This window comes from Helianthus annuus, chromosome 10 (assembly GCF_002127325.2).
Source record: "Helianthus annuus cultivar XRQ/B chromosome 10, HanXRQr2.0-SUNRISE, whole genome shotgun sequence".
NCBI classification, from domain to species: Eukaryota; Viridiplantae; Streptophyta; class Magnoliopsida; order Asterales; family Asteraceae; genus Helianthus; species Helianthus annuus.
Window position 1 is genome coordinate 180,752,083 of NC_035442.2, and position 72,089 is coordinate 180,824,171.

The 72,089-nt window shown below is 35.8% G+C and overlaps 6 protein-coding genes and 3 long non-coding RNA genes across 18 annotated transcripts in view; 3 read left to right on the forward strand and 6 right to left on the reverse strand.

Annotated features, from left to right (window-relative positions):
• Positions 1-1,968: 1,968 nt before the first annotated feature.
• On the reverse strand, positions 1,969-5,807 carry LOC110886990 (replication protein A 70 kDa DNA-binding subunit A). The gene is made up of 2 exons (XM_022134879.2): positions 5,436-5,807; positions 1,969-3,711 (listed from the first exon to the last, which is right to left on the reverse strand). Exons 1-2 carry the CDS (start codon positions 5,693-5,695, stop codon positions 2,112-2,114), a joined length of 1,860 nt encoding a protein of 619 aa, XP_021990571.1. The 5' UTR covers positions 5,696-5,807; the 3' UTR covers positions 1,969-2,111.
• A 3,360-nt stretch (positions 5,808-9,167) lies between these two features.
• LOC118483261 lies at positions 9,168-11,164 on the reverse strand. The gene is made up of 2 exons (XR_004870111.1): positions 10,173-11,164; positions 9,168-9,464 (listed from the first exon to the last, which is right to left on the reverse strand). It is a non-coding gene; the product is annotated as an uncharacterized LOC118483261 (long non-coding RNA).
• Positions 11,165-12,584: 1,420 nt separating this feature from the next.
• Positions 12,585-14,111, reverse strand: LOC110886992. The gene is made up of 2 exons (XR_002563098.2): positions 14,024-14,111; positions 12,585-12,937 (listed from the first exon to the last, which is right to left on the reverse strand). It is a non-coding gene; the product is annotated as an uncharacterized LOC110886992 (long non-coding RNA).
• A 13,309-nt stretch (positions 14,112-27,420) lies between these two features.
• LOC110886993 (protein ELF4-LIKE 3) lies at positions 27,421-28,777 on the forward strand. Of its 5 annotated transcripts, none has more exons than XM_035978880.1 (3): positions 27,445-27,581; positions 28,037-28,127; positions 28,286-28,777. In XM_035978880.1, the coding sequence occupies exon 3, from the start codon at positions 28,306-28,308 to the stop codon at positions 28,618-28,620; it is 315 nt and encodes a 104-aa protein (XP_035834773.1). In that variant the 5' UTR covers positions 27,445-27,581; positions 28,037-28,127; positions 28,286-28,305; the 3' UTR covers positions 28,621-28,777. The 5 variants fall into 5 exon arrangements, with proteins under 5 accessions (XP_021990572.1, XP_035834773.1, XP_035834772.1 ...); XM_035978879.1 differs by having other exon boundaries at positions 28,042-28,127; XM_022134881.2 differs by having other exon boundaries at positions 28,042-28,121.
• Positions 28,778-41,320: 12,543 nt separating this feature from the next.
• Positions 41,321-44,052, reverse strand: LOC118483262. 2 transcript variants are annotated; one of them, XR_004870112.1, is made up of 3 exons: positions 43,917-44,052; positions 42,890-42,979; positions 41,321-41,422 (listed from the first exon to the last, which is right to left on the reverse strand). It is a non-coding gene; the product is annotated as an uncharacterized LOC118483262 (long non-coding RNA). The 2 variants fall into 2 exon arrangements; XR_004870113.1 differs by lacking the exon at positions 41,321-41,422 and adding an exon at positions 41,429-41,599.
• A 6,935-nt stretch (positions 44,053-50,987) lies between these two features.
• LOC118482781 (extensin-like) lies at positions 50,988-52,775 on the forward strand. The gene is made up of 3 exons (XM_035978445.1): positions 50,988-51,095; positions 51,302-51,496; positions 52,266-52,775. The coding sequence occupies exons 1-3, from the start codon at positions 50,988-50,990 to the stop codon at positions 52,773-52,775; spliced, it is 813 nt and encodes a 270-aa protein (XP_035834338.1).
• A 4,927-nt stretch (positions 52,776-57,702) lies between these two features.
• Positions 57,703-58,672, forward strand: LOC110886994 (stress-response A/B barrel domain-containing protein UP3). Its single transcript, XM_022134885.2, has one exon. It carries the CDS (start codon positions 57,732-57,734, stop codon positions 58,521-58,523), a length of 792 nt encoding a protein of 263 aa, XP_021990577.1. The 5' UTR covers positions 57,703-57,731; the 3' UTR covers positions 58,524-58,672.
• A 2,120-nt stretch (positions 58,673-60,792) lies between these two features.
• Positions 60,793-62,321, reverse strand: LOC110883737 (growth-regulating factor 5). 2 transcript variants are annotated; one of them, XM_022131386.2, is made up of 4 exons: positions 62,178-62,321; positions 61,925-62,108; positions 61,659-61,836; positions 60,793-61,559 (listed from the first exon to the last, which is right to left on the reverse strand). In XM_022131386.2, the coding sequence occupies exons 1-4, from the start codon at positions 62,235-62,237 to the stop codon at positions 61,370-61,372; spliced, it is 612 nt and encodes a 203-aa protein (XP_021987078.1). In that variant the 5' UTR covers positions 62,238-62,321; the 3' UTR covers positions 60,793-61,369. The 2 variants fall into 2 exon arrangements, with proteins under 2 accessions (XP_021987078.1, XP_035834775.1); XM_035978882.1 differs by having other exon boundaries at positions 61,925-62,102; positions 62,178-62,285.
• Positions 62,322-65,619: 3,298 nt separating this feature from the next.
• LOC110886995 overlaps positions 65,620-72,089 on the reverse strand; it is an 8,535-nt gene continuing 2,065 nt past the window's right edge. For all 4 annotated transcript variants that reach the window (XM_022134888.2, XM_022134889.2, XM_022134886.2 and 1 more), the window contains 14 exons: positions 71,919-71,963; positions 71,163-71,362; positions 70,419-70,781; positions 69,316-69,439; positions 69,032-69,229; positions 68,862-68,951; positions 68,705-68,767; positions 68,377-68,451; positions 68,245-68,295; positions 68,012-68,089; positions 67,705-67,839; positions 66,513-66,620; positions 66,356-66,421; positions 65,620-65,828 (listed from right to left, as the gene is read on the reverse strand). In XM_022134888.2, the coding sequence (XP_021990580.1) occupies positions 65,760-65,828; positions 66,356-66,421; positions 66,513-66,620; positions 67,705-67,839; positions 68,012-68,089; positions 68,245-68,295; positions 68,377-68,451; positions 68,705-68,767; positions 68,862-68,951; positions 69,032-69,229; positions 69,316-69,439; positions 70,419-70,781; positions 71,163-71,362; positions 71,919-71,963 (1,665 nt within the window). In that variant the 3' untranslated portion in view covers positions 65,620-65,759. The remainder of the gene's footprint in view (positions 65,829-66,355; positions 66,422-66,512; positions 66,621-67,704; positions 67,840-68,011; positions 68,090-68,244; positions 68,296-68,376; positions 68,452-68,704; positions 68,768-68,861; positions 68,952-69,031; positions 69,230-69,315; positions 69,440-70,418; positions 70,782-71,162; positions 71,363-71,918; positions 71,964-72,089) is intronic.

The following is a 72,089-nucleotide window of genomic DNA, read 5'->3' on the forward strand; positions in this document are numbered from 1 at the left end:
TTATTTAATTCCTTTATAGGTCATGCACTTGTAAAAACCCTTAGATAGCGTTCGTTTCATGGAATGGAATGGAATGGAATTAGGAAGTTTTTCTTTGTAAAATTGATCTTGGTTGGGGGAGGGAGGAATTTGAAATCCCATGAATTTCTTTAATCAATGAAATTTGTAACTATTTCAACATTCCTTAGAAATCCTTCACTCTAATGAAGGAATGGAATGGAATGTTAAAATAGTCACAAATTTCATTGATTAAAGAAATTCATGGGATTTCAAATTCCTCCATCCCCCAACCAAGATCAATTTTACAAAGAAAAACTTCCTAATTCCATTCCATTCCATGAAACGAACGCTACCTTAACGTTGAAAATTATAACAATGTGTTTTCTTTAAACAATTGAATGAAGTCACCAGTATTTTTAACTGACAAAATGTTTTTAAAACGCGTTTCAGGTGATTTACTGTGAAGAAAGGAAAAGTGCCGTGAAACACTTCAGCTTAAATAAGTGGCTATGTAAACCTGAAATAAAACGTGTTTTCTGTAAATAAAGGATTCCCAGAGAAATTCCTTTCTGTAAATACGGGGTTTACCCCACAGTTTATGAAATGAAAATCCGGTGTTTTGAAACTTTGATAAATTTTCCTGACACCCGGTCCTGGTGATTTTTCCGCTGCCAAATAATAAACACCGCCCGAACCGGGGTACGGGTTGGGGCTCGTGACAGTCACCTTATTCATCTCTTTCAAGCTAACCCATATCTCGAGAGGTCAAACCAGGAAAGTGGACGCATAGAGCAAACGAGCACCGGTAGCTTTTGAACAACTAGCAAAGGTCAAAGTAGAAGTGCTAACAGCCCCCTCCATCAACTGTGATGAGGTGACCACAATTGAGGAAGACAGAGATTTTTGGATGAACCCTATTTTAATGGCATATCTAGTTAGAGGGGAGTTACCTGGGGATGCACAAATGGCTAGGAAAATCAAAATCAAGGCGTTGCGATATGAAATGATCGATGGCCAATTGTATAGGAAGCCATACCCGGGACCTTTCCTAAAATGTGTAGACGAAGAAGAGGCCAATTATCACTCAACATCAAGAATAGGAGGTTAACATATCGATCCAGAAAGAATTTGATAAACAATAGAAGGACAAGATTGATCAGACCTAGGCAATTGGAAAGCCAGGTTTGTTTCTCAAAATCATTTACAATACAAGCAGCAAAGATTTTTGTTTTCGATAAAGAATATTAAATGGGTGAAATCCGATTAGTACTATGAAAATTCATCAAGATATGGAAATGGAAGGTTAAATACCACAAATGAGAGCATTGCTGTTGTGGGAGTTCAATCCAGAAAGACTTTGGGCATGGTTGAGGTAGAGATCCGAGGTTAGGAAAGGTAAGGATGATGAACGGTCCAACGGAATAAAAGCCACATAAGGTGTTACGAGTGTAACTAGCTCAGATGTTATATAAATGAATGTCTAAAATGGGAGGGAAAAGGAGAGGTTAACTTGAGTTGAACCAACAAAAGTCAGCTTGCTCATCAAGCATTTGGATAAACTAGAATTTATCCATCTAGAAACATAAAAACAATTGAAATTAGAGGTAAAAGTTGATTTAATTAGTTTAATGAAAGCACGAAGATTCCATAGAATTTATAGAAATCTCGTGTGTCGGTGTGTGTATTTTGTTTAATTATTATATAATATTGCTTTTATTAAACAAAAAAGGAGATGAGGCCATTGGGTTTCTTTAGATACAAGGTGTAATAGTCAATATAATTATTTAACATTCATTTTAGTGCCAAATGTGTAAGCAAACAGTGAAGAGTGACATGTAGTTTTGACAAACTAGAGTGACGATCCACGTAATTTACTCCAGTTCCAACTTGAAGTTGATTTTGTGTGAAGTATTTTTTTCCACTTTACTTTTTTTTTTTTTTTTTGTTCAAATATTTGTATGCGATCTATTGCAATCAATCTCAATCCAACGAGGTCATTTATATTCTCTCTATCCTATTAAGCATGCAACAATTCATATCGTAACCAGTAAGTGGTAAGTTCCAATATAAGTAGCAAATTGAAATGCAAAGAATTGCATCCATCTAAGGACTTATTTTGCTGGGATTAAACCCAACAGAAACTTGGTGTCAGAAGAGTAGTTCAGCCCATCCAACTTAAAAACGGTTATTTTAACCCTTTGTTCATCACCATAGGTTTCCTCTTTGATTTTCAGCTTCAAAAGCACCTCACCAAAAAGACGGCTTTTAATCACATTTCCAAATCGTTCATCATCGCCTTCAGATTTCATCATGTACAACTCTTTCGCAGAGCACCCCAAGATTTCTTCACCCGCTTCTTGAAAAGCAGTCACCCATGTCAACCCAGTGTGATCTTGAACCTGACATTGAAGTAGATATCTATAATCACATTCTTCAAACTCTTGATTGCAACGGTCACATTGCCATTTTGAGCTCCCTGACTTTGTTACTTTCTTAGTGCATTGTTTATCTCCAATTGTCAACGGACACGCCGTGTAACAGAAGTTGTCAGTTTTAATGAAAGTGATGGTTGCTTTTACAGTCACCCAATCTGCTTTATCTGATCTACCAAGGCCTTCATCTTTTATCTGAGATATAGTTTTTCGTTTATCGGTTTTCAATCCTCCTTGCAAATCACGGGAAATGGATTGAGAATCAAGGTTTCTGCCTACTCTATCATACCAAGCTCTCAGATTACTGGCCTCAGGGGAATCTGGATCTATGAATAACTGAGTTGACGAAACTGTCCCTACAGATTTACCAGAAAAGTCATTTACTTTCCCAGCTTTCACAGCTAAAACAGGGGCAGAACCAGAATTGACCAGTTCTTGAAGCTTTTGACCTTCACGATTACAGAACTCCCCCCAAAGTGTTAGCTCTACACTTCTACCTGATTGATCTTTTAGATTTAGGTCTCGTTTTTGAGTTTCCATTCCGTTTTTCCTTAGGACAGGCACACAAGGTTTGACTGATGTAACAATGCCAATGACGTCGATGATTGAATTATTTTCGGCAGTTTCTATCTCCATGATAGGTTTAAACGAAAATTGTTGCTGTGGGATTGACGAATCTTCATCCGGGCAAAGATCAATGGTGGAGGACGACTCAAGGAAAATCTCCCATTCGTTATTCAGATGATTGAAGTTCTTTTTAGCAGGTTTTAAACTACCTTTTGATATTATGTAGACCTTACCAACTTCAATGGTGTCATAAAAACGGTCAACAACTGCATTGAAACAAGTGACCCGTATTTCACCTCCATCTGAGTCAAGAAGGTCAAATGAGAAGACTTTTCCATCTCCCTTTGCATTGTTGTAGCGGCGGAGATCTCCTTTTGCAGTTACTCTAGCTTTAACAGCCCATCTACCTTGGTATGGGTTGAGGGCGGCAATCGGGATGATACGGGCTGGGGCCTCATTCTTCATGATTGACCCGTGATTTTTGTAAACTGGTGGAGGTTGGTATGCAGGTTGAACAGTTGGTCGGAAGGTTTGAGTGCTGTTGCTCAAATTTTTCGGAACTGAACGATTAGTAGATGGTACTGTTGTGTGCTGAGAGATGCCATTAGAAACTGGATTGTGAGCCTTAGTGTCAGATTCAGCATGCATCTTTGGGTTACCAATAATTTCACATTCAGGTATAATGGTTTCCATGTTCAGAACAACAATAATCCTGCAAAGAAAAAATAGCAACGAATCAATCAACTTCAACAGCTTGGTGCAACAGATTTTAACACGGCTGTATGTTTAGAACACAATTAAAGTCCAGTTGACCTTTTAACTAAGTACAAGATAATCGTTGTGCAATAATTAAATCAAATAATCCAATTCCGGTTGCTTAATATGTCTATACCCATAGCAAGCTTTAACTATGAATATGTTGCTTTTTCACCAAAACGAATCATAAACAAGATATCAAGGTCCATATATAGCATCAGTCAAAGCAAAGGAAAATATCATTATATAATATTGCTTCATGTTAATTCACATCTTGGTAAAGGAAGCCGTTTTTTTACTCCAGCTGGAATCAGTAACTGATCATTTACCATAGTATATACACACCCCCAGCCATGAACTTGCAGCTACACTGAAATTGCACATGCTAGTCTTAATGTGCAATTGTGCTAATCCGCTTATTCAAAGCCTGAATATGCTCACTTCAACAGAGAGAAAGTATCCTTAAAGGCCATTAGAAAACCTCATTGGCAATAAAAATTCAGAAGAAACGAATAAAATAGAACTTCAATGTATGTTCCTTGTATTCTAATTATAATCTGGTTTGTAGTGAAGAAACTATTCAAACTCATTTGAGGAGAGTTTATTAAGGACACAAAAAACACAAAATATATATAAAAGTATGTCAAACACATAGCAAACTCATCCTTGCAATCACAGGTTAACTTACCTTCGTTCTTTTTAATAATACTTGACACTAAATGGTGTGTTGCCGAAACATTAATAACAGTTTGAGGATTACGCATGGTCCGATCCCAAAACAGAGGCAAAACTTTCGCATATATTAGTTCAAAGATGAGGATGGCCGCAGCATATAATTATATTTCAAGCTTTTAGGACTATCTGGTTTTGACAAACACAATGTATCAAACAACATTGACACACATATTTCAAGCTACCAGGGTTATCAAGCACTTGCACTTGAATTTGAGTGATCAAACTATGACGCCTTGGATAAGTAAATAACATATTAAATATATGCATACTGCATAGATAGTGTAGATCCATGATATACTATGAAAAAAGAACATAATTATATATGCTTAATACACTTAATTACTCGAGTGACCAGTTATGTATCACTACATAGATGTAGATCAGTGAGCAGGGCAATTGCTTGGGCGTAGGGCTAATCAACTAAACTTTTAATCTATATTACTTAACAGATATATCAGAAAGCTACAAGCACACATATCCGTGTGTACTTAGAGTAGAATGTATTTTGTATCTTATTATACTACTACAAATGCTTGTAAACTTCTAACTAGGAGCTTGATACATTAAACAAGTACTATCGTCCAATGTATACTGTTTATAAATGTGAGAAGTAAAACGGTAAAGGTTTGTTTCCTCCAGAGCCATTGAAGTTATACTTGAACGAATGAAACAGATTAACCTATCAATGTACATGCTAATCAAATTTGTAGCATCCTTGACCTGTAAATATCGATAATCATCTACCTTGCCAGTTATTTAAGTTGAGTAGCTTTGATCAATACATCATGAAATGCCTATCCTCTACAACCGTAAGTCCTAAAATAACATGAATCTAAAACGATAATCAAGCACAAACACAGGCAGGTATAATATGTAAACCGTATGCATCTATACGAAAACCTAAGCGTGTTAAGAGAGAGAGAGAGAGAGAAGAAACGAACGAACTTGCGATTTTGAATAGTGCTGCAAATGTATTCGATGAGCTGAACAACGGATCCTTTGAGAACGGTGCCGGTTTTGACTCGATCATTAAGCTGAGTGGCGAGCATTGCTTGCTGAGTGGAAACAGAATCGGAGAGGAGTAAACGGTAGCGTTCCTGTGAAGAGCCGATGAGTTTGATGTCTAATACCTGTAGCAGCGGCTTCGAGTTCATGTCGCCGGAGAGAATCAGCGGAATCGCGTTAGATGTCAAATTCACAGGCATTTTCAGAAGCCAGAAATGTGTGTTGTAAGATATCGGAGATATAAGATCTGGAAATTTGAGGGAAAAAGGTTAGGGTTTCCAGAATGGATGGCGGGATCAAACCGACTTAGAAGAAGGTTGCATTTAATTTATTTAATAATAATAATAATAGAGTAAATTACAAGTTTTGTCCTTTATGTTTACACCAAATTGCAAGCGCTGTCTTTTTCTTCAAAAGTTTACAGGCGGTGTCCTTAACCTTTCCAAAATCTTCCAAAATTTGGTGTAAACATACTGGACAAAACTTAGAAAAATGGACAGCGCCTGCAATTTGGTGTAAACGAATTTAACACAAAATAAGATAAATTTTCCATTGTTTTGACTTTTCAAGGGTATTATCGTTTAATTATGTCACTTATTTGTATTAACTCTACTTAACATCCATTTAATATTTAGAGTAAAGTTCCCGTACAAATAACTTTAACGTACTAAACGTACGAATAGCATGAAAAGGACAAAAACACGCGGTGACATTTTTGTAATTACCTACAGGATCATTTGTAGAGTAATTTGATAATTACGTATAATTACGAAAATGACACCGCTTTTGTTCAGCAAAACTTTTAATTCGTACGTTTTGTATGTTAAATTTATTTGTATTTGATCTTTTGTCTTAATATTTAGTGGTTTAAGAAATATAAGATGATACTAAATGAATGACCTATAAACATATGGGTTTAAGGGGAGGTTTTGGATTCAAGTCCACATATTAAAAGAAATTTGTCGTTAAAAAAAACTAATTGAATTACTTTGTAGCCTAGATTATTTGTTCTTTTTTTTTTTTTGTGAACAGCAGCCTAAGTTATATATAATTGCAACATATTGGTAGGATGTAAACTAGTTGAGCTAGACGAGCCAAACAACTTGTGAGCTATTTAATATCATCTTGCTAGAATCAAGCCGAGCTTAAACAAGTCTCGGGTCTTGAAACTATTGATAAACTTTTTAATAGAAACAAGTCTGAGCTGCATTTATCAAACTCGAGTATGTTACAAAGCTAAACGAGCATATTATTTACATAGTTTTTTGTTTAATACATTAAATATATACTTACCTAACAACTATTCATAAAATATGTATAAAGATGATCATAACTCGATACAAATTAATGAATAAACAATAAACAGACAAAGTTCAAACTTTTAAAAATAGGGCTATAGCTCTCATAAATTAAACGAGCCAACTCAAGGAGCTTGGCTCGTTTAGACCTGGTGTTCCGGCATCCAATGATTCAAGTTAAAAGAATACTGTATCCAAATCCATCTATAACCTGATTGGGTTCAGCCCAATGCCAGATGTTCGATATTCAAATCTAAAACTGAAGCGAGTGATCCAAAATGTAAAATGTAGGCCCAATTATCAACAAGTTTGACATTTTTGGTACATCTATGAAAAAATGCACTTATATGTATCATCTTATTTCATTGTATGTATACCAAAGTATATGTTATTTCACTTGTTAAAACCCTTTTCCACAACTGTATCACTAGATCCAAACTCCTTGCTTTCTAGTGAATTAACAATAATAGTTAATTTTTAATCAAAGTTAAGAGGTGTTCAAGTCAATAAATTAAGAGTAAATTACAAGTTTTGTCCTTTATGTTTACACCAAATTACAGGCGCTGTCCTTTTTTCCAAAAGTTGACAGGCAATGTCCTTTACCTTTCAAAATCTTACACGTTATGTCCTTTAGGCCAAACCCAGTTAGATTTTTTGGTTAAATCTGATCATGTGCCATGCATATGAGGGTATTGTTGTCATTTCACTTTCTCATGAGCTATTGTGTAAAGAACTTTTATTAAGGGACTATTTTGTAACAACCTAAAAAATAAAAGGGTTATTTAATCCCTATCTCATCCACATCTCTTTCTATCTCATCTGGTTCAACAGTCTCTCTCGCTAAAGACTTCACCCACCACCACTATCAACCCACCACCACCACCCCTCTCTCTACCATTCTCTTTCTCTCTCAACCACCATCACCACCCACAAATCACCACCGCACCAACTACCACTTCTAAACCCAAATCACCACTGCACATCAACCACCACTGCTAAACCCACCATCACCACTACTAAACCCAAATCATGATTGACTGTTTTCAACCACAAGCACTAAACTTAAAATACAAAACTTTTCTCCAGAAGTTGCACCTGTTCATCATAAATAAAGAACAACAATAAGGCAATTGAAAACAAAATCTAAATGTACTGCATAACATACTAGTTTGAGAGTATTGCTCTAAAAAGGGATGATGTGGGTGATTTACAACTTTACTGCATAAGCTACCACTTCTTACATCATTGTTTTATTAAATGGGTCAAAACCCAAACAACCTAGTTATTATTCATCTGGTGTACAACTTTTAGTGCATGTGGTACAACACAGTATAGCAGAAGAAAATGGATTCAGGATGAAAAAAGAGTTACCAGGTGGGGCTGTTTGGCTGAATAGCTTGAATTACTTGAGTAGCCGACCATGGCTAAGGTGCTGTTTGTTTTTTCAGAGGTAAAACGTCTGCAGTCTGCAGACCACGTCTGCAGACATCTGTAGCTGAAGAGGTGGACCAAACCTCTGCAGTCTGCAAGAAGAAGACTGTTTGTTTTTTAACTTCTGCAAGCTGCTGAAATAAACTGAAATATAAATAAACTGATTTTATTTAACTTAAAAGAGTTTTTAACATTCAAACATAAATAATAGTTATAAATACTAAAATAATATTCATAAAAAGATAATAACATTTTTTTTAAGTCATTGAATCCATGCTTTGCATTAACTGCTCAGCAATCTCATCTCGTAACTAAGTCCTTTAAGCGTAAACTTAAAGTTCATATAAGATAAATTTTACCTTGTACAAATCTCTATATGCTAATGTGTGAAAAAAAAAAAGCATATAAAAAAATAAATCAATGTTGAAAATTTAGGGGCGGTTCTAACGTAGGTTGACCCTCAACTTTCTAGGAGAAGTAATTTTTTAGCGTAATTTTTTTCTTCTTTGTCTGTATCGGCTACTCTTGAATAAAAAAGAAAAATTAGCCTGCACTACCCCTCATCTTTTCTTCTAGATCCGCCAACAGTTGAAATATGGTGATACATATTAGTCGCTTTGACCTCTAATGAAATTCATACTAAGGCTCACAGTTGATGATATGGTCATGCCGTGCATCGACCTCTTTTTTAACAAGAACGTTATCAACTTTTTGTACTCTCATCTACACCATCCCGTTACGACAAGGATCTTTCAAATTTGCACTGCGCGCAGCATGTCCACTTTATCATCGCAAAACATTCACATAAGTTTTTGGAGCCAACTCGGAAACTCGTTTATTACTCGAGTATAAATTGTTCATTTTTTCAAGTATATGAGGGCAACAACCTCAACTGTTTGGTACAATCTAGGTAACCTATACCAACAGTTGATGATGATAAGAATTTCCAAGATATGTTACATGATCACATACATCCAAAAACTGCAAGAAATAATAGAATAGTCAATGTATTCCATCTGAAACATAATATTGGTATCCGTTTCTACTACTAAAAGTAAATTGGTATCCATTTCTACTATTGAAAGTATAGAAGGTACAAACATTAGTGTGTCAATGTAAAGTGTAACCTATCTAAAAACATTCTCCTTTTTGGTTTTCACCCTCATTCTTCTGCTCATACTGGTATTATATGTATCAGGTATGTGACCGCAACTTTTTAACCGGATCGGTTACACCGCCTCTGCGAAATCAGACACAAAAAAAACATCATCAAGCTACTGATTGTATTTTAAAGATAGGACTATGTTCAAGCATGTTATATTCTTGATCACAATTAACAGTTTTCAAAGCTACTGAATGTATAGGGCAGTGACATATGCAGGTCAATTATTCCATGTATTAGGCTACATAATGAGTTAGAAGGCTCACTTCAGCATGTGGTAAGTGATAACAACATTGTCCTAACACACGCAGTAAATGAAATCGCTATTATCAAAAGAATAACAACTGAACTCGGTGGCTATTATCATTTGCGATAAACCAAATTGTAACTCATCTTTCAAAGAAAGATCAGAGCATATAGATGTGAGCAACAAGCATGAGAGAAGCAGGGTCAGTTAAGGTGGAGAAGATAAAGTACACAGTTTATCCTTTATATTCCTCTCTAATAGCACAAATCATATTATAAAAACAAAGTTTATCTTTTATATTTCACACCATATCAAAGCCATGAATCAGATCACACTAGAGTAATCTAACAACTCTTAACATTACCTGTATATCATAATAAAATACCACCTACTCAAAAAGACATCAATCATCACAAGGGATATCAACAACGAATCAAATAAGAAAGTAGTATCAAACAGAGTGAATAACATCAAACCAATGATTAAAAATCACTAACTTTATGCACAATCTGATAATGCCATTGGATCTCGTCACGTACCTGAAGGTGGAGATGAGGGCTTCGTCGGAGATGAAGATGGAGATCGATGGAGATGAGGGTTTCGTCAGAGATGAAGATGGGATTGATGGAGGTGAGGGCTTCGTCGGAGATGAAGATGGAGATCGATGGAGTTGAGGGCTTCGACGGAGATGAAGATGGAGATCGATGGAGATGAGTTTTCGACGGCGATGGAGGTGGAGATCGATGTGTCAGCTGGATGGATGTGGAGATCGATGTGTCGTCGGCTGAATGCTAGGGTTATTAGATTTGTTTTGAAAGAGTAGAGAAGAAGAGGGTAGAAGACCCTTGAAGACACTGGTCCACATCTGTATGAGGAAGTGGTTTTGAAGACCTTTTTTAACGAAAGCACTTCACGAAAACAAACACACTGCAGACTTAAACGTCTGTGCGTGGTCTGCGTGGGGCAGACATAAGAGGTTCTGAAGAGAACCATCTTCGAGAAAAATCATCAAAACCAAAAAAAGAAAAAAAAAACTCACCAATCAAAAAACGATTATGGTAACGATTCTAAAAACCCATTGTCGGTCCAGTTACCATCATTTGCTCAGGCCAAAAAACATTCCGGATCACCACCATCACCGCCGCCCTAAAACCCACCACCAAATCCGGCGTAAAAGCCACCACCCATCACCGTCGCCCTAAAACCCACCACCAAAAATCGATTCAGGTAACGATTCCGTCTCCAACATTACCATCCACCACCTCTAAACCGCCACCAAATCCCGCATCACCAACCACAGCCACCACCCATCACCGTCGCCCTAAAACCCACCACCAAAAATCGATTCAGGTAACAATTCCGTCTCCACCATTACCATCCACCACCTCTAAACCGCCACCAAATCCAGCATCACCAACCACAGCCGTCTCCGCCATCACAAACCACAGCCATCTCCACCATCACCATCCACCTTATCGTCTCCTCCATCCACCATTCAGAAGAGAAAAGAGAGAGAAGAGAGAGAGATTAAAATGCAGAAGACTTTATTTTTTTTTTATTATTAACTTTTCACTATTTACAATATAGTCCCTTAATATGAGTTGTTTTAAAAAATAGTCCTTAAGGAGGTGAAATGACAAGAATACCCTCATGTGCAAGGCACATGACCAGATTTAACCAAAAAATGTAACTGGGTTTGGCCTAAAGGACATAACGTGCAAGATTTTGAAAGGTAAAGGACACCGCCTGTCAACTTTTAGAAAAAAGGACAGTGCCTGTAATTTGGTGTAAACATAAAGGACAAAACTTATAATTTACTCATAAATTAAACACAACTTGCACCTTTTGCAAATATCATATGATGACTTCCATTTAAAGGTTAAAATAATCATTTATAAGATTGGCAACCTTAACAAAAATACATGAGCAGTTCAAAAGTAACTTCTTTGACACGAATTTTCAGTATTAGACCATCCGAAGTGATCACCACGCTCAAGGATGAGTTGATGTGACGTCGTGTCGTGGCCACACGTGAAACATTGCGCCCCTAGGTGTTGCCCATGTGTGTAAAACTTCTACATATGTTTAAACAGATTAGTGGTTGGGATGTCTGCTATTAAATCGGAGATCGCGGGTTCGATCCCGACCTCCGACATATGTGCTGCATTTTCATTCTTGTTGTCAATGAGCTTGTGGTGGAGTGGTAAGGGAGAGATTTGGAATAGTGAAAATCATTTTCCCTACCAAATGATGGAAAGTGAAAACATGTGATATGTAAAAACCAAGCGTTATAGCCTTGATGTTATAACTAACATTCATACATTCGTAACCATCTCTAGATGGTAAGCATTGTAAAACGGACCGCGGGTCAGGTTGAATTAGGTCATTTAGAAAAAAAAAAGTATCAATTTATTTCGGCTGAAACATTGTTCTTGTCAAAATGGATTCAGGTTGAAATGAATAAGTTAAGAGGAAAAAAAATTGTTAAGGCAGTTAAAAGGAAAATTGTTAGCACATTAACCCCCATGGACATGGTGGCATTGCGGATCATGGCGGTGAAGGTGACGGCAGTGGCATTAGTGGTGGAGTTGTTGACGACGACAACCGATTGGTGGTGGTGATTATAATGAGGGGGCTGCCATTGTGGCTGCAATACCATAGGTAGGGATGACTAGTAGATCGAGAGGGTAGTGGCGGCTGTGAACAAATAGGTGAAGGCAGTGGTCATTACTCATTAAGCAGCAACAGATAAATGGTAGCAGTAGAAGATGATAATATGTAGTGTCGTTAGGCTTTTATAGTTGGTGACCATTACAAAAGTGACAAATTTTGATCAATTGTATTATCTGAATAGCTAGCTGTCAAGTCATGGATGATTGTGTGGTGCAGTAACAGCTTGTGTTTATATAACCAATATCTGTTATCGGTACTTGTTAGATAATAAGGGTGCGTCAACTCAAGCCAACTTACTCGTACCAACTTTCAAGAGTTCGAGTTCATGTAATTTCACTGGTGATCTCGTGTGTGTTATAATAAGCTTCAGCTAAACAATCTACATAAAAGAATGCTATATGTTAGTGTGCCAAAACATCCATAAGTAATCCAAAAAAAACGCAACGGCTACTACAGTGCTCTTTTTCGTAACAACCAATTGCATGGCTTCCCAAGTCCTCTCTCATCCTCCATTCTCTCATATCCGCTGCCAAAACCGTCATCTACAACTTACAGGAACCTAGATTTGGTTAAAGGTCAGTGTGTGGCGTGTTTTTCAACATGTTTCTCTCATGTAATTTGCTTCCATACCCTGTAGAACAAAATTATCAATCTATATGTCCAATCACACATGACATGATTTACAAGGTTATAAAAAGTACATGTCAAACATAGTAAATGCATGATTTCAATCTAAGTTGAAACTATTTTTGAAACCATGATTTCATAAAAATGAGTTTTAAGTCAAGCGTTATAAAAAAAGCTCATACTCATTTGTATGCCTGTCCCACGCCTGGAACTATCTTGGCATGAGCTTGAGTCTGTAAACAATCATAAGTTGATCTCTATGGGCAATTATGAAATTCGTTTTTTTAAACCATAAAAAACATACATTATAATTTACAAGATTAATAAAAACATACATACATACAGCCACTTGAGACTACTTCTAGACTACTACATAGATGCTTTTAATGATGCAACAATTACATGTCAAAGGAGCAAGCAAGCAAACAAATGAGAAATAACTCATTAGTAGAAGGGCCTGAAGCCTTTGTTGATTTAGTCATCTTCCGACACAAAGTTGGCACAGGTATGACGCCTATTTGCTTTATAGATGACAAATCTTAATTTAGCAGAATGTTATTCTCCATAATCGACAATAAAACAAGCAAATGGTGCAATACTGCAATGTACCATCAAATGTCAAAGGTGGAAGCATACAAATGAAAAACAATCTTCTTCATTAGTAAAATGACTTCGACACCTTTATTGATTTAGTCATCTTCCGACACAAAGTTGGCACAAGTATGAACCTGTTTGCTTTATAGATGACAAATTTAAATTTGGGTACAGCACATTAACACAAATACCTGGTGCAATAAACTTAATGAATTTACAATCAAATGTCAAAAGTGCAAGCATACAAATGAGTAAAAAAACTTTTCATTTGTAAAGTGACTATAAACCTTTGTTAATTTAGTCATCTTCCGACACAAAGTAGGCACAAGTATGAGCCCATTTGCTTTATAGATGTCAACCCACAGACAAAAACAATGCAAATCTAATCAAACATGTGAATGATATCAAAAATCGCAAACGCTACCACTACATAAGCAGGCAGCTTCTTAAATCACGGGAACTATTCAAGTGATTCCTAAAAGAAAATACAGATTACCAGAAAAGCAAGTCGGCGTAGTAGTAAGGCCTCAAAACCCTAACTACCCATGATTTTAGAGTTTATTTCTTCAGATTTTATAAAGGGCTGAAGATGAAACCTAAAATCATTGCGAATAGGACTCTGGACTGGACGGTTTGGATTGATTTCTGACAGATCGATTGTACTATATAACTTCTTAGCCCAATAAATATATTTATCTGTTAGCCCATTTCAGTCCACCAAGCCCAGGCACCAATAAAATCTGTTTTCATTCAGTTATAACTCTAAAATCACATTATTATTTTTTTAACGGCAAATAACCTTACGTGTAAACTCATCTTACTCGAGGCTATGTCCAAAGTCGATGCTTCGACCATCTAAGACCAAGCCCCCTCGCCTTTCGTAAGGTTCAAACCTGCTATTAAAGCCCCAATCCGTCCCTTCACCCCAGATGTCCATTGAAAATGACTCAAGCGGGAATTGAACCTGCGTCTCCACTAAGGAGGCCATGCTATTTAACCGCTAAACCAAATTCTCAGGACAGAAATCACATTAAGTTCTTTCTAAACTTCTCTTGTATAGTCTCTATTAAAAATTGCAATTTTGCTCCCAGTTTAAAGTAAAAGTTTTCCATCGTTTTAGTTTTTAGCAAAAGTATTGTAATGTTTTCTTTTAATTAGTAGACTCGATATATTTTTTTAGATATTGTTATGAGTAGTATGTGTAAGTAACCGAAACACAGTACGTACATTTTATGAGAGATAAATATTTGGCTTAGTGTCATGCAATATGAGCGGGGCAAAAACTAGTTCGTTTATATTTTTACAAAATGTGCTTCAAAATAGTCAAACACGTCATAAATTGGAATAGGTATTCAAATCAAAGTAAAGGACTTCAGTTATTGATAAATAAATCATTATAGCTTGTAAGTGTTTTTTTAACGGGAAACTGAATCAACACCCATAAAAGTTTAAAAGTTACAAAATGGTTAGTTATAGCTTGTAAGTGTTAGTTATTAAATATAATATTAGTTAAAAGTAGGCAATATGGTGAACTACAGTGGTGGAACTAACCCAAAAAGTTAGAGATATCCTAATTTGTTTTTTAGGATCAGCAGTATCCTTTATATAACAGAAACGGAGTTGAGTGGTATTTTTACACTACGGAAATGGAGTTAAGGGGTATTTTTACACTATGGAAACGGGGTTGAGGGGTAGCCCATGCAACCCCTATTAGTACTATATGTCCGCCACTGGTGAACGATGAGACTTTATGCTTTAAAGCTTGCAAATTTACTTAATGACTTCACGTCGTTAACAAGTTGGGTTTATAGTTTTCAGTTAAAACGTCAAGCGTAAAACACTTTCTTGTAAACACTAACCGTGATTCTAAATTAATTGAGATGCTTATCATCGATATAACGAGAAGTTGTAGCTCAATTAAATTGTCATTATATTTATGAGCTATTTGTTGGACCGTGTTTGGGTCCCAACTCGCAACCCAATTTTGAAACACAAATCATATTTTGAATTTCAACTTTCAAGTTAATATCCTTTCTAGAGTGTTCCGTTATACGTTAATAAAATTGAGACTTTGTTTTGGAGAAATCAGTATACCTTAATAATATTGAGACTTTGTTTTGAAGAAATCAGTATAATGAATTAAAATATTCATAAAAAACAAAATTTATAAATATGAGTGCATATGATCTCCAATAGTAAAGTCTAGGATTCTTGGATGAACATGTAAGATTATTTTGATTCCAATTAAAACAAATGGCCGAAACGAATTATATAACGAGTTCGATTTGTTTCATGAAAATTCTTAAACCGAAGAAATCAAATCCATAATACCCTTTAGGTCAAATAGGGTGGAATTCTAGAATGAACACTAGTGTATTTGTGAACTGAGTAAACAAACCTTGATCATTGATTTACATCATCAAATCGTAAAATACGCTAGTGTATTTTCATCATCAAATCATGACCGTTGATTTACACTTGTGTATTAATAATCAAGATTCAAGAGCGACGATTAGTTCACCGAGTTCACTATCAAAGTGTTTGTTCACAAATGAATCTAACCCTTAGATCAAAATAATGACATATGAACTAAGAAAATGGTTTAAAGATATTAAATACAAGCCATTAAACACGTTTTCTTTTTGTATAGGTTTAGTAGGGATAAGATCATAGACGTTGGCGGTTGGTGGCAGCAGTGCCACCAGTGGCGCGGTGGTAGGTTGTGGCGGCAGTGATGCTTGTGTTCGGTGGCGGAGGGTGGCGATGGTCGGAAATGGTTCCGATGTTGTGGCGAAGGGTGGTGGCGGCGGGTGAGCGGTGTTAGTGGTGGTGGCCGGTGGTGGCGGCGGTGTTCGTTGGCGGAGGGGTGGCGACAGTGGTGGGTTGTGGTGGCGGTGGTCGTTGGTGTTTGGTGGTTGATGGTGGCAATGGCGACGCCGGTGGTCGACAACGTAAGGTGGTGGCGGGGGGTGGTCGTGGCATTTGTGGGTGGCTAGTGAATGGAAAAAAAAAACAAGAGGTGTAGATAGAATGAATTTGAGTAAATGGAATGCCATATGTAATGGGTGATTCCATTACCTTGACCAATCAAACACATTTTTTTCCATTAACTCGTAATAGTCCATTCCATTCTCTCTCTATTTTTGCGTACCAAACGCTATCTTAATCTTTAGTTCTGAGACTGCGTATGTTATGGTTCACAGAATCTCTAATCAACGCATGACACTTGGGTCATTTAATCAACATCTTGAAGTTGCAAGGAAATACCATAATTTTTATAGATAAATTTATTTCTTTGCGATTAAATATATGGTCACGACAAGAAACTGGATATTATATGTCTTGAAAACATGACCAGAAAAAAAAGGATTGTTTATAGTTTAATTTTTAGATTCTCCTATTAAAAGTCAATTATTGTTATTTGGATATTCAGATAGATAGATAGATATTGATGTAAGAATATATTTAATATAGACATATTATATGACTTTTATTATCATTTACCTGATAAACTAAATTATAAGTATATGTATTACACAAGTTGAATAAATAAATTTTATATATTAAATAATAAAAAAATTTTAATGACATTATTTGAAAAAAAAAAATCAAATATTTATATTCATCTCTTATTGTATAACTAGGTTAGAACCCTGTGTATCATACGGGTTGTATAAATGTAATTTTATATATTAAATAATAAAAAGTTATATCCTTATGAATTCCGTATATTGTACGGGTTAAATAAATATAATTTTATATATCAAATAATAAAAAAAGGCTATATCTTTAAAAACCATGTGTACTACACAGATGAAATAAATGTAATTTTGTATACTAAATACTAAAAACGTCGCATCTTTAAAAAACTCGTGTATAATCGGGTTGAATAAATCTACCAAATAATAAAAAGAATTACATCCCAATAATAAAAAAATTACATCCTTAAAAACCCCGTATATTACACGTGTTGAATAGATATAAAAAGAGTTATATCTTTAAAAACCATGTGTATTACATAGATTAAATAAATGTAATTTTATATATTAAATACTATAAACGTCGTATCTTTGAAAAACCCATGTATAGTCGGGTTGAAAAATCTACCAAATAAATAAAAAAATCATATCCTTAAAAAACCCTGTGTATTACACATGTTGAATAAATCTAATTTTACATAGCAAATGATAAAAAAGTTATATCATTAAAAAGTTCATGTATTACACGGGTTATATAAATGTAACTTTGAATAGTAAATAATAAAAAATATTTTTTAAAAACCTCACGTTTTACACGAGTTGAATAAATATAACTTTGTATACCAAATAATACAAAGTTATATTTTTAATAAATTAGGATGACATTTAATATTGATTTACTATTATTTATATATTTAATATAAGATAAATAGGAAAAAGAGGTATTTATTTTAAAAATATATTAAATTGACAATTTAAATATGAGGATAATATTTTATTGAAGTATGATAAGATTTAATATTAATTTATTATTTATTTAGTTAATATAAGATAATTATAGATTTGAGAATACCTTCAATTAATGACACATGTTTAAAAGTTGGTTTCTTTTATTATAGTAGATAGATTCTAATGATTTTGTCAAGTGTCATCTATTAATTAAAAAATTGTTATATTTTAGTCCTAAAATTATTATATGATTTATGTAATTTTTTAACAGCTTAAATTATATAAAATCCATATTTTAACAGGACTCGAACCCTTAACCTTAAGACTGCACGATATGAAGAGGCTTGAAGACGAGGCATTATGCGACACATGGACCACACGTCAGAATGTAACGTGGTGCTAAAACGGACGATGTGGCCCGGGCGTGGAGACATGGCGTTTTTGACACATGGCACACACCATTTACACTCAAATAAAAACCAGATAATAATAATTAAACAAATAACGTGACATAACTTAATAACAAAAAACATTACATAACTTATAATAAAACATTAACAAAAAAAAACGTATTATTCGCCACGATGCGTAGTGTTTGAAGTCATCACTGTACCTGTTATTGTACTCGACGCAAGCAACTTGGATGATGTCGCCTTCGTTTAGCTCACCATCGTTGTTGTCCACACCGTTGACAATCGTCTCAAATCTCGCACTATCCATATGAATCATCCGAAAACGTGAATAAAGTGCGTGCACGGTTCGGATGGCCTCCCACCTACGCATACAAAATTCATGGTAAACTCGATCCTAAAACAGAGATGTGGGTAACGGAGGTTCATGGTTGGTCACCGCTATGACCCACGATTCGCATAACGCAATATCCGTTTCTACGGTCCATAAAATAACCGACATTTCCAAGTGTTTTTTTGGTAGGGTGTTTTGACATGTAAAATGTGAGAAGTGATATGTGGGTTAAGGATATATAAGAAGAGTAAGAAAATTTACTAGCCATTTGAGGCAACGGCTATTTACAACATCCAATAAAAGCATGCCATGTTGTACCCAATTGCCCTTCCACGTCGGTGGAATTCCTCCCACCCACTAAACAACTCCAGTAACAATGCATTGTGCGGTGTGGGGTGTGTGGCGTGGCCTAAACGCCACAAATCCACACCCACTGTAACAACTGTCACAAAAATCAATAATTAGGATGATAATTAGTCAATAAGGAAACCCTAATTGAGACACCCAAGTAATTCTGTATTAGCCCTAAAATTTTCAGAACAATCGGAATCAGGATCAGGGCCCCTAAAACTCAAAGGGGGTAAACCCTAGTTGGACGTTTAACTAAATTAAACGTTGTGTAGATTTGATTGGTCAATTTCATTGACTCAGCTAGGCTAGTCCCACGCGTGGCAACCTATAGTCGGTTTGTACCCCTTACGGACCGTAAGGGGGTCAGGCTTACGGTCCGTAAGCTAGGCCAAAATTTGGCTATAAATAGCCGACCTTGGGACTTGAACAGAGAAGAAGAAACGACGCTCAGAAGTTCTGTATACGTCGAATTAGAGCTATAATACTACAATTAACACACATGATTCACGAGGTACTGCCACAATCAGGGTAATAACTCGATCGCTGTTACGATTCAACGTCCGATCGATTGTAACTATCCAACGATTGTCCGAGTGCTGCTCAAATTGCGCTTGTACTTTGATTATTCGTCGTGATTTTGACTTGAATATTTGAGTGCTGTTCGAATTCGGACTATGCTCTGTTATTCGTTGTGAATCCGATTGAATTATTAAGTATCGCACTTGTTAATCGATGTGAGGGTTTGATCTCGTGAATTGACGTAACTGCTGAATTAGTTACTAACCCGGTTGTGTGTGTGCATTGTTATTTAAATTAGATTAATCACAGGCAAATCAGTAAGGCTTAAACTCTGCTCGTTAAATCTGCAATGTGAGTCATTCTCTTTTCTCACAGTTTGTGAGTCATTCTCTTTTCTCACAGTTTGTGATTCATTCTCTTTTTATCAACTGTTTTACAATACCCCAAGTTATTTTCAAAATGTTATAATTACAGGGATTAAGTCGTGGTTATCTTGACCGCTGGCTAGTGGGGTATTGTGCACATTACTAATTTTTCACAGTTAGGCAATAAGCCCTAACAGGGGTTAGGCTAATAAGACCTAACAGTGACAAAACGTCACTAATTGGGTGACTGGACCCAATAGTGGTATGACCATCGTCACACGGGTGGCAAGGCCAGATATAAAATAAGATACTGCCATAGTAATCGCTCTTATGCTGTAATTTATAACAATGTGTCATTTTATAAAACCTGAATGAACTCACTCAGTATTTCCCGCTGACAAAACCTTTTTAAAATGCGTTTCAGATAATTACAGTAGATTGGAGTAAGAATTGGATCCGACACTGAAGGACTTCAAGAAGTGGCTTATTTTATTAATTAAATCAAATTAAGAAATATTGTTTTTATTAAAAGCTACCTTTGTAAAACATGGAATTTATTCCATTTATTTAAATAAAATCCGGTGTTTCTAAACTCTGATATTTTCCTAACTCACGGTCCTGATGAAATTTCCGCTGCAATGTTTTTCAAAATAATCACCGGTACCACTGGACTGCTCACGGCACCGATTCCGGCCAGATGGGGTCGGGGGTCGTGACAGTAATGGTGGTATCAGAGCTAAGCCACTACTTTAAGCCTATAAGTGTTGTGATAATAATACTTAAGCTTAAATAAAAGAGTTAGGAGATTGCTATTAACTGGTAGCACATCTGATAGCATTTAGACTTGAACATAAGAAAAGATGCCTTAGTATAAGCTAAGCCACTTGTTTAAAGCAATTAGGTGTTATAATAATATCTAAGCTTAAACGGAAAGTTAGAAACTTAATATTATCTGACAGCACTCTGAATGATATTTAGACTCGAACTTAAGAATTTTGTCTTAATATAAGCTTCAGGATAAAATTACTTATATAAGTATAAATAAGTATAATTGGTATTCAATAAGAAGAACGACTAGCAGGCAATAGCATTTATTCTTGTTTATTGGTATTACTTGGTCAAAAAAAAAATAAAGATATATTATGGAAATACAAATTTCCTTGATTTTGGATAAAAGCCCTGATAAAAAAGAGGCACTTTTTGAAAAGATACTGTTTATGGGAAATAGGAAATTTTCTCCGGCAAAACTGGGTATAGAGTAGCAGACTCTCCAGCTTGTCCGGATATACTGAAATTACCGCTCCGGAGCGAACCTGATAAGACGGGATAAATGGTATGTCAAACCAGTAACAAGATTTCCCTAAATAGTATCATGACCAAATATTTGACTGGTTTTTGGAAATATGAATCTATTATATACATTTAACCCTATGAAAGGTATGTATATTACAACATGTGAAATATATAATATAGATATATCTATAAGAAATTCCAAAAGCCATAACAATTGATAATTAAGAATAAAGCACAAGTATATGTAACAAATCTAGATTCCTTTATCAAGAATCTCTTACATATATCGATATCAAACATTATTTCGTTTGATCATCCACCTCGTAACTCGAGCGTCAACATAAAACAGTGGAAACTCTATAAGCTGGAACACCATCAAAAATATAAGAATTTCCAATACATTACCATAAACTATTAACGCCAGTAAGAAGCATGTAAAGTTGTGATAATGCACAAGAAAACACATGAAACTTAAAATATACGTCCACAGACGTTGAAATATATCACACACGACTTCCAAGGCAAGACCTTTGGTTAATATAAATTGGGCACGATGACACCAATACTAATTCTGTCCGTAGAAGAACTACTAATCAAAAAGAAGCACTTTGCCACAAGATCCTACAAACCATCTGAATATTACTAAGGTACGTTGAAACAATATTTCACAACCATAGGTGCACAGTCTAATCAGAGTCATGATTATTGGCACTACAAAAGAAGTCATGTACCTTTGCAAATCACCTATTTCATTTCATTTCATTCGACATTCCTTGGTAATGTCACTTAACAAAGGTTATCACACGAAGTTCCAGATAAAGTTCTTATATTTCCTTCATTGCAATTCTAACTTCTGCCTATAAATAAGTTGACTTTCGTGTTTCTACTTCTTTTAATGGTCATCATACCATAAAGATTTCTTTCATAGTAGCAAATATTGATCCATTTCATTTCTTGGTAAATCTACACGGTACACATGCACTGTTTGTTGTACATGTGGTTCATTTGAGTTACAAAGACCATAGGAGGGTTTCATTCCAATTTGTTGTTTTATCAAAAGTTCAAATCTCGTTTTACTATACTTGATCTTTGAATTTATAAACCACGTTTATTGACTCTTTGATATCGAGTCAATAAGTTTCTTGAAAAACTCAATTTCCTTTAGCATACATGGTTTTTGTTGTAACCATATCCAAAATTTCTTATTAATACATGAACTCGTTTTGTTTACACCAAGTTCAATTGTTTGAACTTGCTCGCATTACGTATTCAATTCAAAGTCCCATATGATGGATTGAAGCCATCATATTCAAAATAGTCCCAATAAGCACTTCAATTCTCTTGAACCATAACATGCTTGTTTAGTCTTCGAATTCATCAAATCATTTTATTTGATTACGATCACCTTGTGGTAACATTTTTTCACAACATTTGAAAATTGCGCTAATCTCGTTTAAATTATTTATTTTTGGTAAATATTTGTAATAAAATATTAATAATAGTAGGTATTAATATTATTTCTAGACATTAAGGGTATTATCAAGACATGTATTGGATAGAGTAGCCTTAGTTAGGCATGGACTGGCCACCTATGCTTAAACAAGGCAGCACTAACCAATATCCGCCGTGATAATGACTAGTTAATTAAGTCATCATACTTATTTAGTAAATTTCAATTATATGTAAAAATATTTTTATATTATATATATAGAAATATATATACTTTGTACTGTAAAGAGAAGACATATTTTCATAAAACAATTAAAGGGACGAATAAAATTATCTAAATAATTGTCTAAGTATTCATGAACAAGACATATTATAAATAAATGTTCAACTTGATTAATATTTCACAACTATTAAATACTTATAGAAATATTTTTTTATATATATATATATTAAAATATCAAATGTCATTTACGCAAGCCAATATTTAAGTATGCTTGATATTAAAATAAACATTTATTATTCTACTTTTATGATTTAAAATACCCTAATCTTATAGTTAAACATACTTGATTTTAAAAATGATAATCATGAGTTCTACGATATTGGATAAACCTATTTATAAAACATATATCATTATTTTGTCAAAATTTACCACGGATTTGATATTTTAAACCTATCTATATTTATTATTCTACTTTATGATAACATAAAAGGAAAAGGTATTTAGTAAATCAAAATATCACCTATCTTTAATCAAACATTTTGATTAAAATCATCTGAATACAATTATATATTAAGACGAAAATACACTAACTTTATTGTCTTTTCATGTATTCTTACAAATCACCCATCACAGCACATTGAATTTCTCATATCATAATTCAATATTTGACGAATCATTTTTATGTTATCATTTCATTTTGAACACTGTCAATATTAAGTCTTCCTTAGGTACCAATCAAGTAAGTTTTCTTCTGACAAAGAATTTTATTAATTCCAAAAAGTTCTTCACATTCATTCTAAAAATCTATAGATCATATATCTTTTGGCTTAAACATAATCACCTTGGAAACTATATCATTTCACCAGAATATCTCATCTATTGAAATATCCAAATTCGCTTCCTTGAAATTCTCAATTTCGAAAACGGTGAATTTATTCGGTCATCATAATTATTGAATTCTTTCAATCATTATAAACACTTTGTAGCGTCCGAATAGATTTGTAGCCTGTGCTAAACCCTATTCATGCGCCATTTGTTTGATTTGTCATATTCTTGGTACAATTATGTACTCAGATTACGATACACTAAATTCTATTATCCAGTACCATTTAAGTAAACGATATTGATTTTCGGATAATCATTAACAAATCATTTTCCATACTTCCATTCACAAATAGATATTTATCAATTCAGAATCTCCCTCAATTAATCAAAGTAAGTTCGTTTCAGATATTGAATCCAATTGTTTCTATAAATCATTTTACTTTCAAAACTCATACCACTCAAAATATCTTTTGATTCCATCCCACGATACATTGCTTCTCTTAAATTAAAAGAAGAAACATAAACCCCAAGAAAATATCATAATCCAAATCTCGAGGATGAGATTTTTCTTAAGGAGGGGAGGATGTAACAACTGTCACAAAAATCAATAATTAGGATGATAATTAGTCAATAAGGAAACCCTAATTGAGACACCCAAGTAATTCTGTATTAGCCCTAAAATTTTCAGAACAATCGGAATCAGGATCAGGGCCCCTAAAACTCAAAGGGGGTAAACCCTAGTTGGACGTTTATCTAAATTAAACGTTGTGTAGATTTGATTGGTCAATTTCATTGACTCAGCTAGGCTAGTCCCACGCGTGGCAACCTATAGCCGGTTTGTACCCCTTACGGACCGTAAGGGGGTCAGGCTTACGGTCCGTAAGCTAGGCCAAAATTTGGCTATAAATAGCCGACCTTGGGACTTGAACAGAGAAGAAGAAACGACGCTCAGAAGTTCTGTATACGTCGAATTAGAGCTATAATACTACAATTAACACACACGATTCACGAGGTACTGCCACAATCAGGGTAATAACTCGATCGCTGTTACGATTCAACGTCCGATCGATTGTAACTATCCAACGATTGTCCGAGTGCTGCTCAAATTGCGCTTGTACTTTGATTATTCGTCGTGATTTCGACTTGAATATTTGAGTGCTGTTCGAATTCGGACTATGCTCTGTTATTCGTTGTGAATCCGATTGAATTATTAAGTATCACACTTGTTAATCGATGTGAGGGTTTGATCTCGTGAATTGACGTAACTGCTGAATTAGTTACTAACCCGGTTGTGTGTGTGCATTGTTATTTAAATTAGATTAATCACAGGCAAATCAGTAAGGCTTAAACTCTGCTCGTTAAATCTGCAATGTGAGTCATTCTCTTTTCTCACAGTTTGTGAGTCATTCTCTTTTCTCACAGTTTGTGATTCATTCTCTTTTTATCAACTGTTTTACAATACCCCAAGTTATTTTCAAAATGTTATAATTACAGGGATTAAGTCGTGGTTATCTTGACCGCTGGCTAGTGGGGTATTGTGCACATTACTAATTTTTCACAGTTAGGCAATAAGCCCTAACAGGAGTTAGGCTAATAAGACCTAACAGTGACAAAACGTCACTAATTGGGTGACTGGACCCAATAGTGGTATGACCATCGTCACACGGGTGGCAAGGCCAGATATAAAATAATTTACTGCCATAGTAATCGCTCTTATGCTGTAATTTATAACAATGTGTCATTTTATAAAACCTGAATGAACTCACTCAGTATTTCCCGCTGACAAAACCTTTTTAAAACGCGTTTCAGGTAATTACAGTAGATTGGAGTAAGAATTAGATCCGACACTGAAGGACTTCAAGAAGTGGCTTATTTTATTAATTAAATCAAATTAAGAAATATTGTTTTTATTAAAAGCTACCTTTGTAAAACATGGAATTTATTCCATTTATTTAAATAAAATCCGGTGTTTCTAAACTCTGATATTTTCCTAACTCACGGTCCTGATGAAATTTCCGCTGCAATGTTTTTCAAAATAATCACCGGTACCACTGGACTGCTCACGGCACCGATTCCGGCCAGATGGGGTCGGGGGTCGTGACAGTAATGGTGGTATCAGAGCTAAGCCACTACTTTAAGCCTATAAGTGTTGTGATAATAATACTTAAGCTTAAATAAAAGAGTTAGGAGATTGCTATTAACTGGTAGCACATCTGATAGCATTTAGACTTGAACATAAGAAAAGATGCCTTAGTATAAGCTAAGCCACTTGTTTAAAGCAATTAGGTGTTATAATAATATCTAAGCTTAAACGGAAAGTTAGAAACTTAATATTATCTGACAGCACTCTGAATGATATTTAGACTCGAACTTAAGAATTTTGTCTTAATATAAGCTTCAGGATAAAATTACTTATATAAGTATAAATAAGTATAATTGGTATTCAATAAGAAGAACGACTAGCAGGCAATAGCATTTATTCTTGTTTATTGGTATTACTTGGTCAAAAAAAAATAAAGATATATTATGGAAATACAAATTTCCTTGATTCTGGATAAAAGCCCTAATAAAAAAAGAGGCACTTTTTGAAAAGATACTGTTTATGGGAAATAGGAAATTTTCTCCGGCAAAACTGGGTATAGAGTAGCAGACTCTCCAGCTTGTCCGGATATACTGAAATTACCGCTCCGGCGCGAACCGGATAAGACGGAATAAATGGTATGTCAAACCAGTAACAAGATTTCCCTAAATAGTATCATGACCAAATATCTGACTGGTTTTTGGAAATATGAATCTATTATATACATTTAACCCTATGAAAGGTATGTATATTACAACATGTGAAATATATAATATAGATATATCTATAAGAAATTCCAAAAGCCATAACAATTGATAATTAAGAATAAAGCACAAGTATATGTAACAAATCTAGATTCCTTTATCAAGAATCTCTTACATATATCGATATCAAACATTATTTCGTTTGATCATCCACCTCGTAACTCGAGCGTCAACATAAAACAGTGGAAACTCTATAAGCTGGAACACCATCAAAAATATAAGAATTTCCAATACATTACCATAAACTATTAACGCCAATAAGAAGCATGTAAAGTTGTGATAATGCACAAGAAAACACATGAAACTTAAAATATACGTCCACAGACGTTGAAATATATCACACACGACTTCCAAGGCAAGACCTTTGGTTAATATAAATTGGGCACGATGACACCAATACTAATTCTGTCCGTAGAAGAACTACTAATAAAAAAGAAGCACTTTGCCACAAGATCCTACAAACCATCTGAATATCACTAAGGTACGTTGAAACAATATTTCACAACCATAGGTGCACAGTCTAATCAGAGTCATGATTATTGGCACTACAAAAGAAGTCATGTACCTTTGCAAATGCCGTTGCGGTGAAGGGAGGGAGGAGAGAGAGGGGGTGTGTGTGGTGGGGTTCATGCCATCTCTCAATCAATCACACTTTTTTTTAAGTTTACCACTTCACCAAGTGTCTAACCATTGGCAACACTTTTCAGCATAGTTTAAACACTTTTCACTGATTGACGTGACGTACTCTGATTGATTGATTTTTTGGTTTATCAGTTTCGAGTGTGTAACCACTCCTTATACCCTTTACTCTCAAACACATGTATGTGAATTAAAGTAACTAGTATATTATATGCGATGTGGCAACAAATATTTTCTCGTATTCATCAATACACACACATACATCGGAGAGAGATTTAGATTTTAGAAAGAGACTGTCAAATCTCCATACTCTCTCTCTCTCTCTAAAATTCCATGTTTTATTCTCTCTGAATATAATGCTCCCGGATTTTCAAGGTATTAATCTAAACAATTTATGATTCTTTGATTGATGCCCGGCAAACGGATTCCTCCACTTCTAGATTTTTTTTTTCTTTTAAATATTATTATATATTGTGTTGTTACTGTAGATTTGGATTTCAGTGGAATCAATGAATCTGTTTTGTTTTTGTGATTAAATTCAAATTTCTTTTCACAGTCAGTCACTGTGTGTAAGATATATGCGTTTTTGAGAAGTTAGCTCTTTTTGGTTTGGTGGGTGTGTGTTATTTATGAGTAAAAAGCCTTCCCCCTTTATGGAAATGAAATCTCCTTTTTTACATCTCATACATATTATCTCATCATCATCATACCCTGAATAATTACAACAACACAGTGAATTATTGGTTGAAAAGGTGTTCCAGGGGGCAAAACCGACCCATGGACTAAGTTGTGGGTTTATTTGGAGTTGTAATTTTTAAGATTTGGGTTAGTACAGGTAGTCTGCCTATCTCAGCAGCAAGCACACTGAAAAAATAGGAAAACGCTCACCCGACCAACCGACCACAGTTAACAGAGGCTAAGGTTCGATTTTGATTTCTGTTTCTCCTTAATTTTGATTTTCTTGTGGATCTGAGCTTTGAATTCGTCTTTCTTCTAAAAGTGGTTGGTTGCTTCAAAGTAACTTCCTGGCTGTTTTATCCCTAAATTTCTTATTAAAATCTTTTTTTTTTGGGGGTCAGGTCAGGTGATTTTGTTTGTGATGGAGGGCAATGGAGGGGGTGAATTAGATGGGAAGGTGTTGCAGACGTTTCAAAAGAGTTTTGTTCAAGTTCAGCACATTTTGGATCAAAACAGGCTGTTGATCAACGAGATTAACCAGAATCATGAATCAAAGGTCCCTGATAATCTGAGTAGAAACGTGGGGTTGATCAGAGAGCTCAACAACAATATAAAAAAAGTTGTTCATCTTTATTCTGATCTTTCATCCAATTTTTCCAAGTCAGTTGACGTCAACTCCTCTGAAGGGGATTCGAGATCAGATGCCAAGAAGAGGACTAGGCCTCCTACTGCTTAATTAATTCTTATTTTTTTTTTACAAATATTATTCTCATTTAAATTAGATTGTAAGTTTCTTATCTAGTACTACTTTTCAGAATAACAACCCACCGTCCCTGTATATCTTTCTTTCAATCTAATTCAGTAATTGTAATCTCTCTTTTTTACCATATTAATTATTGGGTTGATCTCCACGTATATATTTTAACGCACAAAGTACAAGTTAAATCAACGGGACATGACTTGATTTGTAATTTGTACATCACAAATCATTATCTTGATGATGCTTGGTGGAAGACAAGATAGTTTAATTAGACCAAAAAGAAATTCTTAAAAAGCACACATTTCTATCATGTTTATTACATGTTGTCTGGGCCAAAGACTTATGATGATGATGATGCGTGTAAAACGTTAGCACAACTTATCATCTTTTTTTTTTTGAACGGCTAACTGCTTTCCACGTGTAAACCCACCCTTTCGGAGCTATGTCCAAAGGCCGACTACTCGACCACCGCTAGAAAGCGTAGCACACCCCTGATGCGCGGAAACCCCGTGGAATAGGTAAAACCGCGCCCCCCCTTGGACTCGAACCCGGGTAAAACCCCGGGCCAAGCCTTCACCGAGATGTCCAAATACCCAGCCTCAGCCAGGGATCGAACCGGTGCCTCCTAAGAAGACAGCCGGCTTCCCCACCAACTGAGCTGGGATAAGTGGACAGCACAACTTATCATCTAACCGGTCAAATTATAGAGAATGAATGACAAACTTAGAGGTGTTTGGGACAACTTATTAAAATTCATCATTTTTTTATAAAATAAAGACCGATAAATTAGAGACATACTGTGAGTTGATATATTCTTAAGATCAACGTCTTGTTTCGTAAACATCCATATAAGGACCTCATGCTTCAGAAATATAGATTTAAGAGGCTCAAAAGTGATTAACCCCAAAAATTATGTTTGTGTCTCCGACACTAATGAACACATAGTGTTACTTAGTCTAAATCAAACCTTAATTAGACACACCATCAATTCTAAGTCATACATATATAACACAAATATGAAATTATCAATGACGTGTGTGATTAAGACGTGTTCTGACTAAATAACAATTTGAGATTGAAATGGATCAGGTATGGCTAATCCCAGTCCCATATCCAGTTGCAAAATCATGTCTTATACTTGGCCCATTACCCGTCAGGGCATCGGACATACCTGTGGTATACTGGTGTGGCCGTGTATAATCATGTGTGTGTGTGTGTTCTTTTTGATTAAAAATAGTAAGAGAAGCCTATGCGGAAAAAAGGTGACTAATGGAGTAAAAAGTTTGATTAAACTTATACTGATTCAATTTAGCAATTATAGAATAATTGATTTGGAGGAAAAGGGTGATCTTATGAGCTGTTTAACCACCTTTTTGTTATCAGAATCGTCAAAATGTCAAAAAGGGCCATATTTCTGATGTCTCCTTTTGGGATTTTCTCATCATTTCTTCAATCTAACTTTCTTTTCAGAAGTTTGGAAAATCAAACTACTAGGTAAAACTCATAATTCTTTATTTAAACATACATTTACCATTACATAATTACATAAATACGATGGTTCAACCTACTTTTTTTCCCTAAAAAATAGCTTTCTCAAATATTGACGTGTTTCATAGGTCCGAGTGTCACTCGACACACTATGTTGCCGATCATTTATTAAATTAATAATCTTGAGTAATTGTGAGCTTCATAACCCTTATTTATGTGTAATGTTGTTTGTACCTCGTTAGGTTTATTGAGCACATCCATTATTATTTGTACTACAAGTGGTATAGTTTCAAAAAAAAAAAAGATAAATAAAATCCAATAATTAAAAAATGTATTATTGTTGTTGGACAAGATAACTGAAATCTAAAGCCACTTCTTCTTCTGGAGCTTTTAGTACAACAAAGTGGTGGCAGATACTGTTTGTTGTGCAGTAGTCTTTTTCTTTCTACCAAACTCAATACTTCCAAATCCTTTAAATCACTGCTTTACAAATTTGTACATTACGTATCAAAACTTGGACAGCACCTGTAGTTGGCAATTTTGTAAAGAGACACAACGCAACTGTACCTTGATTCTTGAATTTTTGTTCTACTTTTTATGATTTGTATGAAGCAGAAGCACACAAAAACTGCATGCATACATCTCTACCCCTGGCTGGCTGAAACATATAGCAAAAGATACAGATTTAACATTACTCTTTATTTTTTATTTACTTTTTCATAAATGAATCTCCCTGTTTGATAAATATATACACACATATGTATCGGTTTCATTACACAACCCACCAATTTTTAAGGTAAAAAAAAATCATTTTTCTTTTAGATGTGATGCATAATGTGGTTGTGTAACTGCTACTCCACTCTTATTCTAACTTGCATTATTTTATGCATATATTTAATTAAAGTTGATCCTGTAATGAACATTTCTGTACATACGTGTAATATTAATATAGACATTAATAAGTATTAATTTGTTGGATTTGAACGGCCTCTAATCTTTCAACTTATTGTTACTTATCGGCTTAGCTGATGTGATGAATATGGACAAAATAATAATTGATTCTAACGATAATCTTGTTAGTTCACAGTCATACACAACCACAAACTAGAATCTGGGATAAGAAGAGTGATGGACATTTGACCATTTTCTTTAATCATTATTATTTTCTTATTTATTTGCTTGTTTTAACCAATCAAAGTATTTGATAGTGAAAGAACACCTAAGGATTTAATACATTAGAGAGTAGTTATGAACATTCAAAAGCCACCAAATAACGACCAGTATGATAAATTGTTTGATTATACTTAATAATTCATACAACCTTTAAACATCTGGGTTAGGGAGGGAGGGAGGGAGGGGTCTTAGGTTAAGTCCCACACAAACGACAGGGATTAAGAAATTTAGCGTTCAAAAAAATTTAGTAATTCATAATGGGATTTCCATATACCCTCCAAAACTACTCTGAAGCTTTTTTTTCTTTAATTAAATTGGTTCTTTTTAGGATTTTTGCTAAAAAAAATTGTAAAAAATCTTTCGTCAGACCGAGTTTTCTAAGTTCTCACAACTCGTATAAGTTTTTTTTTCCTAATATTTCATATTTATATATAGTGAGGTTAAAAGAAAGAACGTAAGAAATAAAAAGTCATGCTAGTGGCATTGAGAAAGAGATGTTTATGAGAATAGAATAGAATAGCGACCTCCAATCAGATGACGATGGGGGGCCCTTAAAGGTTCTTCCTTTTTAGGTTGGAAATGGACTTCTAACAATGTTTGTTTATCTCCTTCTATGCCTATGTTCGTTTTTTCTCCATTGCCTTTTATATAAACTCATTATATTATATTATATGCTTCTTTTCGTTTGTGTCTTCCAATTTATATATTTTATTCACAAAAAATGGTACAAACGTGAACGTGTCTTCAGCCATACAATTTTAGATACAACATATTCATCATACTTCATCCAGATGCCTGATGGATGTTTACATACAATATAATAAATAAAGGAAAAATTACACTTTTCGTCCTTTATGTTTATAGCAAGTTGCAATAGATGACCTTTAACTTTAATAATTACAATCACAATCCTTTATTTGTAAAACTCATTACACCTTAGGTCCTTTGACTCTAACTTTGTCAATTTTAAACGTTAAGTCATATCATGTGCACCTCATGTGAGGGCATTTATGACTTTTTACACCCTCATTCTTCCCCCCACCCTTGTAAAACACCCTTCACCCTATGTAAAAAAAAACCACAGCCTAGGCCATTACCACCACTACAACATTTATAACCTTCAAATCCGGCAAAGAAGATGGTGGTGGTTTGGTGTTGCGGTTTTTCGTTGTCTGAAACACTAGCAGGTCCAAAACTCAACTCACCGGCGACTCTCCACTAACCATCACATCACATGTCTCCACCACCACCGCGCCGTCGTCACTCACCAAACCCCATCCTGCCTCCCTCTCCGACCTCATCTTCTCCGCCTTCTCTCTCTTCGTCTTCTACTCCTCTTTCCCCAATTTCAACCCTAACCCTAACCGCCGCCATCTTCTTTGCCAAATTTCAACCCTAACTCTTCCCCCAATTTCAACCCTTAACAACAACGAAATGATATGCACAAGTATAAACGCCGATTCACCGGAAATTTCGAGAACCACCGGAAAACGCTCGTAACGATGTCGTTCAATCCCAACCGTTTTTGAAACCTGACATTGAATCTGGATCGGATGATCCGTTATATCCGATGATGGCAGAGTCGCCGGAGCGCCGGTGGTCGTTTATTCGGAAGATTTACTCGATTGTTGCCGTGCAATTGCTGTTAACGGCTGCTGTTGGTGCCATTGTTGTTACGTATCATCTGATCGTGACGTTTTTGACCACCACCAACGGTGGATTTGCTTGTTATATCCTTCTGATTATTTGTTTAAATAAATTATTAAACATATTGGTAAAATTACAAAGGTACCCTCGTGTGCCTTACACATGCCATAGTTAACTGAAAATTTTAACCAGGTTATGGTTAAAGGACGTAGCGTGTAATGAGTTTTACAAATAAAGGTCTGTGACTGTAATTATTGAAGTTAAAGGCTATCCATTGCAATCCGATACAAACATAAAGGACGAAAACTGTAATTTACCCATAAATAAATGAATCGACTAAGTGGGCCCACTCTTTATTTTATACTCCCAATATTGGAAATCTTTATATTTTTTTTTCACATAAAAACTTTAAGGACAATTACACCAATATTGGAAATTGATTTACTTTTTTTTTCTGTTATTTATATAAAGAAGAGTAAACTGCAATTTTACTGTCTAGGGTTAGAGCTAATTGACACTCTGACTTCCTCCTATGGAAACATCGCATTCTGACCCCCCAACTAATGAGAAACCTTGCAAAATTACCCCCTGTCATTAAAAAGTGTTTAAAGTCAACCTAACTTATAAACGGTCAAAGGGTATTATTGTCCTTTCCACTTGGTTTTTATGGCTTACTCAATAAACCAACCTATATATTAAGTTATTAAACATCTTACCCCCTAAGCTTCCCACCACTTCCCACACCTTCCACCACCGGCGATCAACTCCCCACACCTTCCACCACCACTGGCGCCGGCGATCAGACTCAGGCGAGCTTCCACCACCACCGGCGATCAGACCTCGGCGGCCTTCCTTCCACCACCGGCGATCAAACGCAGGCGACCTTCCTTCCACCACCTGCGATCAGCTCAGCTCCAGCAAAATGCCGATCACATCCACCATCAGAGAAGTCTTGTCGCACATGTCATGTAAAATCGAACAAGTAATGTGGTTATTGAACAAGTAATGTCAGGTAAAAGGGGAATCACTGAACAAGGGTTATTAGAAAATAAACAGGGGAAAGGGGAATCACTGTGTAGGAATGTGGTTGTAATTGTATTTTGGAACATTGAGCACATACTGTTTTAATGATGATTCAAAAAGAGGATATGGTGCTACTGCTTAGTATGTGTTTCTTTCATGTATGGAACATTGAGCACATACTGTTTTGGAGTTGATCATTTCCATGCATGTGTTTCTTTCTGGGTTTGCAGTGGACATGAGGATGAGTGTTACACTACGATCGATTGTGTTCTCGATGGTGGTGAAAATGTGAGGCCGCCCTTTCTTGCACTTCCAGTTTCCCCCTCAGCGGGAAATGGTTGCCTAGTTGAACTCTAATATATAATCTATTTATGTAGTCTGACTTTAGGAAATTTTGGTTTAATATGTATGATAACTGTATATATATGGTTGCCTAATTGAACTCTAATGGTATAATGTTTGATAACTGATAATGTTGAACTCTAATGCCTAGTTGGATGATTTTGCATGTTTGGTATCATTGGATACCAAAAGGATCCTTAGCTTGTTGGGATCATTGCATTTCTTTCTGTGTTTGCAGCAGGTTTGCATGTTTAGAAAGGTAGAAACTGCACCATGTTTAGAAATTGATGTTTGCAACAGGTTTCAATGTTTGCATGTTTGTTGGTGGAGACTGATGTTTACAGCAGGTTTGCATTGCATCAGTTTAGGTAGAAAGTGATGCTTGTTTAGAAATTAATGTTAACTGATAGAAACTGATCATTTGGTGAGTTGATGATTGTCATGTCTAGTTAATCTATTGTCGTTGATGATTAGTGTGTACATAATTGATGAGCTAAATGCGGTCTATAAAAACTAAATCTAATATAGACACCCTAGTTTTAAATTTATAAACTAAGGCTCTCTAAATGCTAAACCACTGACATGCAAGTGTACATATCGAACGTAGTAATGCCTAATGAAGTCCGAGTATCGAATCCACGAGACACTAGCGACGCTAAACTAGACTCTGACTCAACTAATTACTTAACTAGTTTAATTTTATGTTTTTGGGATTTTCCTAATTCTACTAAAGCGAGTAAATAAGAAAACAAAGCAAGCAAGCAAGATGGTGAAGTGATGGGAAGCAGACAATGATGAGAAAAAACTACCCAGACTTCGAATCCCTATGACCAACCCATGACCTCTAATCCTGACCAATGGCTAAAGCTCTAATCTACCCAGAAAACCTCCAGTGTTAGGATCTGAGTTTGGATTGATTGTGATTTGTGTTTGAATTAAGATGAACAATGAAAGAGTACTGCAGCGGAATTTAATTGGAAACAAACTTTTCACAATCAAACAGGAGAATTGCTTTCAACATACATTTTCAACAATGAACCGAATGCTTAAATTTATTTCAAGATTCAATTACACTTGCATGTATGCAACAAACTCCCCCTCAGCCCGAGCTCAGTGATTTGTTCGTACAAGAAGAAGATGGTGAAAAGCTAATAGAACAGTACAGAGCACTGTTCTATTTAAAGGCACGAGCAAACCACTGAGCATCTTTGCTAACATCACCATGAAAGTGACATCTAACCTCCTAACAAACTCTAACAACTGATCTATATAACCTCTGCTATGCTAACTACTGTCACACATTACATTTCAGAAAGTAAACTAAACTACTGCTGCATCCTTCCACTGATGTTAACCCAGCAGCACTTGATATATCCAGCAGAGCTTGACTCATAGCAGTAGATTGAACAGCAGAACTTTAGTCTTCCATCAGTCTTTGACATGGGCAACAGTTATAGGTCAACAGTTTGTAATGATCAGTAGATTGGAGGTCAAGAGATGTTGAAACCACTTTCAAGGGGAGAGACTTGTATACACAACATCTGCTTATTCTGGATCCACTGCTCTTGATCCAGTTTTGGCTTTAATTATCTGTTCCTTTGATAGGGTTCAATCCCAACAATCTCCCCCTGGAACAGATAATGCCAAAACTCTTCATTATTGGAAGATCTTTATTGCCTCATCAACAGTTCCCTTATTTGCCCTTTGAGTTGTAATTCAAAGTTAAGGCATCTGTGTCATCATCATCCCTGCTAAGTGGAAGATCAAGGAGATCCTGCAAATCTTCAAGACTTAGGCCAAGTGCTTGTTCCCTTGTTATTTTCTTCACTTCTCCACTAGACTTGATCAATGTCAGTACATGGGTCTGTTTATCAGTTTTCCATTTTAGTACTTTTGAGTCTGGTGGGTTTCTTGGGAGATTTTTATTTGAAGAGGTGTTTGGTAATGCATGCCTATTAATGACTGACTGAGCAGTACTTGCAGGTTGATTCAACCCAAGAGTTTCTTCAATCATTCTCTTAATGCCCTCTTTTACAAGGTCATCACCTGCTATTAACTCTTGTACTGTTTCAGCATCCAACTGTTTTTCTTGCCTTCTTTTGTAGGTGGCAGCACCAGCAGGCGTAGTGGCTCTCCTGATTTGCAGCTTTGGTGGTCTGTTTAAAACCTCTGTTTCAAGATAGTCAGGTTTTTGTGGAGCATTAGGATCTGTCTTCCTTAATCTCTCCAAGCTTTTGTAGGTGGACCTGACTTTCTCTTCTTTCCATCTTAACACTTGATGATGATGAATCTGAAGACAGTGATGAACAAAGCGATGGGTACATCTCTGATGTAATCCAATCAGCGGAAGACTATTAGTTTATTTTAATTTCGTATTATTGTAATTTTATAAAATATTAATCTATGGTAATCAATTATTGAAAAAAGACCCAGAACGCCAAAAAAAATGACTGGAAAACGCCATAACGCCAAAAAAATAACTATGTGACACAAAAAGAATTAATTTGACGAGAAGAAATCTAGGAAAAACAGTAAAACGCCAAGTGATTAATGATTCTAGTTAACGCCACAATTATCTTGCACGCCAAAAATGAAGCAGCATGTTACACGCGAAAATCGGGAAAGGGGAAGAATATGGAAAAGACAAAAAAAACCCTCGGACCCTGATCATGCCCCACGCCACGTGTTGGGCCAGGATACGTTCTCAACGTTCTCACACTTTTGACCGTTTTCTCTTTATCCCATTTCTATATATATAATTTAGGGTAAATTATACTTTTCGTCCTTTATGTTTGTATCAGATTGCAATGGATAGCCTTTAACTTCAATAATTACAGTCACAATCCTTTATTTGGAAAACTCATTAACCCTATGTTCTTTACCACTAACTTGGTTAAAATTTTCAGTTAAATCCTATCAAATAAGGATAGTTTAGTCTTATTGCCAATTTAATTAAATTATAATTTAAAACAAAGCTTTAATATTTACCCTCACCCCCTCCATCTCTCTCTCAACTCACACTCTCCCCCTCAATCCTCTTTAAATCCTATCCTCTAGAAATAAAACCACCTGACCACCACCAAATCTTCACCGACTCTGACCACCATTAACCACCACCATATAATATCCAAGTTTCATACACAGACTATACATATACTACTGACTAATAATTACTAAAATGAAGCTCGCTAGCAAGCCCTAAAGTAAATCATCATTTTAGTTTTTTGACAACAAACCACAGACGACGCTATAACTACAAGTTTCGATCTGCAGCTGGAATTCAGAATAAACTTAAACAAAGAGATACAACAAACAAATAGCCTATGAATATATGCGAAATAACTCATAACCCATGCGTAACAGATCACAAACTCATATCTACTTCAAAATTCATCTATCATCCTACAATAAACACCTAAAAAACCAAATTACTTACAAATCATGAGATCATGAAGCGATTGTTACTCCGTACGAAACTTGTGGCGTGTTAATCGTAGCGAGTGAAGCAAATTTGAAAAATCAGAACAAGTTGTTGAAGAAGAGTAAAGAGAAATTAGGGTTTTTGGATTATGAATTGAGCTGTGCCAGAAATTTGGGAAGTCATGAGGAAAGAAATGAGGTGGTGGAGGCTGACTGAAATGCAACCCTATTTCATCACTCACCGACACGTGGCGGTTTCATTTACCAGACCCAGCGGCGGCTTCATCCGCAGTTCTAACTTCCGCACCAAAATTATTGGATATTCTGTTATTTAATAATTTGATCTTGGATTATATATGGTGGTGGTTAGTGGTGGTCAAAGTCGGTGAAGATTTGGTGGTGGTCAGGTGGTTTTATTTCTAGAGGATAGGATTTAAAGAGGGTTGAGTGTGAGTTGAGAGAGAGATGGAGGGGGTGAGGGTAAATATTAAAGCTTTGTTTTAAATTTTAATTTAATTAAATTGGTAAAAAGACTAAAAATACCCTTATGTGATAGGATTTAACTGAATATTTTAATCAAGTTAGTGGTAAAAGACGTAGGGTGCAATGAGTTTTCCAAATAAAGGATTATGACTGTAATTATTGAAGTTAAAGGCTATCCATTGCAATCTGATACAAACATAAAGGACGAAAAGTGTAATTTACCCTATAATTTAAATCGATGAAAGTAGAGACATAAAGAAGAAAACATATAACTCTTAGAAAGCTCACGCGCCTGGTTACTCTCTTCGCTAGCACCTGATCGGAGATGCTAAATGCATATACCTAAACCCGAACCCCACAATTGAAGAAAACTGTAATATGCAGAGTTCAACATTACATCACCGTAATCATCAAAATCAAAATCTCTTCTTTTTTTGCTTAACTTTCAATTACTATTAGTATTTGTACAAATAACATTTAATTGATCTCAAAAAAAAAAAGACAAACCTGGGTTACTAATGAAGAAGGCTATACAAATGAAGAACTGGAGCTGTAGGTCTGACAACTCAATTTGGGATCTTATTAGGGCGACTGATTTGAAGGCTTTGCTAATCGAATTAAGATTATAATCAGTTTGGGGGCTGGTTAGGGTTATAATGATTTGAAACGATGCAAAAGATGAGAACAAAAAGCCGTTGTAAGATGAAGTCCGGCCGGTGATTCTTCTCTCACTATCATCTCTCTGTTCATATTCTATCACTATCTCGCTTGGTGTTAATCTCCAAATTTCACTCTATCTCTCTTTCTCTCTCTATTTTTTTGAGTCTAAACACAACAATCATCTGCCCTCTAGAACTTTAAATCATCATCGAAACGACCATCTAACCTTAGACGATCAATGTAGTTCCTGTTCGATTTCTACAATAGATATTCATGTAGGGTTCGTTCTTTTTTATCTATGAAGGGTTGGTCTGAATTTATCGATGTAGGACAGTTTCAGTCAAACATTTCATTTAGGGTTCTCCCGATTGTGAATTTGTGATAAACAGAGCATGAGAACTTGTCTGACGGTTGGTTTTTATGTGAGGAAGATGGTTTAGGGTTTTCATCTGACGGGGGATTAATGACGTGTGTCTGCTTATGTGTCTTACATGTACAACAAACAATACAACAAAGAAAACCAAAAACACACCTAAAGCATAAAGTACAAATCCATCATGCACAAACACGTTACAAAATTATAATATATAATTGGTTTGTTTGCATGGTAATGGGTCAAAATGGATGATATTGCAGGTTTGGTGTTGATATTGCAGGATTGCATAGGTCAAAATGGGTTTGTTGGGATGTTAGGTTTGGATTTTGAAGGAAGAACGACTTAGTCTAACGGGAGTAAGAATATTAAAACCACAATGGTACATTCTGCAATGGAAAAAGGTAGTTTAGTCTTTTCACAATATTTTTAAATGAAATCTAAAGCTTATGTGACGACATATGTGCAGATTGTGATACATTAAAAGCAAAAGGGAGCAAAGTGTAAAAAAACTTTCAAGGAGCACCCTCAGGGGCGGACCTACCTCTTTGGTAGGGGTAACTCTCGCTACCCCTTGGTCGGAAAAAATTTGGAAAAATTAGTGTAAATTTTGGAAAAATTAGTGTAAATTTTGGAAAAATTTGATATTTTTTCAATTTCGTTACGGCTTATTTATAACACGTTACCCCTTGGTCGGAATCCTAGATCCGCCACTGAGCACCCTGCTGCCGTTATCAAACCACAAGTAACCAAATTACACAAGTGAGCACATTACACTTTATTTTAATAAACATTTTCATTACATACGAATAACGATATTTTTATATGAATAAAATAAGATGTTGACAAAATGGTGAAGCAGAAGACAAACTGAACATGCTATCAAAACAAAAACATAACATGTGAGGTGGGAATCTTACTTTATTTCCGCCTTTTCTTTTGTTTCTTGTACTTCCACCAAATAGGTTGCTAACCAATGCCACATAGCTTTACTATTAAATTTAATAATTTTTTTTCCCACAAGAAAGTAGAAAGAGAAAAAAAAATTATTGACCATGTAAACATCTAATTGATAGCGGTGCAAAATGATAAAAAGAGAGGTTACCCTTCACCTTATCTAAACATTTAGGGTTACCTTATCTAAACATTTAGGGTTCCCTCAATAACTAGGCCAAAGCTTTAGTGGAAATAAAGAGGTTACCTATTGGTGAAGTCTTCGCAATTAATTTTAGTTTCTTTTCTTAACAACTAAAATCACTACACTCGTTTTTTTAGGATTTGAATTCATAACCAAGTATACATAATAATTAATTATGTAGTTTCAATCCAAATTATAGAAATTATACAATAAAATTGATAGTTTTATTTTTTTACTTGAATATAATATAACTATATTTTAAATAACTATTAAAATGGTAATTACAATGTTGACATGTGGTGACTTCATACCTAATACGACGATGGATTTAATCAATTAATGTTGATTTGTCCATGGTCCATTGGTCCGTATATGTGACTTAACTCATAATTTAGACGGTGCAAATTAGTAGCCAACTTGTAATGGGTTTGTATTACGCATTAGACATGGCGGTTACTCCGTTTAAATGGTGTGGATGGATGTGCTAGCAATTTGCATACATAAATAGACACATACTATTTGTTCATAAAAACCTAACCATGTACAATGTATTCTTCTTATGGCTTTGTATGTTTTTTTCTTAAGAATTGGTATTACACACGAGTCCATATTTGACCTTAGTAATTATATGATTAAAATCATTTATATATGTTAAAATATTATTTTTTCTATAATAAACTATTAACTTTCTAGTTCATCATTGTCGATCATGATTTAACTAAGAATAATAAATAACTTAAAAAAATAGCTTGAGCGTGTTACGCCCTAACACGTTTAACCTTAAAAATGACGCAGCGGAAAAAGAGCTTTAAAATTTCTTTCCTTATTAACGACATTACTTTCACGAAGGTTCCAAATTCTAAAAAAATGTTAAACGTTCTATAAAAGAATTCACAACATTCATACTAAAATTTAGATTTCTAGACATTATATACTTCAACTATGTGACCGATCTATCTGTACAATCCTTGCTCTTGACTCGATCTACGTCCGCTTCACTTCCTTAGCAGCAAAAGAAGTCCGTGTAGTACCTGTGGGCATCACATACAACTTAGCCATTAGTCAATGACAACATCATATAACATTAATCTCAAATAATTAAAGATTGAATAACGTTCGATAATGTAACTTCATCCATTCGAATAACCCTTCTCCTTCTCTTGTTCCGGATTCGCCTTAAATTTCATAAGAATCCGATGTACTCATTCCTGCATTACATACCGACCTCAAACGCATAATTAGTAACGTTAAAATTCTAACATATCAGTTCATGCATACATACGTACTTACATACAAACATACATACACATCTGCATGCATACATACATACCTTTCCTACAACCTTACTTACGTGCATACACTCACACATGTCTTTACACATACATACATACACAACTACATACGAACATACCTTTCCTACATCTTTACAAAATCATACAATATTTACATGGGGTCTTAGACTTAGGTTTACAACTCATAAGCGTCAAGGGAACACTCGAAATCATGATTGGAAGGCTCGCCATAGACCACGGGTAATATACCGAAGCCTACGATGCATAATTAACATAAATAACTAAATTTCAGCTTTTTGGACATGGGGAGGGCGTCGGTGACGGCCCTAGGGGTCGTAGGCGACGGCCCTTGCATTTACACGTAGCCAAAAACCTCCGTAGGCAGCAAAATAACCCGTCAGCAAAAACTGACTTTCCAGGGGTCGTAGGCGACGGCCACTTAGGCCGTAGGCTACGGCCTCTAGAAAATCAGTTTTCCTGGTGTGTTGATTTCGTCGTTCGAACGCACTAAAACTCGCATAACTTTTGAACCGTTTACCCGTTTAACCTCCCGTTTCTTCCTACATGCTTGTAAATTCACATTCTATCATATTAACTTAAAATCCTACCTCCAGATTAAGGAAATTCTTAACTTACGTGCGTTCGACATATTATCATTTTCTAACTATTTGACCCGTTCGTGCATTTATCAACATAATCAGTTTATTTGACCTCAATCTCATAAGAACTTTAATAATTTCATTGGCACCTATCATAAAAGATTAAATTCTCGGACGTCTTGCATCCTCTTAACCCATTTCCGCTCAAAAGCTTATTTTTGACCCGTTATGGGTATTTGCGCATTAAGTGGACTATGACATACCAAACCCTATACTTCGCTTTCATACTTGTCCAAGACATTACTCTAATCGAATAGCTCGTTTCCAAACGACTTCTAAGGTCGTTTGCCCGATATACCTACCAAGGGCATTTTAGTCAACCATGTTCTATCCTTAATAACAAAGGAATTCCTTACATAAGTAACCAATTCCACTACTTAGCTACAATTTCTTAATCACGCCTACCTTGCTCGGATCAAAACTAAAATCCGTTTAATACTTCATTGACATCATACAATTCATTCCTATTCGACCTCAATTATCACATATAATTAAATTGCATATAACATTACATAAACAACTAAGAAGTGATTACGGAATCACTTACCTTGAGCGTCCATTTTCGCATTGGCTTCCTTGTCCCCTCTTGACCCGTTAGTCTTTCGTGCTTGAGTCCACTTCCACATGATCCCTAATGCTTTCGTGTTACCGCAATCACATCCTTGTTAGTGTACACGATTACACATATAAATGATCATATCAAAAGCATAACTCACATTTGACTTTCATGGTCAAGTCTAATAAACATAAAGCATACATCCAAAATCACATCTTTTTAGACTCATGAAATCCATCATGTTAACGCATAAAACATTAGCACATATCATACGACACTATGTACATTTCGTACTTATGATGCTAAAGTACTTACAACCACATGATCACATAATCATACTCGCATACACATTTGCTTACATATACTTTCACATATCATACACCTTCGCTCTTAATTACCTTGATTCAAGCACATCTAATACAAGGCGAGCATTACACCATTCAAGCACAAGGTACAAGCTCCTAATGCATAATTTTACCAAACCATACATTCAATCCGAATTCTCATATAGACTCCACCTTAAGCACACTTAACATATTATTTTGCTAACGACTACACCATAAACACCTTCTATACATACTTACCCACAACTTTCATATGATTTCACAATTTTGTTTTCTTAGGCATTTCATCGAACACTTGGCGTGCGTACTAATATCTAAGCATAATGTACAAGCATTTTCATTCTTTTTCTTCCTAGTTATTTACTTTCAAACATTAGCAAAGCAAAATGCTAAATCAATTTCATACCATGCTCAATCTAACTAGCAAGATGGTCACATACAACATAACATATCTAGGATCGAACAAAGACTAGACATGGGTGACATACCCATGTCGCCATCTCCATCAACCTATGATGGGTTTCATCTCCAAACACCTAATTAATCAAAATTATGCATAGCACATGTTTCGTATGGTGATTCTAGCACATAATAACGCTTAATTTCATACAAATTCGTGGATTGATCAAAAACCCACTTCTTACAAAATCACCAAATCACAAAATACAACTTACCATGTGTTTATCTTGTGTAGATGGTTGGGAATATAGCTCATGCATCCATCAAACCTTCATTTTTCTCTTCCAATTTGGGGAATTTTGTGGTTTTTAGGGTTTGTCTTCTCCCCTGCTCAATCCATCACCCACACACACCTCTCTAATGTGTGTGTTTTATTTTTTTAAGTTTATGTAATTTCATCTTTCAAGTTGCCCAAGTTTGGCCCCTCAAGATTCACCATATTCCCATACTTGCCACAACTTCATTTCTTTAAATAAAACACTTTCTTATTTATCCTCTTTTAACCCTTGTAATCTGTTAATTGTTAGTCACAAATTTTTCCATCCCTTATATTTAACTTGTAACTATAACTAAGTTAACTAACTTAGTTACCATGTCACATCGTGTAAAACAAAACATGCTCGAAATTTAATAATTCGGTTTTTGGGGCGTTATAGAGCGGCCTCTTACGGAGTTTGTGTATGCATGATGAAATCCATCACAAAACACTAAATTATTTGAAGAAAAAAAAACCTAAATTGTTCGAATTTTTTTATCAATGTTTTGATTTTTTTAATTTATATCTTTTAAATACACATGTGTATGTTATATACATTTAATTCACAAACTAATTTATTTATATGTTTTTGCAACTTTTAAGTATTTATCTACATATTAGTAGCTAATATAGCGTACATAGGATTACACATGTACAAATTCTATAAATGAACCCTTTTAATATGAACCCTTCATTTAATTTGAGCACACTTTAATTAGTTGCTAAGGTTAAATCTGTTGTTTTATTACATTCTCATAAAAATTAGCGGTTCTCTTTTTTCTAGTTGACTTCTTTAAACTAGCCCCACCCATTTTTTTTTAATTTAGTAAGTTTTTATACGATTTTTTTTTCTAAACTACACCAAAAAATTAACACCTTACATATCAATTAGACTATAGTATTTAAAAAACTGTAATGAACCTTTACATATATGTAATAAGAATATGTATGCAAAATTCTTCATATGTAATATGTTGTTACATACGTGTAACATTAACAATTACATATAAAATTTGTTCATATTAGCCTATTAGGTGTGTGTATATTTCAAAATTCGGTTCTCAATCTAAATTAAAGAAATGGTTGAGATATGAGCAAATATTTTAAAATTTGTTCATATAAGACCCGCGCGCGATGTAGCGCTGGCACTTCGTAAATATCGAACGGATTAGTTCAAGTGTTATGTGATGTGTTAACAATATCGAATCTATATTGTCAAGCCAAAAACTCTCGAGGGGGTCAAAGTTGCATTTACAAAGTTCATAAAAAGTTTAGTGGTTAAAAATTGCATTTCCTAAATTTAAGGGTTAAGAAAGGGTAAAGATAAAATTTGATAAAGTTTGGGGTAAGAAGGAAACTATAACAAAGTTGAGGCTAAAAAGGAAACTACCACAAAGTTAGGGTGTCAAAAGCAAACTATGTGTAAAATAGAGTAGTAGTTTAGGGACTAAATTTGCCATTTTGTGGTTGGGTCTGAAAAGGAAACTACCACAAAGTTAGGGTGTCAAAAGCAAACTGTGTAAAATAGAGTAGTAGTTTAGGGACTAAATTTGTCATTTTATGAAACTTTGAAGGTACCAAAGTCAATGGGCTAAAATTGCAACATCGTAAAAGTATGGGGGAGAGGGGGGCAAAGTCGGTGGGGTTTCCCCCAACTTTGTCTTTTAAGTTATAGTATAATATGGGGCGACAAAATGAGGGAACTGGTTAAAAAGATGAATCAACATCCATCGTCAATTTTTTGTTTAATTTTTGTTGTTTAACTAAGATAGCTCGTGTATAGTATATTACATTAACAAGAAAATGCATAGAAAATCCAAAATTTTACCATTTGTAGTGTGAGCACAACTTAGTTATATGAAGTAATAAAACACTTTCTAAATACACCGACATAATGTATGTATAAATGTTCATACATATAATGATGCGTGGTTATACACATAACTATATTTTAGAGTAACCTACAATTTGAGTCCATGTGGTAAACACCCAAGGACATGTGTGTGACACCTGTGAAGAAAGGAGCTTCTTCTTCAACTGCAGTTATGAAACAGGAAGGTATAGCCGCCAAACACAAACAAGACAAGGCAACGCCTGTGAAGAAAGGTTCTAATGCCGCCGAAGACCTTGGTTTCAACCCTAATTCAGAGTAGGATTATGATTCAGACATATTAAAAATGGTATGGAATTATGAATCCAAAAAAGAGGATTATTCATGGGCTTGGCACAATCCCTACAAAGGCGAGGGGTTTGATCCCCCGGTGATGTAGCCAAATTTCGGGCGTGATGACGCGTGACACACCCCACACCATGGGTGTGACTGGATGGGGCATTGGTACTTTCACCGACGAGGGAGAGGAAGAAAGAGACGTTGAGGGTGACGTGGCATCCTAAATGAGAATTAAAAATAATTATGTTGCAAGTGAAACCATAACACACTTTAATAAAAGAAAAAAAAAGTAAGTGATAACCTACTAAGTATGAAGAACATATTATTTTTTTAGTAAAGAAATAAAACACTATGATGTTCTAGGATATGATTTAGCCAAAGACAATGGATTGACGAAGACGTAAGCCTTATTGGTGGGACACACCAAGCTCGTGGTTTAACATTCCCCTGGCCAGATGTAGGAGCCTATCTAGATATATTTTTATTGATTATCTTTCTTTTTATTTCTTAGGGTATACAGGACACTTCTCAGGGAGGGCTGCGATGACCCAAGTCCCTGAACGGGAACACCGTCGCCATCAACGCGGGGAGGCAATTCGGTGATAGGGATCGGTGTGTATTCACCGATGAGGGAATCAAAGTTTAAACGGCTATATAGCCGTTATACATTTAAAAAAAAATCCTAACCCCTATAAATACTACCTCTTTAATCTTTAATTTTTTCAAACCCAAAATAACTCTCACCCATTTAACTCATCTAATTTTTTTAACCAATCTTTAAAAAAAATGGATTCCAAGTTCCCGTTTTTTTCTCCCCTGCCCGACTTTCCCGACAATGAAGATTCATCGTGAAGCGATGGTCGTTTAATTTTCTTCCAAAATCTCATCCAACAAGTGGAGCTACTAGACACGGTATCGTCTAGTAAAAAAAAATTGTCCGTCGAGATCGTGTGGAGACCACGAAACACTCATGGCCGATTATGTTGTCGAAAATCCAAAATTTAATGCCGATATTGTTCGTCAGAGGTTTCGTATGTCCAAGTCTTTGTTCCTAAAAATTGTTAGTGACGTGGAAGTGAATAACGAGTGGTTCCAAAACGGTGAAAAAGATAAGGTCCATCGTGTATACGTGCATTATTTTACATAACATGATTATAAAAGACGACGGAAGGGCAATAGCACCGGTACACATTCAAGATCCTTCAGTCGAACCCGTCTTCGATGATACAGCTTATAGCGAGCTCATTGACGAAGAAACACATTGGAGACTAAAACACGATCTCGTTAAGCATCTAGGACGTTTAGATCTACCTCACCTTGAAGTGAGTTCCGACGACGAGTAGTTTGTTTTTTTATTTTTCTAGTTTGAATGTAATTTTTATTTTTAATTTAATGAAATGTCTTTTATTAAATTTTATTTAATTTTTATTAATATTTGTTTAATTTATAAACATGCATAATTACAACAAATAAAAAAAAAAACACACAAGTCCCCCAAGAGAGGAGTGTCGCCATCAAATTGAGGGTGTGAGGGGAGTTAAGAGGGGAATTGACGTGGCGCGTGCTGATTGGCCGTGCGTAAGAGATGGGACTCCCCTAAGAGAGGAGTGCCCCTCTCACCCTTAAATTGGTATATATTACGAGTACGCTTTTTATGTTTTTTACATCGAATCTAGTCTTTTAAGATAGGAATGGTGATACGTATCTATAACCTACTTTTTCTATCTCTCTTATAATCTTATTACGTTTTCTACTGATTTTGTTACATGTCATAAGGGGGAACAAGGCATTCTCAAGCTAGGAGTCTTGGGTATCACTAACGATGATCGGGTGATGCTTGCCGACTTGGTGTGTGTAGGAGAGAGAGATAGAGATAATGTAGAGTAAAAGTGGTGGTTAGTTTAGGGTAGTATTTCCAGTTACCACATGTAACGTGTTTTAGGATAGTATTTGATAATATTGAGGTGCCAATACAAAATTGGTGAAATCTCATATATATTAGGTTGCATCCTTTCCCCTAATCTCATCTCATAATTAAATAAATACTTACTCAAGAAAAATATTACCCTTATATGAATTCTTATATTTTTATAACATACAATTTCAAAGGAGTTTAAGAGTATTTTAGTTTGGTTGTTCTGTTTGGGTGGGCTAGGTCTCCTATTGTTTTTAAGTATTTGGAGGTCCTGGGTTCAAGTCCAGGCAAGAAGGTTAAAAAACTAACTTGGTGATACTAACATGCTAACTACTAACCCGGTTAGCAATATCCTAACCGTACGCCGTTAAAAAAAAGTATAGCTTTTCCCGAGGTTTTCAGTTATATAATTTTGGAATTATTACTATTATTTTTATTATATATATTTATAAACCATGATTCAATTTAGTTGTTTTTTTCTTTACAATGAGAATCGGGTATCGTCCGAACAACACTGTTACTAGTGACGTGTTCGATTTTATGGTTGTCCCAAAGTGACGCTATATAAGCTAATAGCGAGTGATGGTAAGTAACAAAACAAGTCGATACCGGCCAAACAACACTTGTGTCGATATCAATATTTGTTTCTTTAGTTTTCAATCGATATAAAACACGTGTTGACCAAATGATTCTTATTATAGTTTTCGTTTGAGGTAGTTTAGGTTTATATAGGGTGTCAAATCCCTAAATTACATCTTGTAGCGTTCTTATTCAAGGGTCCTTGACAAGTAGAAAAAATAGACTCCAAAACTAAACACCCCTTCACAACCCTTCCTACTTCACTGAATTGTTGAGTTTAGAGATTGTACCGCTTTAAGCTTTCAATCGTACAATCACACCATTTCTTTTTTTTTTCTTCTTCAATCTTTAGTTCATCAGCCCTAGCCATTCTTCCCGTTCCAAACCTTCAATCGTCAGTCAACCTTTTTTTGTGTTGCGCCACTCGCTACTTGCCACAATTATTTATTATAATTTAAAACAATATTGGGCAAATAGGTTTAGTCGGGTAAATGAGTTTAATTGTTTTACGAGCCAAAACTAAATCAAAAGTTTAAGGGGTTTTACAAACAAATTGGGGTACTAGAATTAATTATAATCTTTTATCTAAAAAACAGTTTTGGCCCCAATGAGAGTGGACCATGGGTTGTCGCCCACTTTGCCTCTCCCAAGGGCCGACCATGGAACTCAACCCAACCCATCCAAGCTTTCCCCTTTACCGCTGACGCTATCTTTTGGAAGCCCTTATACTCACCATCCCTTAGGGTGGTGGGAGTGGGCTCGACAAAACGTCTCGGCTGCATGCGTTGTGATGCAGCAAGACGACAAGCACCACTCCGTGGCGTGCGACAAGATGGTGTGATATTAGCTGGTGCTGCAAGGAGATGCGAAGGTTTACCCGACTTGCCAAGAGATATGATAGTTTTTGGTGTGTGCCTCCCTCAAAACTAGCCATTCATATAATATTTGATGTTGGTGCACGATGTCTATAGCCTACGTCTTGTGTCTAGGTCATAATGTATAGGGGTCTTAATGTCAAAAATGTAAAGTTAAGGGGTTAGTTTGTAATTTCGCTATTAGTCAGAATATATTGTTTCCATATTCTAGATATTAGATTGATTTACACTGATTATGTTTCCATATTGTATTCTATTTAAACTCTGTACATGTTTCATTATAATTGCAATATATACAAAACACAATTACTCTGATTAACTTGGTATCAGAGACAATCTCCTAACCCTAATTCTGCCACCACCCTTCTTCCTCAGATCTGCAGCCTTCTGCGATCTTTCTACACAGCAAAACAATGGCCCTTCTTGCTTCATTCACCACAGCCGAGAAAACCAGCCATAATTCTCACAAATTCGCCTTTACCCTTTCACCCTCTAACTATGGTCACTGGAAAACCATGATACATCCTTTCCTTGTCACAAACAAACTCTTTGATTACATTGATGGGACTATCCCATGTCCAGATCCTGTCATCACTGTCCCTAACACAGACACTACATTACCTCCTACAACTCAACCAAACCCTAACCATACAACATGGGTTTCTAATGACGCTCACGTACGAATGCTGCTTCTGTCCACCATCTCTGAAAGTGCATTTCAACACGTTCAGGGCACCACTTCTCGGGAATTATGGCTAGCCCTGGAACGCGCCTTTGCCCCGCATTCAATCTCTCGTGAATATACTTTGAAATCACAACTGCTCAGAATTCAGATGCAACCAGATGAATCATCCACTGCTTATCTTACCAGGGCCAGAGAGTATGCTGATGCATTAGCCAATATAGGTGAACCCTTCAAAGAAAAGGATCTCGTCATGCTTGTTGTTACTGGCCTTCGTGAGGAATATGATGGCTTCAAATCACAAATTGTGGGTCGTTCATCACCAGCTCCCTTTTCTGACCTCTTTGCATTACTTGTTGATCATGAGTACATGATAAAGAAACCAGACCCATCTCCTGCTCAAGCATTCACTGTCACCAGCAACCGTCCCACTCCGCCCTCTGCAGCCCCGTCTTTACCAGCCGATATTGTTCAGGCTCTTCAACAGATTATGTCTCAGCTAGGTTTACAGGTTCAGCCTCAAACTTCCTCACAACAACAATCTCAACCTCAGCCACAAGCTTTCTTTGGGTCTCGGGGTCGCGATCGGAGCTCCTCATATCGTGGCCGTGGGGGACGTGGCAACTCTCGATATAACAACAATCACAACAACTCCTACAACAATGGAAATAACAGAGGTCAATTTAATTGGGCATCTAATCAAAACACTGTTTTTGGTACTTGTAACAGGTGTGGAATCGGGCACATTCCGTCTTAGTGCCCAAACCGGGATCCTAGTACCCTAAGGACACCACCACCATCCGCAAACTATGCTGATTATCGCTCACAAGCTTCAACAACATGGCTGCCCGACACTGGATGCAATGGTCATGCTGCCATGGATCACAACGGCCTTGATCACTCAGAACCATACTATGGTAAGGATTCCCTTCATGTTGGCAACGGTGAAAGTTTACCTATTTTGCATATTGGCTCAACCAAAATCCATTCTCCATCTAAAACCTTTACTTTTTCTAATATCCTTCATGTCCCACAACTTAAAAGAAACCTTCTTTCTGTTCAAAAATTCTGTCAAGATAATAATGTTTTCTTTGAATTTCACTCGACTTTTTTTGCTGTGAAGGACACGTGTACACGGAAAACCCTCCTCACGGGTCCAAGTAACAACGGGCTCTACTCCATCTGTGTGCCATCCATTCGTCCTCTCCACAAAGTTGCCTTTTCTGCTGTTCGTGCTTCTACAGATACATGGCATCGAAGACTCGGAGATCCTCATCCAGATCTATTGAAGTCTATGTTACCAATTTTTTCACTTCCTGTTAGTAATAAAAGTTTGTCGTCCTCTTGTAACTCGTGTCACATGGGGAAATCCTCAAAACTTCATTTGTTTCCTTCAACTTTTAAGAGTAACAATGTTTTGGATTTAATTTTTTGTGATGTGTGGGGTCCTGCACCAATAAAATCATTAAATGGTGATTCTTATTTTTTACTATGCGTTGATCATTTTACTCGTTATATGTGGATTTTTCCTTTAAAACACAAATCTGATGTATGTGCTACTTTCAAAAATTTTCATGCTATGGTTGAACGACAATTCAGACCAAGCTCAAATCGGTTCAAACTGATTGGGGTGGGGAGTTTCGACCTCTCTCTCCCTTCTTCACCTCCCTAGGCATCATTCATCGTCTCTCATGTCCCCACACCAGTGAACAAAACGGATTTGTTGAGAGACGCCACCGCCATGTGGTGGAAACAGGGCTTACTCTTCTTGCTCAATCAGGTGTGCCTCAAAAATTTTGGCATTTTGCCTTTGACACGGCGGTTTATCTTATCAATCGGATGCCATCCAGGGTTGCTTCCAAATTTCTCCCTTTGAACATTTGTTTAAACACCCACCTGATTTCTCCTTCTTACGTGTGTTTGGATGTCAATGCTATCCTCACTTACGTCCCTATCCTCACAAAATGGATTTTCGTTCCGTACCGTTTGTTTTTCTGGGATATAGTACCTCTCATTACGGATATCGTTGCCTTGACCTGACCACAAACCGACTATATGTTGCCCGTCATGTTCGTTTTAATGAACAGTTTTTTCCTTTTGCTCAAAAGTCCATCCCAGTCCCTACCCCACCACCCAACGATCACTCTCCTTATGTCTCCTTTTTTCCCTCACACCAACCTGACCTTCCCGACTCACCCACCGAACCCGCGACAAATATATCCAACCCACCACCACAACCGGCACAGCCCCAATCCACAAATGTACCCAACACACCACCACAACCGGCCCAACCGCAACCGGACCAACAGCTTCCTCAAACTCAACCTACACATACAACCACCTCACATGATACACCACCCCCTCCACCACCACCACCACCTCGTACTCGCCCTGCCAATCTTCGCCAAAATCCACCCAAACCTAACCGATACAACCCCTCTGCCTACCATACTACCACTGAGTCCAACAATCTTGAACCAACTACTTTCACTGTTGCTAACAAAAGTCCTGAATGGCAGCATGCCATGTCTGAAGAATACAAGGCTCTCATGAAAAAATGGCACGTGGACTCTTGTTCCTCCGGTCTCGAATGTTAATGTAGTTGATTGCAAATGGGTGTATAAACTTAAAAGAGATCAACACGGTGCTATAAAAAGATATAAGGCTCGTCTGGTTGCCAAGGGCTTTAACCAACAACCTGGCATTGATTACCATGAAACTTTCAGTCCTGTCGTCAAAGCAACCACCATTCGTGTTGTTCTTTCACTTGCAGTTACAATATGGAAACACTGATTATGTTTCCATATTGTATTCTATTTAAACTCTGTACATGTTTCATTATAATTGCAATATATACAAAACACAATTACTCTGATTAACTTTCGCATGAAAGGCTTCTAAACTAATTCCGCACGGAATTACTTTTAGTAATTCCGCATGAACCGTAATGTTTCATTCCATGCGGAATTAGTGTCCTATATATGTGTGTTTGTATTTTCTCATTTGGTACGGAATTAGGATCACTGTAACGAAGTGCTGCCAAAATTCTGCCGTGTAATCAAGTTGTTTATGAATAAGAAAGCTGTGTTAAAGTGATATCTCTGTTTTCTACTCAATTCTCTCTGATTCAACACTGTTTGTTTGTTTGTTTCCGCCAATCAAACAGTGGTGTATTGACTTTAATTGACTCACTTGATCGTCAAATCGATCCTACATTTGAGTACTTTATTATAAATATAATTTAAAAATAGGTTGTGGTATGTGAAGCATGAGAGGCATATGATTTACAGTAAATTGGCAAGTTGTGGCAAAGAAGAGGCAAGTAGTGATAAAGCTACCAATGGAGTAGTGGTCCATTAGAAAAGACACGACCTTTAAACACTTGGGTTTGGGAGGGAGAGGTCTTGGGTTCAAGTCCCATAGGGATTAAAAGAAAATTGTTGTTTATAAAAGAAAGTAGTGATAAAAGCTAATGTGGCGCTGACATGGAGTTGTGGCATGTTGGCATGGGAAACAAGCACTCCCTCCACCCTTATTAACACTAGTTAGGTAAGCTACACTCTCACCCAAGCTACGTCAGCTTTGCGATTTCCTCTTGTATGGACACACCTATGACCCGGGACGGGAATAGAGACTTTTTTCTACGACGAGCTTTCTCTCGTAAACCAAAGATGCCCTACACTAGGCGAGCTAGAAGCTAAAATGAATTTTTGTTGGCATCTTTTTCTTTGCTCTGGGGTTTTCTTTGGTCTTTCCTCTTTCCTTCCTATGTTTCATTCTAATTTATTTGTATGTATATAAAAACAATAATATTCATTATTTCATATATAAACTAGTAGAACTCCCCGCGCGATGCGGCGAGAACTCGATCAGTATCAAAACCTATAAAATAAATTCGTGAGTTGTCGAAAAAGAAATTGACACGTGTTTTACATCGATTGAAAAACATAAAAACAAAACCACTACCGGTTCTGATAATACTGATACCAGCATCGATGTTATTTAATCGGAATCAGTTTGGTTTGATATCATACTGGTTAGGTACCATAACTTATATAACTCTGTTGAAAAAAAATAACAATTGTGCATTTAGTTTTGTTTTTTAATAAGTTGACGAACCCAAATTATAAAAGAAAAATCAAATAATGTGGTAAAGATGTATACATTATATAAAAGCTAAAACGGAAACTTAAAAAATATATAACTACAATATATATGTGTATATATATATATATATTAAATAAATAAATAAACAAACTTTACATTATATAATTTATGAACAGCAGGTTGCTAAAAGTTTTTGTATGTCCAATTGTACATGGTAAGCTTTGTAGCTTGTTTGATTTAAAAACTCAAAAAACAAAATATAATACTCTAAGAAAAAAATCTAAATAAATAATACATGTAGTTTGGACTTTTGAGCATTCATGTAATCGATGGAGCACAAAAAAAATAAGTGGCAGAATTGTAATTTATATTCAACTATTGTTCAATTAGTTTATTGTTCCTAAGCTCATTCATGAAATGTTATATTATTACATCGATTGAAAAACATAAAAACAAAACCACTACCGGTTCTGATAATACTGATACCAGCATCGATGTTATTTAATCGGAATCAGTTTGGTTTGATATAATACTGGTTAGGTACCATAACTTATATAACTCTGTTGAAAAAAAAATAACAATTGTGCATTTAGTTTTGTTTTTTAATAAGTTGACGAACCCAAATTATAAAAGAAAAATCAAATAATGTGGTAAAGATGTATACATTATATAAAAGCTAAAACGGAAACTTAAAAAAATATATAACTACAATATATATGTGTATATAGGGTAGGGCTAGATAGAAAACCCTATATATATAAAAAACCCGAGAAAACCCAAGCTCCCGACATTTTTTTTTTTTGAAAAAAATAACACATGTAATATACATGTTTTTAAGACTTTTGGGCCAAAAAAATCAAAAAAGCGCCGAAGGGATATTTAAAAAAAAAAAAACAAGTTTCAGCAATTTTCAGCGAATTTATGACTTTTTTGCTTAACACGTGTTAGGAGCTGAAATTTGTTTATTTTTTTTAAAAAAATCCCTTCGGCGCTTTTTTGTTTTTTTTGGCCCAAAACACTCTAAAACATGTATATTACATGTGTAATTTTTTTCAAAAAAAAAATGTCGGGAGGTTGGGTAAAAATGGCTTCCCATTTGGGTTTCCAGAGTTTTCTAAGAATTTTAGGGTTTTTTATCTAGCATTATCCTGTGTATATATATATATATATATTAAATAAATAAATAAAAAAAACTTTACATTATATAATTTATGAACAGCAGGTTGCTAAAAGTTTTTGTATGTCCAATTGTACATGGTAAGCTTTGTAGCTTGTTTGATTTAAAAACTCAAAAAACAAAATATAATACTCTAAGAAAAAAATCTAAATAAATAATACATGTAGTTTGGACTTTTGAGCATTCATGTAATCGATGGAGCACAAAAAAAATAAGTGGCAGAATTGTAATTTATATTCAACTATTGTTCAATTAGTTTACTGTTCCTAAACTCATTCATGAAATGTTATATTATAGAATTAGTAACTTTTTGGTGCATCACAACTTGTACCCCATGTTTGAGGATTTTTTCAAAAAAAAAAGTTGATTTTCACTTTCAACTTTAAAGTTTTTTTTTTTTACTTTTTAACCCATTTGAAATTTTTTACTTTTAACTCAAACTTTTCATCTTTTGTAATATAACACAACACTTTATTATTTACAACCTCGGTCCCCCATACTTTTTATCTTTCGCAAGTTTTTTGTTTTACGTTTCGTTCTAAATTTTGCGAGTTAACATGTCGTAGCGTGCATGTGAGGTTCAACGTTTTTGCTCTATTTTATCATATTTGACTGACCCGTCGCAACACGTCCATTTTTTCCCTTTTGAAAACTTCCCCGCAACGGGCGGGTCCTAGATCGACTAAGTTATTATTTTGTACGTTTTACGTTTCTGGTTAATTTCTTCGCATTAAGACATTGTAACGGGTGTGTGTGGTTCAGCAATTTTAGTCTCCTTTTCGTTCAGTATAATTTTTACCATTTTATCTATTTTATTTTTACGATGTTGAGAGTCGATGTCGTTGTGGCATTGTTGCTACTTGGCACGGTTTTACGAACGTTTTTAACCTATTAATTTTTTTACGAATATTTTGTTTTGGATTAGCCCTATACTTCCTTTACTTAAAAACTAATTTTTACGTGCATATTTTATGTACGGGTATGTATAAATATGATTTGTTCTACATTCCAACGTAAACTTTTTTTTATAAAAGAGTCATGTCAAATATAATACGTTTTCGTTTAAATAAAGCATTTTTACGTGCATATTTTTATGTACGTTTTGGTATAAATTCAAGTTCTTCTATGTTTCGACGTAAACGTTTTTGGGAAATGATTCAGGTCAAATATAATATGTTTTCGTGTTTATTTTATGTATGTTTCGTAAAGTTTTTTTTCAAACAAGTGGAGTCAAATTATGGTTTCTTTTTCTCTCCTTTTCCCGAAAGCTCTAATTAATACCTTTCTATTACATGTGTTTTTCCTTCATACCCGTTACATTTTCTATGTATGAGTTGGGTCATATATAATATGTTATGATTGTTCGATATGAATTCCATTTACTTTACGCTTGATCCAATCACAATGTTTATACAAGTTACACTGAGTTCAACTGGATACGTCGAAATGTGTGTTTTCATATGGTTAATGCATCATATAACGTTTGAACTAATCCATTCAATGTTTACGATGTACCCGCGCCGCAACGCGGGCGGGTCTTAACGCTAGTTAACATAAAAAAGCAATATTAAAAGCATAATCATAAATATTCATATGTTAATGAGCGCAACCACCTACATAAAAAAATATTAAAAGCATAATCATAAATATTCATTTGATGGATACAAAGATGATTGGTGTGAAATCCATCTAAAAGTGATATTGTTATTTAAAGATGATCAAAAATATACTTTTATATGTAGAAAAAGTTTATTATACAATATACCTTAACGTACGATGCGTACGTGATGGCAAAATCGCACGTTATATTTAAAAAAATGAAAATCGCATGTTTCTAAAAAACCTGAAATCGCATGTACATAAAAAAAGGAAATCGTATGTTCCAAACAAATCCAAAATCGCATGTACATAAAAAAGTGAAATCGTATGTAAAAAAATGAAAGCCGCATGTTATAAACCAAATTTTACATGTTGATACTGAATCTCGTACGTAGTGTACACTAAGACATTTTGTATAACAACCGAACTCTTTATATGTATACCCACAAATACACATAAGATATAAACAATTGTTGTAGAATTGAAAGTCTAATACAAGGTTGTGGTGTGCCTTACAAGAAGCGAGAATGATAAGACTAGAGAGAGTTGATTTTGTTATTGGGCTTGAATGTAGGAAAGCCCATAATGGCCCATCAGCTTCTGACCCTGAAGAAACAAATCAAATCACCATCATGACTAGTTGTTGTTTTGTAGCCGATTGATTCCAGTTATGTCCACAAAAATGCTGTGTGCTTCCGCCCGCACACGATTCATTCCCTCATTCTCTCTCTTGCCTCCACAACCTATCTATCGCCGCCCCAACTGTCTCATCCACCACCGGCGCAACCACATCACCATGTCCGCACAAGACCAGGTTGTGGAACACGTGGTCCTCGTCAAAGTCAAACCCGATGTTGACTCCAGCAAGGTGGCGGCTATGATCACCGGACTCAACGGCTTGACCTCACTCAACCTCACCCTCCACCTCACTGCCGGACAACTTCTCCGCTCCCGATCATCGTCTCTCAACTTCACTCACATGCTTCACAGCCGTTACAGATCAAAGGACGATCTCCAACAGTACGCCGTTCATCCTGAGCACGTGCGCGTCGTTACGGAGAATATAAAACCGATAATCGATGACGTAATGGCCGTTGATTGGATGTCTAACGGTGCTAGCAGTGTCTCTTTAAAACCAGGGTCGGCGATGAGGGTGACATTTGTAAAGCTGAAGGAGAATTTGGGGGAAAATGAGAAATCTAGGGTTTTGGAAGTGATTGGAGGGATTAAAGATGAGTTTCCGAGAATTGAGGAGCTGAGTGTTGGGGAGAATTTCTCTCATGATAGGGCCAAGGGGTATACGATCGCTTCGGTGGCAGTGTTGGGTGGGCCTGCTGATTTGGAGGCGTTGGATTCGAATGCGGAACTGGTGCAGTTGCACAAGGAGAAGGTGAAGGATTTGATTGAGAGTGTGGTGGTTGTTGATTATGTCATTCCACCCCCGCAGGCGGCTAACCTCTGAGGGTACTTCACTTGTTCAAGTTGTTTCTGCATTATGTTTGTTTAACTATGAATAATAATAATAATCTTTATGTTATGATGAGATACTTCTCTCCAGTCTGTTGCCTGATTTTAGTTGCTGGACTTGAACTCAAGATACAGCTTTTGCAAGTAACTAACTTCATTTTTCTTTTTTGTAACTAACCGAGTACGACTTTAGCATAGAAACACGTATATATCAAACCACTTCTTACTTACACGTTGTATATATCAAAGCACTCGTTAGTTGCACGTAAAGGACTTTGTAATTGTTTGTAAGAAGAATCAATAAAACAACTTGATTGATTGGATTAAAGCAATCCCAAATCAAGACCTCATAGGCAACCAAAACAGTATCACGGACAGTATTTAGGTTAAACAACACGATGCTGACATGGATGTTATTAAAAGATCACCACAAGCAACAAAACGGATAAAACGTCCACACGCGTATCAGAATGTTAGCAATTATAGGACAATACCAGGTCAAAATGGAGCTCGACTACAGCCTCCAACTGCCCTATTGTCTCAGCCTTACCTTCAAGCTTGGGGATAAAATCAGCGGTTTTATTAAAGAACTGATGGATCTAATAGCAAAGGGAAAACTTGATCCATTGCGGTCATCTTCAGGTTCAATGAATCCATTGCATAGATGAAATTCTGTATGCACTCCGCCACAATGACAGTGGTCGTCACCCCATTGTGCTCCACTGTGACAAGCGCAAGCCAACTGGAGTGAATAGGGTAGCTTGCAAGTTATGTATGCCAAGGAATGAGCAGAAAAACCGAATAACTGAGATTCTGACAACCAAATGGTTTGGTTATGACTTTTTTGACGACTGATTTTTATGGTTTAGTTATGGTTAAATATGCAGGAATAATCGAATTAACCAAGTTGAATCAAAACTAAAACAAACATCTTTTTTATGAAAAATGTCATAATCTTTAACAGTTTGCATTTCAACTATTGTCTTAAAATTAAAATGACACTCAATATTTATTTTGAACCAAGATATATTTGTATCCCACACGTTCAAAGCCGTTGGTTAACCGAATTACCTGAACCATCTTTTTCAGTAAGCAAACATTTATTGACCCACACCCTCCTATTTGCCCCTTAAATTGTGGTTACAACCACGCAAATCCCTCCACGCCCCACTAAAAGCTGCAAAAGTGAAGCCACATGGATGATAAATCGGTTGCTCGCCATGCCATCTGGAGCTGCAAGCATTGCACAATATTTACGCATCCGTATATTAATTTAAATAGCGGTTAATCTCAATATGTTTTGTGTGCTGATTAGACATGGGATAACAACTAGGTATGTAATGCCAATGTTGTCACACCATAGAATGTGTAGACCAGAAGAAAACATCCGTAACTCTGACAGCACATGCATATCTTAACGAATCTCTGCAGTAGTATGAGCAAAAGTGCTAAATCTTGCAAGTGTATATTGTTTCTTGGAGCTCCAGTAGATGAGGTTTGGTCCAAGAAACACACATAGCATTGACTGATGCCACATGGCATATATACACACATACACTAATTTGACAAATAAGATGCGGCGTTATCATCTCAATTTAACAAAATAATGTTGAGCTGTTGCTACAATCGGCAATATACCAGAACTTGGTTGCTAAATCCTGTAATAACACGTAAGTTGGTTTATGTTTTGCTCCCAACTTAACGTCTGTGGCTAAAATCGGGAAAAAAGGTGTGAAGTTTGTTTCCATTTCCTGCGGTTTTGTCCATCAATTTCTGCCTTTTCTGGTAAGTAGGTAGTTCCAAATTTGAACTTGTTGGTACAGGAGCATTAGAAGAGTCGTGGGTCAAAACGAAAAGATAGGGGTAAAAGCAGGGATGAGGATATGCAGCCAAGTAAAGGTAGAAATGGGTTAGTATAAGTTTTGTGTATGAGTTTGTTAGTATAAATGGGTTCATCCCAAACAGTTGGATAAAATGAAGTTTGGTGGTACATTAAAATATGTCGTGTCTGTCAGTCTTTGGAGTGTGGAGCCATCCCATCCCTTTTTGTCTGGCATTCAGGGACCACAAATATATTGGTTGATTTTGAAGAACTGGCACAGTTAGCTACTGGTTGTTTGGGGCCTTGTTGGCCCATGACCTAACCCCTGCGCTGGAAATAGATTGGTTAATCTGAGGATAAGAAGCCAGTGTGAGTTTATAGTGCCAACTGTTGCTATAATTGGTTGCTTAAACTGAAACAGTGTGTGCGTGTTTTACCTATAAGGCTGCACGGGGTGCAGTCGGTGAGTGAATTCGGGGACCCCCTTCACCGATTAGGGGGGGGCTGCCATCGACGCGGTGAGTAGAGAGAGGAGAGAGGAACGGTGGTGGCTCACCGAAGAGAGAGGGAGGAGAGAGAAGGGGCTTGTCCAATCAATGATTTCCTTTTTTTTTTTTTTTTTTTTTAAAAAAAAAAAACCAATTCACCTAAAAGGGGAGTGACGCCATCAAATTGGGGTGTTAGGGGAGTTTAAGAGGGGACTTGACGTGGCACACGGGGATTGGTTGGGCGTAAGAGAGGGGACTCACCTATTAGGTGAGCACCCCCTTCACCCTAAGTTTATAAATGGAAACGGTGAATTGTGTAATCTGTCCAAACAGACATTATTATAAAAGTAAGGTGTTGCAATTTCTGTTTGGACCCGCATTTGAAGGATTGCAAGCCACATTTATTTTACACTGAAACACATACCCATCATCTTCTACATAATAAAATATAATTAGTTGTGCTTGATTTAAATGTTATGTTATGTGTGAGCAGGAGCACTGGAACAATCTTTGTGCTTTGGTGGCCATTCATCAAATTAAGAAATGGTGCATTACTTTCTCTTTCCTCTCAATCTCATCATCTTGTTGTTGAAATGAGTATGCATTTTCAGAAGGGTTTGAGGATGAAGTGTTGTTGTTAATAGCCAGTTGCCAAGAAGCACCACCCAGTGAAGTCTTGAAAGATTCATCCATCTCCCCATCTTTCATCCCGTTGCTCTTTCTGCAGGTTAATAAAAAAAACTAAAAAACTAAAAAAGAAGTTGTGTTATAGAAAGAAAGAAAGAAAGAGCATGCATGCGGTAGACACCAAGCAACCAACCTGTAAGGAATGGGCGTGTTGAGTTCCACGGACTTTCTTGAACGATTTCTACCTCGATGCATATGCTTTTGACAGTACTTTGAATCAGGACAAGCTTCCTTTGAGCATCTCCATTTTTTACCATCTGTTCTTCTGCACCTTCCTCCTGCTTCTTCTCCATCTACTTTTCTACCAACGTCTGCAATTCTTACAAAAAAATTCATTGAGAAAAGGAAACACACTGGACTGGATTGCTTGCTTAACAAATGATAGAGATAGATGATTACTGGGTGGTGGGTGTGTGGAGGAATCCAGACTTGCTCTGATGGTATAAATGAGATGAGGGGGAATGGGCATACCGGATATCATGTATTTGTAAAAAAGTGCTTGATCTTCAAGCTCTTGCCACTGTCTTGCTGTAAATGGGTGGTACCACCTACTACCACTTGCTCTATTCATCATCAGCTGCCCCTAAATTTCAACAGATAAATTATAAAAAAAAAAAAAGAGAGAAATATAGAGGCAAGAAGATACACACACCTTAACCTGTCTGTTTTCTCTTTCTATGATTCTGCTTCTGCTGCTGGTCTCTGACACCATTTATACGGAAACCCATGATATTTAATGGGCTCAAGGCTGACAGACATATTAAAGTGTCAGTGGACGTGATTATGAGACAAAGTCTCTGCGGTTTTTTTTTTCTTTTTTATTTCATACTTTTTTTTAATGTGAATGACATGGTAACAACCTTTGTTGTATAGATGTTTTTTTTTTTTTTTTTTTTAAACTAAACTTTCATTAACACCACCGAACCCGAAAACCGAGCCGGCAAAAGCGAACAACAAAAAACAAAACAAAATTACATAATTACAAATTTACACCAATTACTTCACGAAATCGAATGAAAAGACGACCTGTGCTTGAGCCAAAAGAAACCCATGGATCTGATATCACTGAAAACATCTTCCATGCACCGCCGGGTTCCTGAAAACACCCTCTTATTTCTGGATAACCAAATGCACCAACAAGAAATTACTATGATACCATGCACGATCTTCGAATTCAAGCGGTCCAAGTTGCTGAATTTGTTGTATAGATGTTAACCATCAATTTAAGGCCACAATAAAATTAAGACTATTTCTATGTGATAATTCACATATTCTATATTGTTTTGGACAATACATCAGATTTTACTACAAATTACAGCTTATGATTGATGGTAATAGAAAACTTGACATGACACTTAAAGATGATCCATACTAGCAGCTAGCATTCCATCATAACTCCACCAAATCGAAAACTGACAACTCAAACAATGTGAGTATCCAACTTCAAATCTAAAACGGGCATCTGTCCAACCCATTTAATGGCGAGGAATAAAAAGGAATCCATTAGGATGGCAGCATCTATAATCTTTTCTTCAAATCTTCCCAACTTTGAAATGCTAAATATATATAGTTTCAAACAGAATAAAGTTGACTAGACTATGTTGTCAATGAATCAAAACTTCAATGGCTATACTTTAATGATTTCCTTTTAAGTCTAAACTAGGATTATGACCCGCCGCAATGCGGCGGGGATTCTTTAGTTATATACTAAGTCGGTCTAGGACCCGCACATTATGTTAACCCTGTCAAACTTGGAAAAATAGACGATGTAAAACGTTCTCCCACACACGCATGTTGTTAAACGTGTCAAACGGGGAAAAAATAGACGATGTAAAAACGTTCACCCACACACGCACGTTGCGTCGTGTTACTCGCAAAATTTAGAACGAAACGTAAAAACGTTAAGCCAAAGACGCACGCTGTGATGTGTTATGTCACAAAATTTAGAACCAAGCATAAAGCGCAAAATTTGCGGAAAATGAAAACTATAAAGGAAAAAAGTTGAAAGTAAAAAAAGTTATGAAGATAGATTGCAAAAGATAAAAAGTTTTGGGTTAAAAGTAATTTATGAAATACTTTTGGGTGAAAAGTAAAAAAAAAAATCATTTTTTTTTGGAAAACCCCTAAAGCCAACGTTACGACAACCATATTCATAACCATTTTTTCTTTGAAAAACCCACAAAGCACACCCCGCGTTGCAGCGGGGCGTAAAACGGTGTCAAATAGTACTAATGTCACACAACCGTCATCGACCACTAACACTGACTTGACCTAGGATATGCGTGTTGCGATGAACCTGTCAAACATGGAAAAATAGAGGCAAAAACGTTGAACCAACATGCACGTTGCGTCGTATTAACTCGAAAAATTTAGAACTATACGTAAAACGGAAATTTGCGAAAGATGAAAAGTATAAGTGACAAAAGTTGTGAAGTTAAATTGCAAATAATGAAAAGTTTTGGGTTAAAGTTAAAAAAACAAATTATGTAGGGTTAAAATTGTAAAAGATACAAACCTTTGGGTTAAAACTAAAAAGTCAAGTTTTTTTTTTTGAATAATGTGCAAAGCATAATGTACAAGTCCTTATGCATAGAAAACTTGCTAATTTATATAGGTTTTAATGATGAATTCATCGATTTCACCTTCTTTATATGCACATCAGAAATGTGATTTGATAAAAAAAATGTCACTAATGCTTGGATTATAGCTAATATATGATTGTAATTTCCCAAATACACATTATAATTACCTATATTTTTGTATAAATAATAGAAAAAATCATAGTAAAGTTGTTACTTATTAGGCTGGCCCTCATACCATGTTTATTGTTCGTTACATGTGTCCTTTGGACAACATATCATCCCTCTCGTCTAAAAACATTGTGTAATATTTTGTTTATATCATAATCGTGTTGGTACAAGAAACTATTTTCAAATTATAGTTCGATTGTTTTGCTATAACCCTAATATTTAGCTAACGTTTCCTTTAATTTTATTTGTATAAAATAAAATTATATAAATAACCACCTTTATTTAACCAGTTTAATCTTTAACAAACTTTAACTGGATGAAATTTCCTCAAGTGTTTTTAACTGAAAAAATGACACTAATTTTTCTTTTTTACCTTTTGAACCAAGATAATGTATTAAATTAAAATTAGCAGGAGTAGGGTAGAGACTAGAGAGGTATCTATTGAAGACTACATCTTTTAAGCACTTAGTTCCTACAATTGTTTATTAATTGATTTTTACAGCACAAACTTGAAAACCAAATAAGAAATCATTATAACTATTAATACAAACTAGAAGGTTTAAAATAGACACTCGTTCAATATTATTATGACTTCGATACTAAGAAATCTCTCACGGTGTAAGGGGCGAAGCCCCTAAACGGTGCTAGACCATTGGGGGTAGGTGCCCCCTTGGCGTGGTTTGAAGCAGTGCCACGACGGAGGTTTTAGGGGTTGCTCCCCTGTGGGGTCTAGGGGCATCGCCACATGTGAATGAAGTTTGGTAGCAAAACTGCTAGGTAGCTACCGCTCGATAGCAATATTAAAAGTAGTCAGCTAAGTATTCAATTCAACTGTCCAGTAAGTTTATCTTATTGTTTTACATTTTACTTTTATTTAGTTGTTATTAGGGGGTGTGTCTATATGTTATTTTCATCGATTATTTAGTATTTTTGATATTTAAAAAAATGGTTGCATGATATTTTCTTTGGTATGTGAACTCACATTCAACAAATTCCCTGTTTTTGTAAGGCTGGCTAGGTGACAACAGTACACACACCAATTATTTCACTCTCATCCAAAAGTAAATATTCATATTCATGACAATTCTGACCCTACCCATTTGGTCCTATGCTATCTCCACCAAATTTTCTTCATCTCCCATCCCATCCCATTAACATGCCAAATAATACACCATGGTACTCGAATCCTGAACCACTTTCTTTTTTTATTTATTTATTTTTTTTTTTTTTTTTTGGGGGGGGGGGGGGGGGGGAGGGAATGCCGGCAAGGTTAATAATGATCGAACCAAATCCAAAAGGAGTTGGCAAATAGTACATGAAAGCTACAGGTAGTGTGCAAAATGGTTAGAAAAACAAGGCTGTTGATGATTACGAAAGCGATTTATATAATGTTACTGCCTGCCATTAATATATAGTCAGCCATTGTGAATTCAAGAGTACAAATGGAAAAACAAACAATTTTACATAACTATAAGTTACAACTGCTAATCCTTTTGAAATAAAGATAACACCAGGTCTGTATGTACAGAGAAGAGTTGTGTGTCCACAAATAGCTGTCTCACAAATAAAAAAAATACACATCTTAGTATCAATAATAAAGAACTAAAATCGTAATCCAACACTAAAACAAAGCATAGTTTTCTAGATGGCTAAACCAACTTTAAGTTGACCTTCAATAGTCAAATTTTCACAGATTTTCTGAAAATAGCTGACAGGGGCATCTACTTGAAAATTAATAATTAATTTTTATTTAAAATTTGGACACACCATAGGGACCATCCATGTAATTTACTCTGATGTGTATGTATATCACATAAGCATTTTCTGCTTATGTGGCACTGGCACAACATTAAGCAGGGTCAGTGGGCCACATCAGCAATTCACAGCTAAAATCAGTTAAAAGGGAGGTAATTGTTGATCAATTGCAAGTTACATCTAATTTAAAGGTAGCTGATAAAACTGGAAGAAATGTGAAGTTGGTTTCTAGTGCAGTTTTGTCCTAATATTATTATAGGTAATAAAAAAAACAGCAAAAACGCATATGATAACTTAAAGTGAAAGAAATACTTGTACTATATACCTTCATAAAAGGTCGATCACGACTAGGAAAAGACTCGATGAAACTCTCCTTCAATAGCAACGATACCTGAGGTTCAATGGACAACAACATAAAGCAGACATTCAAACCTAACATCATCAATTTGTAAATATGGGAAGAGAGAGAGAGAGAGAGAAACCTTGTCATCATTGGACTGAACATTTGTAATTGTGTGAGAACGTAGGTTAGAGCAAAGTGAATCCAAATAAGATCTTAATACTCTCAAGAATCCCTTTGCAGCTTCTACCTGTATGTGTTCGTTCAACAACAATCATGTCATCTGTGCTTGCACTGTCACTGTATTTATTTTGATATCGGCAAACTTCCAGTTCTTCCCGGTTGAGCACAAAATGAAAACTTAATTTACATTTTAAGATCATTTTCAACTACCCAAGTTACAATTTATTACCGACTGTAGCAACAAATGACCTGTTCGGCTGGTGGTCATTTTTTTGCCGATTTTAGCACATAATTCTGACATCGCATATGTATTTGCTATTTCACCACATATGTATATGTCATGTGGCATTGTGTCCAATTTGATGTTGACATTTACAACATTATTTTTAAATTCTAACTTCTCAAACATCATTTTTACAAACTTGCAAATAAATGTACTTTTTAATTTTCATTAGCATATGGAATATCTCAAATTGTGGCTTTCATGGCATCAATTACTTGCACAGAGTAATATTGTAGGTCAAGTCGGTTAAGATGAGGTCCGTTTTTAAAATTGGTAATGAAAGTTACAAGCTGGCTTGTTTTTTTAACCTAATTTGAAGTTAGTTACTAAAATTGATGAACGTGTAGAGCTCATTTATCTTACATGCAGTTTGCCGTTTTGTAAATTGAAACATATGATAAATAAAAATAGTAGAATATCATAACAAATGTGAATTAGGACTCATGAATGTTCCAAACAGTAATTGACGAAATAATGGTGGTGGTGGGTGGGGGGTGGGGGTGGGGGTGGGTGGGGGGTGGGGGTGGGGGTGGGTGGTGGGTGGTGGTGGTGGGGTGGTGGTGGTCGTGGTCGCCGTCGTAGTAGTAATGATAATAAACCAACAATAGAGTGTAACATCTGGTCTCTCATACCACCAATATTGTCCACTTTGCCCACAAAGAGTTCACGGATTGGATTTGTGCAAGCTTAACTGTGGAGTTCTCTCATCCACAGCCATTGCGCCGAAAATGCGTTGGTGGTGGTATTTAAGGTCTAGTATTTCCTTATGAATCCAACATCTGTCATATCAACGACCGATGTGGGATTTTCCTAGGATGTTACGGTAAGAGAAATGGGTAATTTAAATTGGGATTAAAGAAAGACATACCTGCACATCTGTGCAATCATAAACCGGCCTCTTTTTCCCTAAATAACTTTCGCCCACAAGTTGAGCATGATACGGAGTTAATGCGGCATACAACTCTTTGTACTTGGGGAAATGTGGTATTGATAATGATTTGACCTAATGAAGGGACAAATAATATTAGAAAGTAATAAATAAACTTCTTGACGGTTACAGTGTAAAGGGGTAAAACCTTGAACATCCAAAAAAATGCAAAATATTTTTATAAAGAATATATAGGGCCGGGGTTTAATGATTCAGCACTTGTAATAGAAGATTATTAAATATGCACCTGGTTCTTGTTTGCATCAACAAGAATGACATTTCCCGACTTGGATTGTACTTCAGCAGTTTTGCTCTTCACACCAACCTGCTCACAACATACATTATTATCAGTATATAACAACAAATGTATAAACAAAAAGAAACATCGATCACGGAGGAAAATTGACATTTTAACACTTGCGATTTATGTATTAATTTGAGTCTTATAATAATGGTATTTGGAAATAGAACAAAACTCACTATAAAAGGTACTGGTGCATCCAAAAAGTCTAGCATGTCATTTGGCAATACCTGAAGCAAAAACATCATTTAAATTCAGTGAGTATAGCTAAATTATAGCCTTATTAACTTAAAAGAGTCGTAAACACGTACTGGCATAAAGAAGCTCTGCCACTGGTAGGGACGAATTAAAGGGATAATTGACAACACAGAGGCAGATAATATTCCCTGAGATACAAATATACAAATTATTACCCTAATGATAGAATGGCAAGACGATAAAGAAAATATACAATACTAGTTTTAAAGGAAATACAATATATGCTATTTTATAAGTATAGCTGAATAAGTTTTTTTAACTTTTTGAGTTTTGATGATGAAAAGACGACATCAGCAGCTGAGTAACAAAGATAAGGTACCAAGCACAGACTACAAGAAGCATAAAAACAAAGTGAATTACGATTATAGATAACATACGAACCAGATTAGAACACACAAACACAATTTGCTTTTCCAGCAGAGCACCTACAAATATCGTCAAGATCTGTACAGGGACATGGAAAAACAACATTTTTGATCAATAGTCAAGCAGCACATTGATCGAACACTATTAACGATTAAGAAAGATTAAGAATTACATGCTCAAGACGCAAGGCGCCACATAGGCTTGAAATTGCCCACACTGATAAAGCTGTTGCTTCTTCCTCCACAGCAAGTGCTTTGTGAGCCTACACTACCAAACACATGTTACGCTCCACCATCAAAGACGATTTCATATGGAAATTGATATTCCACAAAAGATAACTACCTCTGCCAGTTCAAAACTTGTGTTGCATGACATCAAATCAACTTTTGAACCAGCAATATGCAAAACTGTTTCATCAGGTCTATGATATTCCAAAGGATGCAGGTGGTCCAATGGGTGGAATCTAATTGTTGAACCTCTAGCAGGGACACATAAACGATTATACTCGCAGATAATCTGCAACGATCCATGGTTGCTGGTCTGCAATTTTAAGTTGTTTTAGTGTGAGAAATGGGAATATAACTTAAAGGGTCAACAACAAAGTTCAGGAAAAAAAAAAAAAAAACCTTGGCCCAATCAAGAATCTCGTTATGGTCGTTATCTTCTTGACCAGAAAAAGATGCCTCTTCTGTTTCTGGTGAATCAACATCACTCCTAAAGCTCCTGTCTTCACTAGGAGAACCCTGAAAACTGTATCACCAACTAAACATTTTCAATAGGGAAACAAACTAGAAACATTATCATCATTACACATTTTTTTGCCAGATCTGGTATAGACACAACTAGCTACATATATGGTTGACCTAAAAAATAGTTTAAATACATATGTAGCCAAGATTTAAAAAAAAAAAAAAAAGTTAAATCGTTGGTGGCCTCCACGTACATTTTGCATATAACATCAACAACCCCTACTATGGTGCCTCCACGTAGGGCTGTGCAACGGTTCAGAACCGGACCGAACCGAACCGGGAACCGTTACACGCTGAATATAAGAACCGGAACTGAACCTTCTAAAAACCGGTTCGGTTCGGTTCGGAACCGGGTTAAACGGTTCTCTTGTAGAGGGTTCCGGTTGTCAATTACATCTCCAAATTAAGAACACAATCAAGTGTTAACAATTCACCTTAGAGCTTCCTTTTTTTGGTTGTCACGTTAATTGATAGTACCTGTTTTTAAGTTTAAATTTATATTTGCCAAGTATAATTAGATGTTCAAAAATACAGCAAAGTATATATATATTGTAGTTTTGGTATTATATAAGATAGCACATTAATTATTTTTTTCTTTATGACTGACAACACAATTAAATAATACTACAAATATATTTGTTCAATCTACATCTCGAAGTCTTTGGTTGTGGCTAAACATAAATGATGCTATCACAAAGTTCTAGTGTAGATAAACATATAATGTTTAAAGTTTAAACCTAACTCGGTTCTAGCAGTTCTTTGAACGGACCCGGTGGTTCCGAACCGAACCGGGAACCGTTTTCACCAAAATTTAAGAACCGGAAACGGAAACGGAACCGGACCCTGAATACAAGAATATGGTTTGGATCTAGCAGTTCGGTTTCTGTTCCCCGGTTCTAGCGGTTCGGAACCATGAATTGCTCAGCCCTATCCACGGATCAAAGTGAAAAGTTCAAAAATTAGTGAAGGTAAGGGTTTACCTTGATGAAGAATCCGAGCTATCATATTGATGGTAGCGAAGAAGAGGCAGGATTGCATTTGGTATCTGCTTTTGAGTATCGTGTTTGTTGGAAACCGTATCATCAACAGCAGGACTGTCACATTCTTTGCTAGATGAATCCATCTCTATTTCAGGACCAACTGGTGTAACACAATCACTGACTCTTTCACTGGCAGAATTGCTCACGGTTAATTGGACACTTTCTGTGGTTCCATTACACAGTTCTTGAGATCCATAATCAGCTATTTTGTCCTCCAAACATACTTCATTGTCATACACTGATTCCACTTCTAAATTGCTGATACATTTAGTTAATCGTTCCAGTCTTTCTTCAATGAAGATGCTACACATAATTATGAACAAATTATTATTAATGGTATTTATTTCAGATAACAAAACCTTAATATTTATAATGATATCAAAATTGACAACCAATCTTCAAATATCCTTGGAGAATCAGAAATGAACATGGTAATAAACAGAAGACTCACGGTTCATGAATGTCATCCGAAAGCTCATTTCATGCTAAAATAAGTTTTAAGTGTTTGCATTATGCAATATGCATGTCTAATCATCATAGTCTTACAAACGATCAATTTTCTAACTTTTTTCCACTTTTACTTGCAATCAAAAGCCAGATAGGGTTTAAAAGGTTAATTACTTACAATCAAAAGCCAGAATGGCCATGAAAAAATGGATTCACATCAATTAACTGTGGACAAACCTGTTCAAGACTCCAAAATGCAGTTCAAAAAATGGAAGCCTTGTGAGAATGCAATAACACCGACGGGTTGTCAAAATATGGCGGCTCAAAGGTGGGGAAGAAAGTTGTCCATCTCCCATCATAGAAATTAATCTAGAAGGTTGTTGCACCAGCTCATCAACTAGAACACAGCATCCATACAGAATTGAATCATCTGCACCCTGCAGTGTTAAAAGATCAAAACACAGAAAGAGTGTTAAAACGTGTGAGGATGTATCATATATCATATATGTATGTGTATATTAATGTGCACACACATATGCTCCGACACTGTCATAAACACAGACACAGAAACAAACACACACACACACACACACGGAGAGGGAGACAGATACACAGAGACGGAGGAACGCATGCACACGCACACATCCACATGTGTTGTATATACATGCATTCATATATTGTATACATATACATATGCATATATGATAGTGTGTGTGTTTACACAATGAACTTGTCGACTCCTAGTTAAGTACTATCTTGAAACCAAGGTTAGTAAAAGTTTGTTCAAGTTCACAGATTTACTTATTAAGGAATATAGTAGTCTAGTCAAGCAACAGTCCATATTAATTGGCAAAGAAGTTTTTATACGTAGATTATAAAACTAGTGCGCAATCAAGGTTTAGAAGTCACAGGTCGAATATAAAAAACACCCCAAAATAATGTTGAAAATGCTGCCGAGAAAATAATTGGAAAAAATAAACTCCATGGATTTACCTGCAGCCTGAATACAAAGGATAGATCATTTTGTTTGACGTGTTCCTAGAAAAAATACCAACATGTTAGAAATGGCATAGCAACAAAGATACTTGGTTCAAAAGCTAAAACGAAACGTGCTTTAAATATTTTGTTTACTTTGGTTAAATATATAGGCTACCATGATAAAAA

Bases quoted from the DNA above. Each gene is read 5' to 3' on its own strand.
- LOC110886990 (XM_022134879.2), bottom strand. From the start codon at position 5,695: ATGCCTGTGAATTTGACATCTAACGCGATTCCGCTGATTCTCTCCGGC. The intron at 3,712-5,435 runs GTTCGTTCGTTT...TTTTCTTTGCAG, and splicing joins AGCACTATTCAAAATCGCAA to GATTATTGTTGTTCTGAACA.
- LOC118482781 (XM_035978445.1), top strand. From the start codon at position 50,988: ATGCTGATTATCGCTCACAAGCTTCAACAACATGGCTGCCCGACACTG. The intron at 51,096-51,301 runs GTAAGGATTCCC...TTTGCTGTGAAG, and splicing joins TCACTCAGAACCATACTATG to GACACGTGTACACGGAAAAC. The intron at 51,497-52,265 runs GTTAGTAATAAA...TTTAATGAACAG, and splicing joins TACCAATTTTTTCACTTCCT to TTTTTTCCTTTTGCTCAAAA.
- LOC110886994 (XM_022134885.2), top strand. From the start codon at position 57,732: ATGTCCACAAAAATGCTGTGTGCTTCCGCCCGCACACGATTCATTCCC.
- LOC110883737 (XM_022131386.2), bottom strand. From the start codon at position 62,237: ATGGTGTCAGAGACCAGCAGCAGAAGCAGAATCATAGAAAGAGAAAAC. The intron at 62,109-62,177 runs GTGTGTGTATCT...GTTGAAATTTAG, and splicing joins GAGAAAACAGACAGGTTAAG to GGGCAGCTGATGATGAATAG. The intron at 61,837-61,924 runs GTAATCATCTAT...TAAGAATTGCAG, and splicing joins CTCCACACACCCACCACCCA to ACGTTGGTAGAAAAGTAGAT.